General features: G+C 39.8%; 1 protein-coding gene across 3 annotated transcripts; it reads right to left on the reverse strand.

The window, feature by feature from the left end:
• Window positions 1–1,322: 1,322 nt before the first annotated feature.
• Window positions 1,323–57,463, reverse strand: adgrd2 (adhesion G protein-coupled receptor D2). Of its 3 annotated transcripts, none has more exons than XM_037536097.1 (27): window positions 57,335–57,463; window positions 55,833–55,911; window positions 55,400–55,449; window positions 55,144–55,204; window positions 52,104–52,352; window positions 49,241–49,873; window positions 44,455–44,583; window positions 44,274–44,359; window positions 39,968–40,099; window positions 38,095–38,206; window positions 37,723–37,857; window positions 36,824–36,932; window positions 34,054–34,159; window positions 33,758–33,813; window positions 33,504–33,630; window positions 32,275–32,378; window positions 30,427–30,529; window positions 29,918–30,071; window positions 28,556–28,689; window positions 28,347–28,462; window positions 24,735–24,855; window positions 11,424–11,465; window positions 9,725–9,778; window positions 7,712–7,859; window positions 6,400–6,458; window positions 6,256–6,286; window positions 1,323–4,255 (listed from the first exon to the last, which is right to left on the reverse strand). In XM_037536097.1, exons 3-27 carry the CDS (start codon window positions 55,439–55,441, stop codon window positions 4,248–4,250), a joined length of 3,051 nt encoding a protein of 1,016 aa, XP_037391994.1. In that variant the 5' UTR covers window positions 55,442–55,449; window positions 55,833–55,911; window positions 57,335–57,463; the 3' UTR covers window positions 1,323–4,247. The 3 variants fall into 3 exon arrangements, with proteins under 3 accessions (XP_037391994.1, XP_017542697.2, XP_017542698.1); XM_017687208.2 differs by having other exon boundaries at window positions 7,712–7,823; window positions 39,821–40,099; XM_017687209.2 differs by having other exon boundaries at window positions 39,821–40,099.
• Between the last annotated feature and the right edge of the window lie 14,626 nt (window positions 57,464–72,089).

Below are 72,089 nucleotides of genomic sequence, written 5' to 3' on the forward strand. Positions count from 1 at the left end.
ACGTTTGTGTACCTACCTGTATCTACGTTGTAAAGTGCCAAAAGTGGATATTTTCCTAAAAATGTTCTCATGCTTTTCTATGGAGGATTGTAACTGTGACTGTTCTGTACTTTAACCCTGTTGATCAACATCAGTGTCACTTAGCCATTGTTTATTCAGAGTGGTTTGGAAGCTGGGCCTACAAACAATGTATTCCAGAATACAGACATAGTATTTATTTAAAATAATTCCAATAAAGAGGTAATATCTTATCTTATAATACTGAGATACTTCATTTATGTCAAAAAAATAACTGTGCTTGTCCACATTATCTGACTGCAAAGTGCTTTATTTCTTATCGAAATGTGAATAAATAAATAAATGCATAAATAAATAAATGAAATTATTAATGGGGTTGGAATTATTTTCTGAAGCGAGTGCTTCTGACTTGACAGCAGTGAAAGAGAGTGAGCGAGCGAGCGAGAGAGAAAGAGAGAGAGAGAGAGAAAGAGAGAAAAAAAAGCAATCTTATTTTGAATGGCCGTGTTTGTTTGAGTGCCGAGGAGAAAGGCGCGTTCTCTGGGCCGCCTCTAAGAGACTCTCCAGCTAATTTCTATAGAAAGGCTATGTGAAGGTCACAAAACATTCACATATGTTGCCATTCCTTTCGCGAGCGCACAAAGCGGGACCGTATTTCTCGTCTGGAAGAACAGATATTAGGCCTCTCAAAATCCTGCTCATGCTCCTCCATTCACAAAGGCATCTGCTGCACGGCTGAGCACGTTAATTGTTTTATTACTGTCAACAGGGTGCCAGTATATAGGCGGCTGACATATCATTGAGAGTAAATTGGAAAATTTCATTATTGTTATTAGTCTGATTTCCAGTCAAAACAGCCATTAGGTACAGGTTATTCGTTCATCACTCGGAGAAAAAAAGAAGGAACATTTATATAACAGCAAATTACACAGAAATGACCTCAACAACTAAATAGAACATCATTTTTTCAGTATTTAGTGCATCGCCTTTGTTACAGCTTCCATTCCTTTCAGGAGACTGACTTTCAGTTTTTCAAACAAATCTGCAGACACACCTCCAAAGTTCAGTCTTAGGAGTTGGTTTGGCTGCCATTGCACAGTGTTGTAAGTGGATTACCATGGAAACCCTTTTTTAATATGCAAAGATATATTAAAATGATAAATTATTGGTTATCAGTTTGGGTATTAGCCACAACAGGGTGATTACTGGTTAGTGCTATCAGCCTAGATAATTGATCATTCCGTATCAAGTCATCCCTAATTACAACAACACAAAGACAAATAAAGAGATGCACTGAAGTTTATCTCAGCTTTATTTACCATCATTACCTTTACTGTCAAAGTGACTGATGATCCTTTTTGACACGGTAAAGAAATTCATTTTATATGCATTGGTTATAGAAGGTATAGCGGTGTGCAAAAGTTTGGGCACCCTTGGTCAAACACGATTTTTGAAGTGAAAATAGTTAACACATCCTCTACACACGCACAGTTGATGCACAGGTACTGCTTATTTGCTGAAAACATAAGATTTGCCCTGTCACATTTTATATTTTATGTTTACAATGAATAAATAGAAATTCTGAACTAAAATAAGCAGAAACTGACCCATATAAGGTGAATGCCTGTAGAGGACATCTTATTTTTATTTAGTTTCAAACTTTTGCACACAGCTGTAAATAAAGCATGTCTTCATCGATTCCTCATCCAAAAATGCTAAAACATTTTTGCTTTGGGGAAAGGAGTACAAATGACTGACCACGTTTAACACCTGGCTAATCCGACCAGTGTCTGTTCTTGCTCATATTTCAATCTTGGGCCTTTATTTAGGCCAAGCAATACTGGAGCAAGCCGTTCTGCCCTCTGCATAGACTATAAGCAAAGAAGCAAAGAATAGACGTGTTGATAGGTGACACTGAGAGGTTTCCTACCGTTCTGAACCGTCAGTAATGCACTATCTACATTAACATCTGTTAAGCCTATTCACCGACAGCCACAGACTGCCTGGTCAAAACGTAACATGCGACGTGCACAATGTGATGAGGTCGGCCACTAGGCTACCGGTCAAATGTTTGGAATCACTTTCGTATTCATTGTTCAAGTACAGCGTATGCAGTGCACACTGAAAGGTGCAGTACTGTGCAAAAGTCGGAGACCACCCTTCATTTATTTCACAGTCAAAACAGCCGCCAAGTACCAAGAGTTATTCATTTGTCAGCATCAGAAGCATTCAGTATTTAGTGTGTCCACTCCTCACCTTTACCACCTCCATTCTTTTCAGTAGACTTGCTTTCAGTTTCTCAAAGGAATCTGCAGGGATATTTTTCCACATCTCCAAAGTTCAGTCTTAGAAGTTGGTTTGCATTTTCTACCTTTAATGATCCACACAAATCCCAAACACATTCAGTGATGCTGAGGTCTGGACTCTGGAGTGGTCAGCCCATTGTTCTGAGAACAGCAGCAGCGTCTTTGAAATATTTGCACATTTTATTGTCTATTTTCTTTTCTCAGTAAAAACTTCTTGACAGCTACACATTCTTAACTTACTGGCTGTTCTGACTGGAAAAGAAAGAAACGAAGGGTGGTTTCTGACTTTTACACAGTAGGGAACGCAGGAAACAACCTAACACAGGGCACAAATTAACAGACTATTTCCGTTGTTAAAGAAGGTCAAGCAGCATGTGCTTCAGGCCACATCACCACATTTCCTCACAGCTCGCAACACTTAGGCTTAAGTACAGCCTCTGGAACTACAGGGATAGCTGTTACATAACCATCTTTATTAAATAAAGACAAATAAAGTCAATTTTATCTTTTTGTTTCATATGTCCAGACAGATTTTAAGATGAAAGAGAAAAAACATCTGAAAACAGGGATTTTCTATGACTTTATTAGTATCTTTCAGATGTTTGTGTTTTAATGGTTTTAAATAAGTATATTAACAAAATTAACATGAACAGCCGGTAAACCTGCAGTTATTCAGTTATTTACCTAATGTGGTACGATTGGAAAATATATTTGAAACATATATATATATATTAAAACACAGAATTACATTGAACTAACTTTGCTTGCACTGATTCACTGATTCTAGCAGGTGTTAAACTGACCCTCTGTCTTTTACAGTTAACCCGTCCATGGGCTGAACTGTAACATTATACCGCCCATCATTTTTGGGAAGAAATGACTTTCAAGTGTTTGTTGGTAGCAGAGATGTATATTTAGCTGCTGTCAGAAGAAAACCTGGTATCTCTAGTTTTTTCTCTTTTTCATTTAGTCTTTGAAATAATCTGAAAATTCATGCTGCTCTTTACATCGTGTGTCAATGTCATGGTGAGTGGGACAAATGTAATGACCCAAAACGACTTAGAAAAAAGTCTGGTTCCACTGAGTTCCATTAAAAGTGAAGTATGTTTTGTCCTTCTCCTGTAAAGTTACCATTTTGGAGATACGAGGTTTTCTTCAGACACCAGTGATATGTTGCTTGAATAAACATATGATTACTCTAGCTTAAATATTTTTAGTTATTCATCATAAACCAAAATGTGTTAGGTTGTGCCCCGCTCTCCCCTACTGTCATTTCAGGTGTTGTATTCAGTATTTCATGTTTATTTAATAACAATACTTAAAGATAGTTTAAAATAAAAAATAACACATTTTTAGTGTGTATTATAGTACCTTTTTCTCAAGCTATGTGCCTTTGATGATCTCAGTCATTTTACAATCATCTACAGCTGGACACATAAATATTTCTGAATTTTCGATTATTAATTTGAAATCTATGGTGCTGTAGAGTGCTGGCATCATAGTAAAATCTTTTAAAGCAGACGTCTACAGCCAAAACTGGTTTTAAAGGCATAAAAACAGTGATTCCAAGCCTTTGAATGGTAGCTGTACATTTCGCAGTGTGAGTTTCACTTCTGCGAGCATTAAGAGTGAAAAGGAAAAGCACAGACTGGTGTAATGCCAAAAAGGCCGCTGCCCAGCGTCCTGCTCACTGTTCACTTGCTCTTCTCACGTTATCACCCAGACGCGCTCTCTCTCTCTCCCTCTCTCTCTCTCTCTGTCTGTCTCTCTCTCACACCCAGCATAGTCTCGCTGTAACCCTGGGAATGTGAAGGTGTGGAGGAGTCGCTCTCTTCTCCAGCTGCTCTGGTGAGTGTGTGTGGGTGTGTTTATAAGTCGTCTGATCATCCCAGAGTAGAGCATGAGCACATCAGTGTCCTCTCTTTAACAGGCTGGAACAGAAACAGAGAAAGTGCTGTTCGTTTAGCAACGTAAGACCCAGTTCAGCAAAATCAAATCTACACAGTTTTCACTTCACTTTCAAAGCCTTAAGTGTTGCTCTGGAGCTCAATGGCCAGTGTAGCTAACAGGTAATCGAAGCTTATATTCTACAATCAGCATCACGTAAGCAGCATTCCTAAATCATCACACACTTACAGCGCTTCATTTACAGTACAGTTCATTTAGTTCATTTCTATACTGCAAAAAGTTTTTTTTTCAAGTGAAATTATGTTCATTTCTATTCATATTTCGAGTATGCTGTAACTTTATTATATGATTATTTAACATATTTCTACATTTACAAGTCAAATGATCGCCCTATATTGGCTTGTTGTAAGAAATATACAAGCCAAATGATCTGCAAGTATAGTGAGATAATTTGACCCACTAAATGACCTATACGATGAACGTACAATAATCCCAAAATATTATAAATATACAAATATATGTGTGTGTGTGTGTGTGTGAGTGTGTGTGTGTGTATAAATATTATATATGGCTTATTTGGGAAATGTTTTTCCTGTTAATGTTGGATCAACTGTTCTACAGCATTTATTTGCTGGGTTTCTTTTACAGAGACTCTTACGGTAAGGTGGGTCCAGCCCAATGGCTGTGTGTTTTGGCACAGGGTGAACCTGGGAGGCTCAGATCTGAGTAAAACGTGTGACTAAAACGTCTCTTGTGTGAGGCAAAGCTGGAGCAAGAGACAGCCTTTAATAAAGTCTACAGATGTGGAAAAGCAGGGTGCCTCCTTCCACAGCAGCACACAACAGGTGGTCTCTGACTACTGGACAGCACTGTAATGATTAAACTCGCATCAATGACCATGACAATGACAATGATTTGTAGATTTCAATCAAGATTTCTGCTTTTTTGGGTTCGAGTCGTAATACAAACATATTTAAATATTATATATTTATCGCTAAACACTAACATTCGCATCTGTATGACAATAACAATATCTAAATAGTATAAAACGTAATATTTCATTTATTTCTTTCATTCAGTCATATACATATACAATAGGCACGATAGATAGATAGATAGATAGATAGATAGATAGATAGATAGATAGATAGATAGATACTTTTTTGATCCCGAAGGGAATTTAGCAATGCATTGGAAGCAGTAAACAGTACTAATATTACAAAGGGTATTAAGGTATTTCAATTTATAATGGGCAAAACATTTAAGAATTACTGCCCTTCCATATGTAGATGACCATAAATAGCTGTAAAATTTAGCATAAGCTGTAAGAGATGGTATTCCCTGTGCTTTACAATTTAGACTCAATGTTTTGTTTCTTGCTTTATTTGGTTTATATAGATTAATTCAGATTTTTTAGCCTGCTTTGCTGACACTTCCTGTGAATAGCACAACCTTTTGTGAGCTCTAATGAATGGTGCAGCGATACAAGCAGGCTGAAAAAAACAACTGTCCCCTGAAACGAGGAACAATGCTGTGCTTCCTGTATGATTCGTTCACCCGAGGTGTACATACAAAATTAATCCTATTGCATTATATTCCATTAACGCTGAAATTCTGCACCTCAATCTAACTCTTACTGTTTTATTTCAGATCCAATGTGGTGGAGTGCAATGCCAAAAATGACTGTAGAACCTTTTCATTATGTAAAATGTTCTCTTCACACTCCTCATTTACAGACATGGTTAACTAATAAACAATCCATTAGAAGGTTCTTCAAGAAACCAACAGTGGTTCTACAGTCTGGGCACTTTCTTATGGGTGTACTTGCAGACTCACATCTCTGAATACATACATCCATATATTACTTCCAAGAGACCAGTCAAAGACCTCTTTTAGTGTGAGAAATAGCAGCGCCATCTAGGGTTGATGCCTCAACATAACGTTGCTACATAATATGCCTCAGAGTGCAAACCAGCTCTTGCATTACTGAGACCTGAAATCACACAAGCTGGGCAGAGCTTACCTGACGGTTTGAAGGCCATTAGTTGAACCACCTGAGGAGGAGGAGGACAAGAAGAAGGAGAAGATGAAGACCATAAGCATGAATATAAAGGAAAGCTATGGGTTTATGCATGCAAATAGTATAACAGTCAAACTTCAAGTTTACCTGGTTTCCTGCAGCTGGTTTTAATGAGAAGTTTACAAAGCTGTCGGTTCCAAAACTTTCTAAGGAGAGATAAAGGTGAGGCAAAGGAGAGAGAGAAACAGAGGGAATATGAGCAAAGGAGGGAGACTTTTCAACTGCTGCATTTCTCATTCTGGAGCCTTTTACGAACCCATTTCCAAAATAGCTGGGACACTGCGAAATGTAAATAAAAGCAGAATGCATTGATGTGCAAATCATTAAAACCCTATCTTTAATTAAAAATAGTACGATCAATATCAGTTATTAAACTAGAGAAATTTGATTGCTTTCTTTTTTAAATATATGCCCATTTTGTATTTAATGCCAGCAACACAATTTTAAAAAGTTGGGACAGAGACAACAAAAGATGGGTAAAGTGGTGTAATGCTAAATAAAAACATCTGCTGGAACACCTCATAACTAATTAGGTTAATTGGCAATAGGTCAGTAACATCACTGGGTATTAAAAGGGCATCTCAGAGAGGCTGAGTCTTTCAGAAGTAAAGATGAGCAGAGGTTCACCACTCTGCGAAAGAGTGTGCAGGCAAATAGTGCCACAATTCAAGAACAACGTTTGGACCACTGTCTATGAAATCACTGCATCCACAAATGCAATTTAAAACCTCACCATACAAGGAAGTTATCATATATAAACAGGATCCAGAAACACTGCCACCTTCTCTGGGCCTGAGCTTATTTAAGATGGACTGAGGTTAAGTGGAAAAGTGACCTGTGACCTAAAGAAATCAAATTTTCTTTAACAAATTTTTTCTCAAACAAAAAACTAACCCTAACCATAACCCATTATGTGGAGGGTCTTTAAAAAAGGTTCTTCACGCACATCTCATGGTCCACAGTTTTGCTCAACCTTAATTCACAAAGAATAGAGATATGGACTGTCTGGGGGGGGTCCCTGTGGTTCCTGGGAATCATCCAGTACAGCTATAATCACTGCATCAGTATGACAGAAATAGTTTCACTGCACAGAGAATTACATAGATAACCACACAAATGTGGGTATTTCCAGTACCAGAGATTTTGAATAGTATTTGAACTGATGTAGTTTTTGGGAAACCAAAAAATGACAGATCTTGTTGATTTTCTAGGTGAAAGTAAATTATACCCTCTCTACAGAGAACAAACCTAAACAGGGCTAAATAAGTGGCATTAATAATTAATGCGCTAACATGTTCTTAGCACATTAACTGTGACAGCACTATCTGAAACACGTCTTTATGCTCTTATTGACAGTTATGAGATCAGGACAGCTAGTAGGTTAAATTAGAAAGCACACCGTTCTTAAAGATGAGCGAGCTGGACATGGAGTTCGTGATGTGGCTGGAGCCACTGCTCTCTGGGCTCGAAGGAGTTGGCAAGCTGTCTGCCCACGATGCACCGGGGGTCTTCTGTGATGGCAGAAAGCTGATTGGCTGAGAGCAATTCTGCAAGATCAGACCAAGACAATAGAAGAAAGGAAGGAAAACCAGCACCTCCTATTTAGTGTTGTAATGGCAACCCCCTTTTTAAAATATTTCCAGCTCTCTCTAAACATCACCCTGGTATACAGTATTAATGGGGGATGTGAGGGGGTTTAACAAGTAAAAGTGTTTATGACAAACTTTGTCTTGCGTTATTTTTAAATTGAAACAAATAAAAAGTCGCATACATGGTCACCAAATAAGTGAACACTGAGCAGAATTTTCAAGATCTCCTTCAACAAATGTCAAACTATCCTTAAATTGCTAAACGTTAAACATTGGTAGTTACTAAGAGAGAGCAGCTGGTTAGCATTAGCTTAGCTAGCATGATGATGGCTCAGCTAACCACAGAACATGTTCAATTATGGCTAAAACTACAACAGATGACAATATTGCGAATCTGAGGGAGTGAAGACAAGTAACTGGGGCTGAAGGCGAATTTAGATCTACTCAGCAGTGTTTGGATCTGTAGATTGATCAGCTAACCTAGCTTTGGGCCATTATACCAACCCAAGCCTAGCCTGACCCAATTCTGTTGGGGCCTGACTGCTGTTTGGTTTCAGGTCAGGTTCAGGTGGATTTTTCATGTACAACATCAGTCTTCAATAATGAGTTTTGTAATGAGTGACGTAGTAAATTCATTTAAAGGAAATGGAGCTGTTAAAAATGTAAACATTATGAGCTGGACAAAAGAACGAAAGCACACTGGTCATGTACAGTGCAACAGCATTGATAGTGATAGTATTTTGAGATAGTATACCTCAATTTGGCAGCACAATTTGGGCCTGGTGGGTCGAGTCTAAAGCCGTTTTTCACAGGGCAGTGAAGTACGATGTGGTTACAAATCCACTATAATGAGTTTTGACAAGTGAGCCGTTTTGAATTTGGTTACCGTTCTTATGGTGCTACCAAGTGAACTGAGCCGGATTGTAGAGATGGAGCTAGTAAAGGTGCACACCACTGACTGATCACAGAGTCATCATGCAATGTCACTGCAGTCAGATGGCCACCATTAAAAAATCGTACCTAGCCAAAATCTGTGACTCACATAAAACCCAACAAGTCAGCATGCGAAATACCCTTGAGATTCAGAGGGTCCCATGTTGACTGGCTACTCCAGTGCTGACTGGCTGCTAACTCACCCACCATAGCAGTGCTTATGCTAGCTTCAATGGCTACAAAACATTTGGTTTAACAATGTGCCTTTTGGAAATACTTTTTAATAGTTTGGTAATGGGGCCTCCAACACACTGACTGAGATCTTACACATTTGCAAAATTATGAGCAATTCACTCTTTCCACCTGGGAAACTGGGCGAATTTTCAGACTTTTCAGCCATACTGTGAAATGTTGGGCACAGTTTCAGGTGCTAGGCTATGAAGAACCAACTGGGTGAACCAACTGGCTACAGCACTACTATCAGGTAAAGCACTGCTGCATCTCTACCTAGTTACATGAATGTCTATTTCTTCCTAACAGAACACATAATGCCATAATAAGTTTATTTCATGGACCCCTGAATTTTGATTCTTAGACAAGATTCTTTCAGAGTAAAAGGTAAGTCAGAACTTGAAGCTCCTCCATTGTTACTGCTGTTGTTTGTGTTTGCTGTTAAGGCTAGATTCAAGTGAGAAATCATGTGACCCCACAAAATGAAGAGAACTCTGCCAACCTTATAGTGTACAGTACTGGGTTTGGATTTGTAACTGTACCATGCTGTACTGTTCTGCTGTACCCTTAAAGTAGTGGGTACAGGTTAGGTTTGGGCTTCAGTTTCATACCTGTGCAGACCTCTAATGTATGTATGTGTGTGCATTTTTTCTCCTCACAGTAAAAGACAGTGCTTTCCTCTTCTCCTGAATCCTCTTTATGGCGTTCTGCACCTGTTGGCCAAAAGTGCTTTTAGTCCTGACTCAGCATGTTCTGAATGTACACTGTGTGCACAATTATTAGGCAAGTGAGTATTTTGACCATATTATCATTTTTAGGCATATTTTCTAACTCCAAGCTGGATAAACTTGAATGCTTAATGGATTTAAACATAGCAGGTGATGTGTATCTGTGTAATGAGGGAGGGTGTGGCCTAAGGAGGTCAACACCCTATATCACGGTGTGCATAATTATTAGGCAGCTTTTTTCTTTAGGCAAAATGGGCCAAAAAAGAGATTGAACTGACTCTGAAAAGTTAAGTCTTTCAGAGGGATGCAGAACTCTTGAAATTGCTAAGATATTGGGGCGCGATCACAGAACCATCAAACGTTTTGTTGCAAATAGTCAACAGGGTCGCAACGTGCTGAGAAAAAAAGACGCAAATTAACTGCCAAGGATTTGAGACGAATCAAGCGTGAAGCTACCAGGAACCCATTATCTTCCAGTTCTGTCATATTCCAGAACTGCAACCTAGCTGGAGTATCAAGAAGTACAAGATGTTCAGCGCTCAGAGACATGGCCAAGGTATGGAAGGCTGAAACCCGACCACCACTGAACAAGACACATAAGCTGAAGTGTCTAGACTGGTCCAAGAAGAATCTGAAGACAGATTTTTCAAAGGTTTTATGGACTGATTAAATGAGAGTGACTCTTGACGGACCAGATGGATGGGCCCGTGGCTGGATCAGTAACGGGACAGAGCTCCACTTCGAGTCAGACGCCAACAAGGTGGAGGTGGGGTACTGGTATGGGCTGGTATTATTAAAGATTAACTGGTTGGACCTTTTCAGGTTGAAGATAGGCTCAAAATCAACTCCCAAGCCTACTGCCAGTTTTTAGAAGACACTTTCTTTAAGCAGTGGTACAGGAAGAATCTGCATCTTTCAAAAAGACGATGATTTTTATGCAGGACAATGCTCCTCCAAGTACTCCTCTGCATGGCTCGCCAGTAAAGGCATTACAGATGAAGAACTTATGACGTGGCCCCCTTCCTCACCTGACCTGAACCCAACTGAGAACTTGTGGGCAATTCTTAAACAGGAGATTTCCAGTGAAGGAAAACAGTACAGCTCTCTGAACAGAGTCTGGGAGGCTGTGGCTGCTGCTGCACAAAAAGTTGATTGTCAACAGATCAAGAAACTGACCGACTCCATGAATGGAAGGCTTATCACTGTTATTGAAAAGAAGGGTGGCTGTATTGGTCACTGATTTTTTTTTATTTCTCATAAATGTTCATTGGAAATCTTTGAGTTGTTTGTTTATAATTCTCACTCGAACAGATGAAAATAAAGTGAGATGGGAAAATGTGTTTTTCATTTAGCTGAGTCATCATTCTGCACCATTATAGTTTCCCAATAAATGTGCACATATAGATATTCTCCTAAGAAAAACAAAACTTCACTTTATTTTTCTTGAACATTCATGTTTGAGGTTTATTAACATTTTGGATTAACTGAGAGCGCTGTAGTTGGTCATTAATAAAAATAATCCTCAAAAATAAGACTTGCCTAATAATTATGCACACAGTGTAGTGTATACACCACTGGAACACAATAAGTCATTGTATTACCATTAGCAGTAGTTGCTGTTATTGCGTACCTCACTGTTGTAAACAGCATACACCAGAAATATGTACAAGCCCTGTAGAGCAAGAACAATAGTTAATGCATGTTATGACAAAATAAATAATAAATGAAATAAATAAGCAGCCCTTTTTTAAGCTGTGTGCAGCTTAAAAATCCTCAAAACAGATTCTCAGAGTGGAATCACTCCAGCCAAAACACTTTCACACACGTGCTTTCCTTTTTTTGAAGAGGCAGAAACAGATTCTTCTTTCTTCCCAGATCCAAACCCATCTTCACTGCCCCCAGAGCAGCCGTCACTGCATGCTGCATCAGTGATAGATTAGTGGCGGCTAATTATATCAGCGTGGCTTCCTTCCAAATGCGGAACCAACTCATGAGCCTCCCACTCCCTCTATATCTCTCGCCCCTCTCTCTATCTCTCCCCTCAGCACACACACTGTAAATCTGAATTAACAAGCCCTGCACGGGGTCAATCAACGGCCAGACTCGCTGTGTGAAAGAGAGAGAGAGAGAGAGAGAGAGAGAGAGAGAGAGAGAGAGAGAGAGAGAGAGAGAGAGAGAGAGTGAGCAGAGAGTATGAGACTGAAAGAGAGAAAAGAAAATAAGAGACTGAGCAGGAAGGGTTGAGGAGGAAGGGAGAGAGATGAGGATGAAAAAAGGAGGAAAGGATCAAAAAGAGAGTCGGTTTTAAGCAACATTTTTATTTGAATTACAACTTTTATCAGGGCACTAATGAGCAAATCTAGTTGGGGTCATCCTCAAAGGTCCTGACGATCTTTTGCTCTCTCTGAATACACACACAGTATATTCTATAGGCTAATCCAGTGGAAGCAAGTGCTGATTTTATAAAAATAAAATAATAACTCCACAATTATTACCGTCAGACTGTAAAACTACACACACTGCAGATTCATACTGGATTAAAATCGCTCCACAATTATTACCGTCAGACTGTAAAACTACACACACTGCAGATTCATACTGGATTAAAATCGCTCCACAATTATTACCGTCAGACTGTAAAACTACACACACTGCAGATTCATACTGGATTAAAATCGCTCCACAATTATTACCGTCAGACTGTAAAACTACACACACTGCAGATTCATACTGGATTAAAATCGCTCCACAATTATTACTGTAAGACTGTAAAACTACACACACTGCAGATTCATACTGGATTAAAATCACTCCACAATTATTACCGTCAGACTGTAAAACTACACACTGCAGATTCATACTGGATTAAAATCACTCCACAATTATTACCGTCAGACTGTAAAACTACACACACTGTAGATTCATACTGGATTAAAATCACTCCACAATTATTACCGTCAGACTGTAAAACTACACACACTGCAGATTCATACTGGATTAAAATCACTCCACAATTATTACAGTCAGACTGTAAAACTACACACACTGCAGATTCATACTGGATTAAAATCACTCCACAATTATTACCATCAGACTGTAAAACTACACACACTGCAGATTCATACTGGATTAAAATCGCTCCACAATTATTACCATCAGACTGTAAAACTACACACTGCAGATTCATACTGGATTAAAATCACTCCACAATTATTACTGTCAGACTGTAAAACTACACACACTGCAGATTCATACTGGATTAAAATCACTCCACAATTATTACCATCAGACTGTAAAACTACACACTGCAGATTCATACTGGATTAAAATCACTCCACAATTATTACTGTCAGACTGTAAAACTACACACACTGCAGATTCATACTGGATTAAAATCACTCCACAATTATTACCGTCAGACTGTAAAACTACACATTGCAGATTCATACTGGATTAAAATCACTCCACAATTATTATCGTCAGACTGTAAAACTACACACTGCAGATTCATACTGGATTAAAATCGCTCCACAATTATTACTGTAAGACTGTAAAACTACACACACTGCAGATTCATACTGGATTAAAATCGCTCCACAATTATTACTGTAAGACTGTAAAACTACACACACTGCAGATTCATACTGGATTAAAATCGCTCCACAATTATTACTGTAAGACTGTAAAACTACACACACTGCAGATTCATACTGGATTAAAATCACTCCACAATTATTACCGTCAGACTGTAAAACTACACACTGCAGATTCATACTGGATTAAAATCACTCCACAATTATTACTGTCAGACTGTAAAACTACACACACTGCAGATTCATACTGGATTAAAATCGCTCCACAATTATTACCGTCAGACTGTAAAACTACACACACTGCAGATTCATACTGGATTAAAATCGCTCCACAATTATTACCGTCAGACTGTAAAACTACACACACTGCAGATTCATACTGGATTAAAATCGCTCCACAATTATTACCGTCAGACTGTAAAACTACACACACTGCAGATTCATACTGGATTAAAATCGCTCCACAATTATTACCGTCAGACTGTAAAACTACACACACTGCAGATTCATACTGGATTAAAATTGCTCCACAATTATTACCGTCAGACTGTAAAACTACACACACTGCAGATTCATACTGGATTAAAATCGCTCCACAATTATTACCGTCAGACTGTAAAACTACACACACTGCAGATTCATACTGGATTAAAATCACTCCACAATTATTACCGTCAGACTGTAAAACTACACACACTGCAGATTCATACTGGATTAAAATCACTCCACAATTATTACAGTCAGACTGTAAAACTACACACACTGCAGATTCATACTGGATTAAAATCACTCCACAATTATTACCGTCAGACTGTAAAACTCCACACACTGCAGATTAATACTGGATTAAAATCACTCCACATTTATTACCGTCAGACTGTAAAACTACACACACTGCAGATTCATACTGGATTAAAATCACTCCACAATTATTACCATCAGACTGTAAAACTACACACACTGCAGATTCATACTGGATTAAAATCACTCCACAATTATTACCGTCAGACTGTAAAACTACACACACTGCAGATTCATACTGGATTAAAATCACTCCACAATTATTACCATCAGACTGTAAAACTACACACTGCAGATTCATACTGGATTAAAATTTCTCCACAATTATTACCATCAGACTGTAAAACTACACACACTGCAGATTCATAATGGATTAAAATCGCTCCACAATTATTACCGTCAGACTGTAAAACTACACACACTGCAGATTCATACTGGATTAAAATCACTCCACAATTATTACCGTCAGACTGTAAAACTACACACTGCAGATTCATACTGGATTAAAATCTCTCCACAATTATTACTGTCAGACTGTAAAACTACACACTGCAGATTCATACTGGATTAAAATCACTCCACAATTATTACCGTCAGACTGTAAAACTACACACACTGCAGATTCATACTGGATTAAAATCACTCCACAATTATTATCGTCAGACTGTAAAACTACACACTGCAGATTCATACTGGATTAAAATCGCTCCACAATTATTACTGTAAGACTGTAAAACTACACACACTGCAGATTCATACTGGATTAAAATCGCTCCACAATTATTACTGTAAGACTGTAAAACTACACACACTGCAGATTCATACTGGATTAAAATCGCTCCACAATTATTACTGTAAGACTGTAAAACTACACACTGCAGATTCATACTGGATTAAAATCACTCCACAATTATTACTGTCAGACTGTAAAACTACACACACTGCAGATTCATACTGGATTAAAATCGCTCCACAATTATTACCGTCAGACTGTAAAACTACACACACTGCAGATTCATACTGGATTAAAATCACTCCACAGTTATTACCGTCAGACTGTAAAACTACACACACTGCAGATTCATACTGGATTAAAATCACTCCACAATTATTACCATCAGACTGTAAAACTACACACTGCAGATTCATACTGGATTAAAATCACTCCACAATTATTACTGTCAGACTGTAAAACTACACACACTGCAGATTCATACTGGATTAAAATCACTCCACAATTATTACCATCAGACTGTAAAACTACACACTGCAGATTCATACTGGATTAAAATCACTCCACAATTATTATCGTCAGACTGTAAAACTACACACTGCAGATTCATACTGGATTAAAATCGCTCCACAATTATTACCATCAGACTGTAAAACTACACACACTGCAGATTCATACTGGATTAAAATCACTCCACAATTATTACAGTCAGACTGTAAAACTACACACACTGCAGATTCATACTGGATTAAAATCGCTCCACAATTATTACCGTCAGACTGTAAAACTACACACACTGCAGATTCATACTGGATTAAAATCACTCCACAATTATTACCGTCAGACTGTAAAACTACACACACTGCAGATTCATACTGGATTAAAATCGCTCCACAATTATTACCGTCAGACTGTAAAACTACACACACTGCAGATTCATACTGGATTAAAATCGCTCCACAATTATTACCGTCAGACTGTAAAACTACACACACTGCAGATTCATACTGGATTAAAATCACTCCACAATTATTACTGTCAGACTGTAAAACTACACACACTGCAGATTCATACTGGATTAAAATCACTCCACAATTATTACCGTCAGACTGTAAAACTACACACACTGCAGATTCATACTGGATTAAAATCACTCCACAATTATTACAGTCAGACTGTAAAACTACACACACTGCAGATTCATACTGGATTAAAATCACTCCACAATTATTACCGTCAGACTGTAAAACTACACACTGCAGATTCATACTGGATTAAAATCGCTCCACAATTATTACCGTCAGACTGTAAAACTCCACACACTGCAGATTAATACTGGATTAAAATCACTCCACATTTATTACCGTCAGACTGTAAAACTACACACACTGCAGATTCATACTGGATTAAAATCACTCCACAATTATTACCATCAGACTGTAAAACTACACACACTGCAGATTCATACTGGATTAAAATCACTCCACAATTATTACCGTCAGACTGTAAAACTACACACACTGCAGATTCATACTGGATTAAAATCACTCCACAATTATTACCATCAGACTGTAAAACTACACACTGCAGATTCATACTGGATTAAAATCTCTCCACAATTATTACCATCAGACTGTAAAACTACACACACTGCAGATTCATAATGGATTAAAATCGCTCCACAATTATTACCGTCAGACTGTAAAACTACACACACTGCAGATTCATACTGGATTAAAATCACTCCACAATTATTACCGTCAGACTGTAAAACTACACACTGCAGATTCATACTGGATTAAAATCTCTCCACAATTATTACCGTCAGACTGTAAAACTACACACTGCAGATTCATACTGGATTAAAATCACTCCACAATTATTACCGTCAGACTGTAAAACTACACACACTGCAGATTCATACTGGATTAAAATCACTCCACAATTATTACTGTAAGACTGTAAAACTACACACACTGCAGATTCATACTGGATTAAAATCGCTCCACAATTATTACCGTCAGACTGTAAAACTACACACTGCAGATTCATACTGGATTAAAATCACTCCACAATTATTACCGTCAGACTGTAAAACTACACACACTGCAGATTCATACTGGATTAAAATCGCTCCACAATTATTACCGTCAGACTGTAAAACTACACACACTGCAGATTCATACTGGGTTAAAATCACTCCACAGTTATTACCGTCAGACTGTAAAACTACACACACTGCAGATTCATACTGGATTAAAATCACTCCACAATTATTACCATCAGACTGTAAAACTACACACTGCAGATTCATACTGGATTAAAATCACTCCACAATTATTACTGTCAGACTGTAAAACTACACACACTGCAGATTCATACTGGATTAAAATCACTCCACAATTATTACCATCAGACTGTAAAACTACACACTGCAGATTCATACTGGATTAAAATCACTCCACAATTATTATCGTCAGACTGTAAAACTACACACTGCAGATTCATACTGGATTAAAATCGCTCCACAATTATTACCATCAGACTGTAAAACTACACACACTGCAGATTCATACTGGATTAAAATCACTCCACAATTATTACAGTCAGACTGTAAAACTACACACACTGCAGATTCATACTGGATTAAAATCGCTCCACAATTATTACCGTCAGACTGTAAAACTACACACACTGCAGATTCATACTGGATTAAAATCACTCCACAGTTATTACCGTCAGACTGTAAAACTACACACACTGCAGATTCATACTGGATTAAAATCACTCCACAATTATTACCATCAGACTGTAAAACTACACACTGCAGATTCATACTGGATTAAAATCACTCCACAATTATTACTGTCAGACTGTAAAACTACACACACTGCAGATTCATACTGGATTAAAATCACTCCACAATTATTACCATCAGACTGTAAAACTACACACTGCAGATTCATACTGGATTAAAATCACTCCACAATTATTATCGTCAGACTGTAAAACTACACACTGCAGATTCATACTGGATTAAAATCGCTCCACAATTATTACCATCAGACTGTAAAACTACACACACTGCAGATTCATACTGGATTAAAATCACTCCACAATTATTACAGTCAGACTGTAAAACTACACACACTGCAGATTCATACTGGATTAAAATCGCTCCACAATTATTACCGTCAGACTGTAAAACTACACACACTGCAGATTCATACTGGATTAAAATCGCTCCACAATTATTACCGTCAGACTGTAAAACTACACACACTGCAGATTCATACTGGATTAAAATCGCTCCACAATTATTACCGTCAGACTGTAAAACTACACACACTGCAGATTCATACTGGATTAAAATCGCTCCACAATTATTACCGTCAGACTGTAAAACTACACACACTGCAGATTCATACTGGATTAAAATCGCTCCACAATTATTACCGTCAGACTGTAAAACTACACACACTGCAGATTCATACTGGATTAAAATCACTCCACAATTATTACCGTCAGACTGTAAAACTACACACACTGCAGATTCATACTGGATTAAAATCGCTCCACAATTATTACCGTCAGACTGTAAAACTACACACACTGCAGATTCATACTGGATTAAAATCGCTCCACAATTATTACCGTCAGACTGTAAAACTACACACACTGCAGATTCATACTGGATTAAAATCGCTCCACAATTATTACCGTCAGACTGTAAAACTACACACACTGCAGATTCATACTGGATTAAAATCGCTCCACAATTATTACCGTCAGACTGTAAAACTACACACACTGCAGATTCATACTGGATTAAAATCGCTCCACAATTATTACCGTCAGACTGTAAAACTACACACACTGCAGATTCATACTGGATTAAAATCGCTCCACAATTATTACCGTCAGACTGTAAAACTACACACACTGCAGATTCATACTGGATTAAAATCGCTCCACAATTATTACCGTCAGACTGTAAAACTACACACACTGCAGATTCATGCTGGATTAAAATCACTCCACAATTATTACCGTCAGACTGTAAAACTACACACTGCAGATTCATACTGGATTAAAATCGCTCCACAATTATTACCGTCAGACTGTAAAACTCCACACACTGCAGATTAATACTGGATTAAAATCACTCCACATTTATTACCGTCAGACTGTAAAACTACACACACTGCAGATTCATACTGGATTAAAATCACTCCACAATTATTACCATCAGACTGTAAAACTACACACACTGCAGATTCATACTGGATTAAAATCACTCCACAATTATTACCGTCAGACTGTAAAACTACACACACTGCAGATTCATACTGGATTAAAATCACTCCACAATTATTACCATCAGACTGTAAAACTACACACTGCAGATTCATACTGGATTAAAATCTCTCCACAATTATTACCATCAGACTGTAAAACTACACACACTGCAGATTCATAATGGATTAAAATCGCTCCACAATTATTACCGTCAGACTGTAAAACTACACACACTGCAGATTCATACTGGATTAAAATCACTCCACAATTATTACCGTCAGACTGTAAAACTACACACTGCAGATTCATACTGGATTAAAATCTCTCCACAATTATTACTGTCAGACTGTAAAACTACACACTGCAGATTCATACTGGATTAAAATCACTCCACAATTATTACCGTCAGACTGTAAAACTACACACTGCAGATTCATACTGGATTAAAATCGCTCCACAATTATTACTGTAAGACTGTAAAACTACACACACTGCAGATTCATACTGGATTAAAATCGCTCCACAATTATTACTGTAAGACTGTAAAACTACACACACTGCAGATTCATACTGGATTAAAATCGCTCCACAATTATTACTGTAAGACTGTAAAACTACACACTGCAGATTCATACTGGATTAAAATCACTCCACAATTATTACTGTCAGACTGTAAAACTACACACACTGCAGATTCATACTGGATTAAAATCGCTCCACAATTATTACCGTCAGACTGTAAAACTACACACACTGCAGATTCATACTGGATTAAAATCACTCCACAGTTATTACCGTCAGACTGTAAAACTACACACACTGCAGATTCATACTGGATTAAAATCACTCCACAATTATTACCATCAGACTGTAAAACTACACACTGCAGATTCATACTGGATTAAAATCACTCCACAATTATTACTGTCAGACTGTAAAACTACACACACTGCAGATTCATACTGGATTAAAATCACTCCACAATTATTACCATCAGACTGTAAAACTACACACTGCAGATTCATACTGGATTAAAATCACTCCACAATTATTATCGTCAGACTGTAAAACTACACACTGCAGATTCATACTGGATTAAAATCGCTCCACAATTATTACCATCAGACTGTAAAACTACACACACTGCAGATTCATACTGGATTAAAATCACTCCACAATTATTACAGTCAGACTGTAAAACTACACACACTGCAGATTCATACTGGATTAAAATCGCTCCACAATTATTACCGTCAGACTGTAAAACTACACACACTGCAGATTCATACTGGATTAAAATCGCTCCACAATTATTACCGTCAGACTGTAAAACTACACACACTGCAGATTCATACTGGATTAAAATCGCTCCACAATTATTACCGTCAGACTGTAAAACTACACACACTGCAGATTCATACTGGATTAAAATCGCTCCACAATTATTACCGTCAGACTGTAAAACTACACACACTGCAGATTCATACTGGATTAAAATCACTCCACAATTATTACCGTCAGACTGTAAAACTACACACACTGCAGATTCATACTGAATTAAAATCACTCCACAATTATTACCGTCAGACTGTAAAACTACACACACTGCAGATTCATACTGGATTAAAATCACTCCACAATTATTACCGTCAGACTGTAAAACTACACACTGCAGATTCATACTGGATTAAAATCGCTCCACAATTATTACCGTCAGACTGTAAAACTCCACACACTGCAGATTAATACTGGATTAAAATCACTCCACATTTATTACCGTCAGACTGTAAAACTACACACACTGCAGATTCATACTGGATTAAAATCACTCCACAATTATTACCATCAGACTGTAAAACTACACACACTGCAGATTCATACTGGATTAAAATCACTCCACAATTATTACCGTCAGACTGTAAAACTACACACACTGCAGATTCATACTGGATTAAAATCACTCCACAATTATTACCATCAGACTGTAAAACTACACACTGCAGATTCATACTGGATTAAAATCTCTCCACAATTATTACCATCAGACTGTAAAACTACACACACTGCAGATTCATACTGGATTAAAATCACTCCACAATTATTACCGTCAGACTGTAAAACTACACACTGCAGATTCATACTGGATTAAAATCTCTCCACAATTATTACTGTCAGACTGTAAAACTACACACTGCAGATTCATACTGGATTAAAATCACTCCACAATTATTACAGTCAGACTGTAAAACTACACACTGCAGATTCATACTGGATTAAAATCGCTCCACAATTATTACCGTCAGACTGTAAAACTACACACACTGCAGATTCATACTGGATTAAAATCACTCCACAGTTATTACCGTCAGACTGTAAAACTACACACACTGCAGATTCATACTGGATTAAAATCACTCCACAATTATTACCATCAGACTGTAAAACTACACACTGCAGATTCATACTGGATTAAAATCACTCCACAATTATTACTGTCAGACTGTAAAACTACACACACTGCAGATTCATACTGGATTAAAATCACTCCACAATTATTACCATCAGACTGTAAAACTACACACTGCAGATTCATACTGGATTAAAATCACTCCACAATTATTATCGTCAGACTGTAAAACTACACACTGCAGATTCATACTGGATTAAAATCGCTCCACAATTATTACCATCAGACTGTAAAACTACACACACTGCAGATTCATACTGGATTAAAATCACTCCACAATTATTACAGTCAGACTGTAAAACTACACACACTGCAGATTCATACTGGATTAAAATCGCTCCACAATTATTACCGTCAGACTGTAAAACTACACACACTGCAGATTCATACTGGATTAAAATCGCTCCACAATTATTACCGTCAGACTGTAAAACTACACACACTGCAGATTCATACTGGATTAAAATCGCTCCACAATTATTACCGTCAGACTGTAAAACTACACACACTGCAGATTCATACTGGATTAAAATCGCTCCACAATTATTACCGTCAGACTGTAAAACTACACACACTGCAGATTCATACTGGATTAAAATCACTCCACAATTATTACCGTCAGACTGTAAAACTACACACACTGCAGATTCATACTGGATTAAAATCACTCCACAATTATTACCGTCAGACTGTAAAACTACACACACTGCAGATTCATACTGGATTAAAATCGCTCCACAATTATTACCGTCAGACTGTAAAACTACACACTGCAGATTCATACTGGATTAAAATCGCTCCACAATTATTACCGTCAGACTGTAAAACTCCACACACTGCAGATTCATACTGGATTAAAATCACTCCACAATTATTACCGTCAGACTGTAAAACTACACACACTGCAGATTCATACTGGATTAAAATCACTCCACAATTATTACAGTCAGACTGTAAAACTACACACACTGCAGATTCATACTGGATTAAAATCACTCCACAATTATTACTGTCAGACTGTAAAACTACACACACTGCAGATTCATACTGGATTAAAATCGCTCCACAATTATTACCGTCAGACTGTAAAACTACACACACTGCAGATTCATACTGGATTAAAATCACTCCACAATTATTACCGTCAGACTGTAAAACTACACACTGCAGATTCATACTGGATTAAAATCTCTCCACAATTATTACTGTCAGACTGTAAAACTACACACTGCAGATTCATACTGGATTAAAATCACTCCACAATTATTACAGTCAGACTGTAAAACTACACACTGCAGATTCATACTGGATTAAAATCACTCCACAATTATTACCGTCAGACTGTAAAACTACACACACTGCAGATTCATACTGGATTAAAATCACTCCACAATTATTACCATCAGACTGTAAAACTACACACACTGCAGATTCATACTGGATTAAAATCACTCCACAATTATTACCGTCAGACTGTAAAACTAAACACACTGCAGATTCATACTGGATTAAAATCACTCCACAATTATTACAGTCAGACTGTAAAACTACACACACTGCAGATTCATACTGGATTAAAATCACTCCACAATTATTACTGTCAGACTGTAAAACTACACACACTGCAGATTCATACTGGATTAAAATCACTCCACAATTATTACCGTCAGACTGTAAAACTACACACACTGCAGATTCATACTGGATTAAAATCACTCCACAAGTATTACAGTCACACTGTAAAACTACACACACTGCAGATTCATACTGGATTAAAATCACTCCACAATTATTACCGTCAGACTGTAAAACTACACACACTGCAGATTCATACTGGATTAAAATCACTCCACAATTATTACCGTCAGACTGTAAAACTACACACTGCAGATTCATACTGGATTAAAATCACTCCACAATTATTACAGTCAGACTGTAAAACTACACACTGCAGATTCATACTGGATTAAAATCTCTCCACAATTATTACCGTCAGACTGTAAAACTACACACTGCAGATTCATACTGGATTAAAATTGCTCCACAATTATTACCATCAGACTGTAAAACTACACACACTGCAGATTCATACTGGATTAAAATCTCTCCACAATTATTACCGTCAGACTGTAAAACTACACACACTGCAGATTCATACTGGATTAAAATCGCTCCACAATTATTACCGTCAGACTGTAAAATTACACACACTGCAGATTCATACTGGATTAAAATCACTCCATAATTATTACTGTCAGACTGTAAAACTACACACTGCAGATTCATACTGGATTAAAATCACTCCACAATTATTACCGTCAGACTGTAAAACTACACACACTGCAGATTCATATTGGATTAAAATCACTCCACAATTATTACCATCAGACTGTAAAACTACACACACTGCAGATTCATACTGGATTAAAATCACTCCACAATTATTACCGTCAGACTGTAAAAACTACACACTGCAGATTCATACTGGATTAAAATCACTCCACAATTATTACCATCAGACTGTAAAACTACACACTGCAGATTCATACTGGATTAAAATCACTCCACAATTATTACCGTCAGACTGTAAAACTCCACACACTGCAGATTAATACTGGATTAAAATCACTCCACAATTATTACCGTCAGACTGTAAAACTACACACACTGCAGATTCATACTGGATTAAAATCACTCCACAATTATTACCATCAGACTGTAAAACTACACACACTGCAGATTCATACTGGATTAAAATCACTCCACAGTTATTACTGTCAGACTGTTGTTGTGGTTATTTTCATCTCCCAGCATTTCTCCCAGACTTTCTCTAAGTCAGTTGGGTGCACAAACATGGACAACAGCAGGCCATGAAAGGTACCTCTGGTAGTGTGCTAAAAAACTGTCTAAATGTAGACGGCATTTCTTGGCTTTTTTTGAAGGGTTCATCTGGTTATAACAGTCTTTGATGATGTAGTGGTCTAGAAATGCATCCCATCTGGACCACTGTCTAACTACTGGAGTGTAGCCAATGTGTGTGATGGTTACCTGAAAGGCATTGAGTGCAATGAACAGGTAAGCCAAAACCACAGAGAGATGCACCAGAATTCCACACAGCCAGGTGAGGCCCAGGACTGGCAACAAGATCAACACAGGCCGCGTCGCTGCCCTGCAAACACACACACGCGCACACACACACATACACACACAATGTAAATATGTACGTGCCTTTTTGGCCCATAATAATAAAGTTGCTTATACTGAAACTTTTGAAAGCTAACAGAAAGTTCCACCAATGTGCTTTTGTGTTTCATGTTTCCATTCACCCCACACAGTGCAAGCTCTGGATTAACAAATATTCATTAAAAATCATGACTGGCACATCCTTAATCCTTAATCCTATTACTACTACTAATAATAATATCTACACTGTATGAGTACAGTACAGTACAAAAATTCTCTGACCACTTGACAAAATCATATATACTGTCATTTATTTAGGCATTAGATGTTCACAACCAAAAACACAGCTTGACCACCTTCAAAGCTCTCCATCCAGTATTTACAGTCACCATTTATATTAGCTTCTTTTTGTGTTGAACTCTTCTCAGAACCTATTCTAAACGTTAAACAGGCAAATCGCACTTACTGCCCTGACAGTTTGATAGTTTTCTCTCTTTTTTTGTACAACATCACAGGAGATAACAAAAATCTATCTTTTCAGGCCTAAGCTGGAGCCTCCTGAGCCCACCATCAACTCCAGTGGTATGTTCAAGGCCATAGGCTGTCATTTGGCTGTATGTTGCATATGCTTTTCAAGCTATTCTTTCCATCTGATTGTGGAAGGGTGCCTACAGCTCCTACAGGAATCCACCATTATGCAGGGAGGTGGGAACAATGTGCATGTCACAGCAAAGCTGACAACATGAGCTGTGTGACGGTATTCGGACAATATGAACAGCAATGAAAATGAAAAATATACATTTCTTCAAAAAGCACCGACATTTCAGATTTCAATGTAAAGTTATGGTATAACTGCTCGTTTAAATACAGATCCACAGCCTCCAGTGTCAAAAAGTTCCTGATTTGACAGATGAAAGAGAAGTGTTAACGTCAACAGTTTCGAGTGGTGTGCCAATAAATGTAGCTATTATGAGAAGATCAGAAGTGAAGAATAAGCAGAAAAGAAGATGGATGGCGTGAGGTGTGAAGGAGATTGGAAGGTTTGCACTATTTGTAGAGATAGAAAGTAAGTATTTCCATTTATTCAGTTACTATATTACCTGTGGGAGGCAAAATCTTGATGGATTGGTGCTTCTCAGATCATAAACCTTGCAATTATATTCAAGTACATTTACTTTTCACTCAGTTATATTCAGGGTCGTTTCTGAACATTTGAGGGCCCTAAGTAACTTTCTACCCGCCTCTGTCATTCTTTTGTTTGCAAGAACAGAAATACAATGAGTGATTATTTCATTCTGACCTGAAAAGATATAATAAACATGCATACAAACAGGTAAAGGGGTAAAAAAGGTGAGAACACTGTGTGGATAGAGAAACAATGACAACACCCACAGACCACCCTTAAGATTAAAGTGTAAGATTGAACACACTGAGACTTTCAAAACCAAGGAGCCTCCCTGTCACTGCCCCGCTCCACATCTTGACCGCCTGTGTTGAACGTAAGGTGTCTAGCGGCCTCAATGCGGAACAGGAGGCGGGGCCTAGATGTCAGAGCTCAGGACTCACGTCCCTCCTTCTTGCCTCTCGTGGCCGTTGTTGTCTGGTCTCTGGAGCCAGACATCCTCCTTCTACCATCACTTACGTCCCTCAGCGGAGTTCGGGATTCTGGCCCCCGCCTTCCTGCCTGCTCTCACAGCTGTTGTCGGGCCCCATGACAGGATCCTGTGTTCCTTAGGTCCTGTTTTCCTTCAGGTCTTTATATGATTCATCATACCTCAATATTAAGGGAAACTATGAAAGGGTTCCTAAGGTCATGCTTACCGTAGAGATACCAGTAAAGGCCATACCTCAAACACACATTAAGTGGCAGCTAAAGTGGTCTGTTGTAAAGCCCAGTACATCATGAGAAACTAAACCATGTAAATCCTGCCTGGCAGTGAACTGAACCAGAGGCTGCATAACCAGATACGTTTCCATGCAGCCTGAAAATCCATTAGAAAACTGAGTAATAGCTCAATCGGAAATGGAATGCCTCCAGGTATAGACCTGTAGTCTAGTCCGATTGAGACCATTCTGAATACAGTTTCTATCAGATTGAACGAGGCAGGTAATCCTGTAAATAATCCGTTAAATAGAAGAATAATATTCGTGTAAACGGCTGTATCTGATTACATTCCTAATCTGAAAGTTTAAGTACCTTCTGCATGTGCCTCACATCATAGTGAAAGTTTATAATGCTGAACATAGCATAACGTTCATGCTCTGATCTTTAAAAGACGGCGGTGGGACGGACGTCCAGCTTATGTGTCTCAGAACACGACGTATTCCTCTCGGCCTTCTTTAATAAGGACATGTGACGGACGTTTTCCTGACAGAAGCGCAGCAGATGACATTTTTTATCAGATTGTTAATTAGAGTGAGCATAAAAACACCTCAGTCTTAATCTATAATCGTAAGATATTAAATCGGATTGGCAAAATCTGGACATTAGTCCTGTTGTCATGATGAGGAACTCTGATTGAGGAAACATGGTGCTGAGCTGTTTCCAAGAAAGGTTTAATCAGGCAACACAGCGGGACACAGTGGTGTGTAACTGTTGGATTGGCCCTGCTCAAATGACATGTTTCTTATTTCTTACAAGTGAGAATGAGTTAATTATCCTCTGTAGAAAATGCACTTCTTCATTGTTTACTGTTTTTTTTTTTTTTGCTGAATTCAACATACTGAAAAAGATTTTTTGGGGATTTTAAAATTATTATTTAGATGTATTTATTTTTCCCCCACGACCCTGAGGGAGAAGCGGCTTAGAAGATGTGTGTGTGTGTGTGTGTGTATTTATTTTTCCCAGTATGTTAAACTTAGCGAAATATGAAAACTGTGCATTAAACTTTGTTGAAACATGACGTATATAAGTGTGCAGTCTGTAGAATGTGTGTTTACTCATTTTCATTTTGACTGGGGGTGTTACATAGAGTTGTTTCCAAAATCCAAAATTGCAAAGAGGGGGCACAGAGTCAGGGGAACGTAACGCCCTGATAACTATTCCATAAATGGTCAAGCAATGAAAAAAAAATAGTGATGACTAGGGCTGAAGGATTTGGTGAAAATATCTAATTGTGGTTTTTCTAAGTGATATTATGACTGTAATTTAAATTGTGATTATTATCAATATCTATATCTAAGTTCCAAATATCCACTTTTTCTAGCTTTGGGCCTGAACCCTGAATGTAGAGCACATCAAATTATCTGTTATCTACAGGTAGTTCACAAGCTCTGTGTTAAATTGTGATTAAAAAATTGCATTACTAAATTTCAATGTAAAAATCATTAGCCTTTAAGGCATAGCAATGACCCCCTAGTCTAGTCCAGCTAGCTATAGCAGCTCCAGAAACCTCAGCTAAATAAGGAGTTCCACCACCTTTCAATGTCCAATTTAAGCCTTGAGTCAAACAGTGAACGAGAGAGTTTAACCCTCACCAGGTCAGGTCCAGAGTGTGGGGTTTGGAAGCCGAGCTGGGCGCCAGCATTTTCGCCCGACGACGTGCACTAGACACGGTCACCACAACGACCCGACACAACACCACCGTGTTGACCTGAGAACAGACAGTTCGAGCAGACATGAACCCCAAAACACGCACAGCATGTCTCAACCTCAGCACATAAACACACACTCATATCAGACTTACCGCTAGCACGAACAGAACCGGCCCCACAAAAGCCCAAATAATATCAGATTCCGTGTTCAGCCAGCAGTGCTGCTCTGCCTTGTACTTGTTCAGAGAGACCATCAAGGTTACAGCAACAATGAAAAGAGGCAAACCTGCGACACAGAGACAGAACAAACACACTCATTATTCATTAATCCCACACATAAGCCTAGTGTTTGCTCATTTTTCAACATTACAGAACCGAACAGTGAAGCGTAGTACATACACATACACACCCTGGTCAAATGACATGCTTTCTTAACTGAGGTGAAAGTTAACACGCTCTCTACAGAGAACAAACTTCTGCATATTTTCATTTAACTAAAATGTGGGTAGCGCTGTCGCCTCACAGCAAAAAGGCCTGGGTTTGATTCCCTGACAGGGCGACCGGGGTCCTCTCTGTGTGGAGTTTGCATGTTCTCCCCGTGTCTGTGTGGGTTTCCTCCAGGTTCTCTGGTTTCCTCCCACAGTCCAAAGACATGCAGTCAGGCCAACTGGACATGTTAAATTGCCCCTGGGTCTGAGTGTGTGATATATGTCTGTGTGTCTGCCCTGCGATAGACTGGTGGCCTGTCCAGGGTGGATCCTGCCTTCCACCCAATGACTGCTGGGATGGCTTCCAGCTCCCCCCTTGACCCAGAAGGATAAGCGGTTTAGAAGATGTGTGTGTGGATAAATAAAAAACGTTTGGTAAAACTTGTTATATTAAAATAATGACTTTTATTTTATGTATAGTAAGAATAAAGTGTAGATTGTAATGTAGCACAATGTAGATTTGAAGATTATAAACTGCACACCAATGTATTTTACATGCTTTATTGAATATTTGAAAGATGCTGAGTTATTATATACCATACATTCAACACTATAATATGTTTTGTTGATTTTCTAAGTGAAAGTAAGTGAACACATCCTGTACAAAGAACACATTTCTGCACATTTTAATGCACAATTGTTGTTTATGTGCTGAATTTAACATATTGTGCGAAAGTTATAACACAGTTAGTGCATTATATCGATGTTGTTGGAAGAAAACCTTGTACCACCATTTTTGTCGTTTTTCAGTTTTTGACATGATTTGAAAATGGTACTTTACATTGCGTATAAAATTTATGATGAATGGACCACAAGAAGCAGCCCAAAATGTCTTGGGAAAAAGTCTGGTTCCATTGACTTACTTTAAAAGTAAAGTAGTTTTTTTGCCATATATACAAGTGTGTTCTTTGTTGAAGAGGGTTAACTTATTTGAACTTACAAAATCAACAGAACGTGTCATTTGACCGAGGGTGTTCAAACTTTTGCATATGACTGTATAGCCTATAGTGAATACACACACATTACCCCAGCCTAGAGCGTAGTAGAATCTCATCCTCCGGTCCTCGCTGATGTTGACGGAGACAACTTTACTCCAGAGCAGCAGCCCCTCCACCAGCATCCAGCAGAAAGAGGACAAGAAGAAGAGGTGAAGGAGAGCCGTCACCATCAAACACAGCTCCTACACAAGACACACACCAGCACACCTTTACTCAGACACCAGTGTGTATCATCGCTGTCATAACCAACTGCTCAGCTCCCTTTACAAGTTAAAAAAAGTACTTAAAGTTCTTAATTTCATGGCAATACAACCACAACCAACTGGACATCTGCCACACAACAAACCCGGACCTTAATTTATAGAAAATAATTGCAATTTCAATCTCAGTCACAGTGTTGGTCAGAAAAATCACAATTAGAAAATTAAAATTAAATAACAAATTTCCCCAAATCGTTCACCACCACAACCAAACAAGACATAATTTTTTATTTTGATATGACAGCGACAACACGCATGTCTGAATGAAGTACTGTACCTGGTTAGCCGAGGCCCAGTAACTGAAGATCAGCAGCAGCTGAGCTAGAGCCAAAGCCACTATTAGATTCTTATGCACTGTGGTTCGGTCTGACTTTGGGACACTAGAGGGAGACAGAGAGCAGAAAACAAATGAACTGGAGTAGAAAGGTTGGTCTGCACTGTGGGACTGTAATGCATTAAATGTGGATTAGGATTCTGCTTTACAGCTGCACTGTTCAAGTTTTTTTAAATTTATTCATCATTTACTCATTTATTCATATATCAATTGATGTTTAAATACGTCAGTGTGTAATAAGACAAGATTTGAGGTGCTGTAGTGTGAATGGAAGAAGTTGTATAGGTTGTACAGTCATATGCAAAATATTTAGGCAACCCTGGTACAATGACACGTTCTATTGATTTTCTAAGTGAAAATAACTACAGTAGACACACTTATGCACACTTTAATGTATTTAATGTACTGTTTATTTGCTGAATTTTATACACTATATTGCCAAAAGTTCAGTCACCCATCCAAATAATTGAATTCAGGTGTTCCAATCACTTCCATGGCCACAGGTGTATAAAGCCGAGCCCCTAGGCCTGCAGACTGCTTCTACAGACATTAGTGAAAGAATGGGTCACTCTCAGAATCTCAGTGAATTCCAGCGTGGTACCGTGATCGGACGCCACCTGTGCAACAAGTCCAGTCGTGTAATTTCCTCACTACTAAATATTCCACAGTCAACTGTCAGTGGTATTATAACAAAGTGGAAGCGATTGGGAACGTAAAATGACAGAGCGGGGTCAGCGGATGCTGAGGTGCATAGTGCGCAGATGTTGCCAACTCTCTGCAGAGTCAATCACTACAGACCTCCAAACTTCATGTGACCTTGAGCGTCGATTGCACTGGTGTAAAGCACCACCACTGGACTCTAGAGCAGTGGAGACGTGTTCTCTGGAGTGACCAATCACATTTCTCTGTCTGGCAATCCGATGGACGAGTCTGGGTTTGGTGGTTGCCCGGAGAACGATACTTGTCTGACTGCATTGTGCCAAGTGTTTGGTGGAGGAGGATTATGGTGTGGGATGGTATTTCAGGAGTTGGGCATGGCCCGTTAATGCTTCAGATTTTGGACAATATCATGCTCCCAACTTTGTGGGAACAGTCTGGGGACGGCTCCTTCCTGTTCAACATGACTGCACACCAGTGCAGAAAGCAGGTCCATAAAGACATGGATGAGCGAGTTTGGTGTGGAAGAACTTGACTGGCCTGCACAGAGTCCTGACCTCAACCCCATAGAACACCTTTGGGATGAATTAGAGCGGAGACTGTGTGCCAGGCCTTCTCGTCCAACATCAGTGTCTGACCTCACAAATGCGCTTCTGGAAGGACGGTCAAAAATTCCCATAAACACACTCCTAACCCTTGTGGAAAGCCTTCCCAGAGTAACTGAAGCTGTTATAGCTGCAAAGGGTGGGCGGACATCATATTAAATCCTATGGATTAAGAATGGGATGTCGTTCAAGTTCATATGCATCTAAAGGCAGATGAGCGAATACTTTTGGAAATATAGTGTATATATAGGTGGAAAAAAAATAAGCACAATTTGTGGCCTGTGCAGAAGTTATGGCACATTTTGTATTTTTATTTATTTCTATTTTTTCAATTTTCCTACTACAATTTGCAGAAAATGCCATATTTAAGCTCCCTGTAGAGGATGCATACAGCTGTACATACAGCTGTACATAAAGAGTAACTGCTCATATATGCAGTATTTGACTCTGTCTGTTGTTGCATATAGCCGAAGGAAAATTCCTCCTTCAAGCGGATCTAAAGCCAAATGCAATCATACTCAGTACCCACCCAACTGCGATGAAGAGGATGAACGTAAAAATCAGTCCACAGAGAGAGACTCCACAGCCGATGAAACTAAGAATCTGCAGGCCTTTCTCGTTCTCTTGGCTCCACTGCAAAACATACACAACTGCTTTGGCACTCAGGATTTATCAGAATGCAAATATCAACTGAGGGGAATGAAAGAATGAACTTATCCATCAAGATCTATGATATTACACTCATCACTGCTGGGGCAACAGAACAAAAGAGTTACTGTGGGGGTAGTGGTGGCTAAATGGATAGAGCCCTGGATGACTGATTATCTAAGTAAAAATAGGATAACACATCCTATACAGGGAACAAACTTAAAAATCTGAACATTTTAGTGCACAGTTTCTACTAATTTGCTAAATTTAACACATTTGAAAAAATGAAATATGCAGTATATCATGTGCCATAACTTCTGCCCAGGTCATTTTTATTGCAATTCCAAATGTTAACTTCATGATATAAACAGTAATTGTGCATTCAAATGAAATGGGTTCTCTGTGGAGGATGTGTTAACTTATTTTGACTTAGAACATCAGAAAAATATGGAATTTGACCAGGAGCACCCAAACGTTTGCTAATAACTGTATTTCAAAAGAAGTGGTCAAACCTTCAGGTAGATCACTTGAGGTAGATTTAACTTTTTTTTTTTTTGTGGAGTTCCACAGGGTTCAGTTTTAGGGACCTTCTCTTTGTACATATTACCTCTAGGCTATGTTTTTAGGAAGCATCATATAAAAATTCATAGTTCTGCTGATGACATGCAATTTTATATTTCGATTCCTTCTGATGATTGAGACGCTGTAGACAGGCTTACCAGCTGTTAGTCAGCTATTTCTTAGTGGATGTCACAGAATTTCTTACAACTTAACAATGAAAAAACGTAAATACTGTTAATTGGTACTAAAACTTGGATAAAAATGCTTTATGAGAAGCTTGGTTCTGTAGCTTTGTGCACACCAAACCTAAATTTACAGTATATAATAACACCTTTCAAATATTTAATAAAGCATCTAAAACACTAATTTTAACAAGTGATACTAAACTCAATGTTAGGGTAGTGAATACCTATCCCTTACTGAAATATATATCTTTAGATTTTCAGTAGCATCTTCCAAAGCCAATTAATCTAATACCTCAGACTGTCTGCCTGTCTAGGACTGCAAGACCTGTGTTGCTTTTTTGTCAGATATTGAGATGAGGCCTACCTGAACATCATATATCTGTAAGAGCAGGGCAAAGTTGGTGGTGTGGTTACAGTAACAGGATGTAGAGTCTTGTTGCAAGGAAATGACCTCACAGCCCTCGGTGGACCATCCTCCCCCATCCTCCGGCCTGAGGGGCCACAATTAAACAAACATGTCAGAGAACAGCTTCGGCTGAGAGAATTATTTGAATAAATGCTAAATAACCACTGCTGGAGTTTGTTTACTGAGATTGATGACAATAAGTGCACACTCACGTGAGGCTGAAGTCCCAGAAAGCACAGATTGGGTAATAAAACATCCCTGAAGTATTCTAAGGAAGAACACAGAGAGCTGTACTGAAATAGGGAAGTCAGCCAAGATTCGTTCAGTGTCTGACGTATGATGCTTCTTTGGTTTTGCACTCAAGCCAAGCAACGTAGCTCCAGTGTAAAACTAAGGAAGGAAACATCTGACACCAACACAACCAGTGTCTTGGCTGATTGATTACTTTTGCAGAAAGAGGTATATTTGCACAACCCTTTAGAATCTCTATAACCCCAGTAAATGTTACCTGAGTGCGGTGTTGAAGTTTAAACTGCACTCCCAGGCTGATGAGCTGTCCATCCCCCACTACTGCACTGGAGATGACCGATGAACCCAGGACTGTCCCCATATACCTGACACATTTAAGAGGAAGTTAAAGAAAAAAGAGTCGTCTCAAACTACAAATTGCAGTTCCAAAAAATAAGGATAGTATTTGAAATGCTAATAAAACAGAAAGTAAATTCTGTCTGACCTGCTTTATACAGCAACAGTACAAAAACACCAAATTATGCTTTTAGCCTTTTTGAAACTTTTTCCATTTTTTAAAAATGTTTTTAAGCTTTTTTGAATTTAACAAATACCTTTTTATCTTCAAAAAAGTTGGGACAGTAGCATATTCTCTACTGTGTTACATCATAATTGCTTAATAAAAGTACTGGGGGCAGAAGAGACACATTGGTCCAGTTTTGAAAGTGTTTTTTTGCTAATTAGTTAAGTGTTCAACCTTTGTTGTAGTATTTTGCACTTTGTGATATATACAGGACGATTAAAAAAGATTAATCTGATTTCAAAGAGCCATATTTTTTACAACCGTGAGGCGCCGAGGAACCAATCACATACCAACTGAAAGAGGGGGTCATAGAGTTTGTATGATTGTCACTGGACGATGATGCCCTTCAGTCTGAGAGGAGATGAAGACCCCTGAGCAGAAACTGTTTTGCGTTCTCCACTTCAATAATAGTGCATCCTTCATAACTGTGCAGAGTGATTTTCGTCTACAGTGAACCTCCAACAGCTCAAAGTGTTCCTCGTTGGTTCCACAATCGTTCCGCTGGATGACCTCCAAAATCGCACTGAAAGAGCAGTGAGTGCAGTAATACCCGACATGCTCAATCGAGTATGGGAGGAATTTGGCTATGGTGTTGATGTAGTCTGAGGTTCATACTGAACACTTGTAAAATTACATAAACTTTATGCTCAACTTAACCATTTAAAATTTACTGCATTGTTCTGTAATGATTTAAATGTGAAATAAATCATTTTGAAATTGGATGAATCTTTTTGAATCACCCTGTATTATGCGTTTTCAATGGTAGGCAGGTAGGCCAGTGTAGCAACTGCAGTCTCTGTTTAAACAGCCATACTGTGTAGCTCATGCAGAATATAGCTTGACCTTGTCATGCTGAAATAAGCCTGGACATCCTGGAAAAAGATAGCAGCATATTGTTGCTGTCCAAAGAAAAACACATCTCCAAAGTAGTAACTTTAGAGGACAGGGCAAACATGTTCTGAACTTTGATATAAGTTAATGTAAAGAGGTTATTCCAATTATTATTTATTCAATAAATAAATTTATCCAAGTACTTGTGAGGCTTTCCTATTGGTCCATTTGTTATAAAATATCCACACAATGTAAAGGACAGCCACTATGTTTGAATAATGTTGAAAAGTAATTTTTTACTTTTTTGCGGCGATGTGTTGCTTCAAAATTAGTTACTCATGTCATGGACACTAATACACTCCCATACAGATGGACACTGGTTTTTGAACTTTATGCCGGTAACAATCTGGATGTTTTTATCTTCTTTGGCCTGGAGAAAACAATGTCCATTACTTTTATAAATACAGTGCAGGTATCCAATTTCAAATGAGCTCCAGCCCAGTGACATTTTTGATGATATTCTGCACCGCAGAGGGTGAAATACCAAACATCCATGTTTGTTGAGGAACACTGAACTTAAACTGATGGATTAGCTGCTGATATATTTTTGGCAAAGTGGCAAGCTGGACCCATCATTGCTCTTAGAGGGCTCAACCTTTCCATGCTACTTTTATTCCCAAGCATGACTGCATCATGACTTAAGGCGTTCATTTCACAATGTTCCTAGTCTTAATTTGCCCCTGTCCCAAGTTTTTTGGAATGTGCTGCAGGCAACAGTTTCAGAATGAATGATTGGTAAAACCTTAAATATCTTGTTGTGATTGTTTTCAAAATGATATCTTAACTGTTTTTTACTATTGTAAACTGTTCTCTGTCAACATGTGCTTTTCCAAATGCTTTAAAACTGCCCTGGTGAGGCCTCTGCAGAAAAAGATACATGGGTCTTTCTGTATTAAAACTTTTAGACCAATTTCTAATCTTCCTTTTTTTAAATACTGCCTGTATCTTTCAGGATAGATTTTAAAGTTCTGCTACTGGTTTTTAAGGCCCTAAATGACCTTAAAGCACCTGCATGCCTCACATAACGTCTATTTGATTGTGTTCCAGCAAACGATCTTAGATCTGCAGATACTGGCTTTGTGCAAACACCTTCCTAAAATACATCAAATGTGGAGAGACACTTTCAGCTATTGCACTTCTAAACTGTAGAACTCAATTAACCTTTTATTAGACAAGATCAGTGCACACTTTTAAGAAACATTTGAATATTTATCTTTTTAACTGGGCTGGAAATTCTATGTCTCTTTGGTATTTCTTTTTAACGTCATCTATCATTGTCTTGTCTATTGTTGTAAAACATTATCACCTGTAAAGCACTTTGAACTGTCACTGGTATGAAATGTGCTCTAAAAATGATCATTATTATTATGTTATTATACTATTATTATAGACTATATTTACAATATTATAAACTATTATTGTCTTAGTACCATTTACATACAGGTCAAAGAGTATTTACTAATCACTGCTTTGTGTTTTAATTTACATTTCATGCAATAACCCAACTTTTTTTGGAATTTTGAGGTTTCAAGTGCTGTTCTTTGCTTTGCTTATTTACTCTAGAGTCAAGGCTTACTTCAAAGAGCCATCAGTGATGGTGGGGACGACTGTGATGTTCTCCTCTTTGTTCATGAGGGGTTTTAAAGAGCTATACCACGTACTCAACACGGTCACTTTCCCGAAGCCTAAACACAGACAAACATATAGAGTGGAACACTGTGAACAGAGTGCAGCATAATGTGACGATGTATTCTCCAGCAGAGGCAACTTTCAAATTAGTTAACAACTCAACGCCTTGTACGTTACGTCATAGCAAAGCAGAGAACTCAAAAACCAGCTCTGGCAAAAGTTTATAACGTTCAACGTGGTGGAGCAGAAATTGGTCTGCAGAGGAGACAAAGTTTACGCTTTGACCTTTGAAAGACGGTGTCCAGCTTATGTGTCTCAAAACCCGACGTCGTCCTCTCAGCCTTCTTTAATAAGGACATGTGAGGTACATTTTTCTAAGTCTGACATCATTTTAAAGTAGTTAAAAACATAAGTGTGCCAACTGGAAACTCATCTCACTCTCACTGGGCCTCACGTGATGGTCGTTGTCATGGTAACGTTTACTCTAAGTGGTTCTCCACGCATGCGTGTCAGTTTGGATCGGATTTCTTGTGGTGAGCATGTAAACGAAGATCTTCCTGCAGATTATTGAATAGAGTGAGCAAATAAACAGCTCAGTCTGAATCTGTAATCGTAATTTATTCAATTGGATTGGCTAAATCTTTGCATGTAAACACAGACACGGACACAGCTGCAAGTTCATAAATCATAATTCTTCAATACATTTTTCTATACAGCAAAAACAGAAGTCCCGAAAGGCTGCCTTAGGTTAACATGTTTCCTCCCTGCACCGATCAGGATAAAGCTTTGCTTCTAAAACAGCATCTAGCCTATCCAGAGAGAAAGAGAAACAAACTTTTCACTTACCATTGTTATGGAGCTCCTGCATGCTTTGAGGCGGGACAGAGATGCAGTCCAGGTCAGTGTTATTGATCCAATCTGAACTGCAAAATTCAGAGCCTCCAGTACTCTCGGACACAGTCTTCTCCTGGACCTGCATTCCTGAATTTCACAGTATTTAAAGCTTTACACAGAATTCAGCCTCATAAACTGACAGTCATTAGAAATGCACACTAAATCCCTGTAAAAAACAGCATGGAGACCAGCTGCCCATTACACTGTGAGCATCTCATATTTCAGTAGAAATTTTGAAAAGCAAACTTTTAGAATTTCAGATTGTTAACATATTTGAACATATTTAAAGTTTCTGTTTCTTACACTATGCTGAGCGAGACTCACTGATATTGTTGAAGTGTATATGCACACTGTCCGTGTCCCCCAGAAGCAGGGGGCTGAGGTTCGTCACCATGCGGTCAATAGTGTGCACCACAGCCATTGGTCCGCTAACCACCTGGAACACAGCACAAGAAAAATCATTATATCTGTACATACAGGAATCACAACTTACACTGATAGAAGGATTCACTGTCTGTTTACTACTGACTCAAATACCTCTTCACACATAAAACATGTACAGAATGTCAATGTTTGGAAATTTGGCCCAGAGTAAAAAATACTTACTGCTATGTTTACCTGTATACAGGTAATATGTCATACTTAAACAAAGTAAAAAAAAGTCTAGATCTCCAATAAATGTCACATTAATATGGAGCCTAGGAGGGGACGGAGGTAAAACAGAAATTAGAGTGAATGTTCTGCAGCTTGTAAGTGCATTTTCTTTTATTCATAGTCACAATTAACAATTCATTCACTCGTTTTTCGTTTTATCGTGCGTATGGTTTTCTACACTTCGTGGGCACATTTACTCTAATTCCTTCTCTCAGTTTCTTTTACTCATGCTCATGTTTTATTTGAATTGGACGCACATTGTCTTTCTTTATTCGTGCTCAAACGAAATAAATGTAGTAGATACAGGCTGAGTTATTTGTCCTGTGCAGAAATAGCTAACAGCTCCCTGAGACTCTGATGGGTTTTGATGTGTTAGATTGATGAGATAATGGACAGAGATGCTCATCAGGTCTGATTGTGATTTGGGGATGTTATGAGGACACAGTAGCTCCTCTTTATGATCACGATTAAAAGAAAACAAGAGAACAAATTAAGAAATCATGATCAGTAATTTAAAAAATGTACCCACGAAGTAAAGAACATGCGCGCATGATAAAAAGAAAACGAGAGAAAGAATTGTTAATCGGGGGAACAGGTTAAGAAAACGTGCGTACAAACTGAAATTTGATGAAAACTTATTATTGTGTTTACAGTCTTATGTTGCAGGAAAAAAAACATCTTTGTCAGTGAATGTAAATGTAAATTACTGCATAACTAACTAGGTAAATAATGGTTTAAATACATAATAATATGTAAAAAATTAACTAATGTAAATAAGATGTATAGCAAAATGAGAAAAGACAGTAACACTCTACTGCCAATAATAATAATAAACTCTTGTTCTAACAGCAAGCAAGTGTTCAAATGTAGTACCGCAAAGACTTTAGCAAATATCAAGTACACATGTTGAGTCAAAACAAACAAAACAAAACAAAAAAATGCATAATAGGAATCTTCAATGTAAACGCATGTATAGCAGGTAAGACTAAATGTATTAAACGGTAATTTGATTAACCAACTGATGATAGTGGCCTAACATTAATGACATGGGCAGATAATGTAGCTATTAATATTCTTGTCATGTGATGTAATACAATTTGTTTTATTAAATTTAGAAGCAAGAGAGCTTTCTTCAATTCATGGATTTCTTTTTTGCTTCACACTGTGCTGTATAGGCAGCTTTGGTGATTATATTGGGAGTGTTCTAAGTTTGTTGCTGTCACTGCACTTGCTGTTAGGATGTGCAGTAGAAGATGCATCAATAATCATTTTCATATCAATGCATCAATAATCATAATCGCTTCGCAGCCTCTGAATCGTAATCGAATCGAATCGTGAGGTGCCTAAAGATTCCCACCCCTAATGTGCAGGTGTAAATCTGTGGATGTGTCTGCACCTCTCTGATAGCCTGCCATTTATCTGCGTTCTCCTGACTGATGAGCGTGTCTGCGAGGCCGATGAAGCTGTGGCTGAGCATGCGGGCATTGGTGAGGCTCTGGTTCCCTGTGGTGGGCAGTTCAGTGGCTCGAGAGAGCATCTGTACCAGAGAGGGAAAATCCCTGCTCTCCAGCTGCTCCCGGGACCCCCGTAGGTACTGGTCAGAGATGTTCAGCAAATTAGTGACAGATTCCCAGCTTTCATCTGCGTCAGGCATGCCTAGGACATCACCAGTGTTCTGTAATAAGAGAAAGACAGTAGCTTCACCACTGCTGTAATGAATGTAATCAATATAATGAAGAAAGACAGCAGTGGTTGGTTATAGAAAGAGAGAAGATATGCAGTCAGTTATTCAGTGAATGGAGACAGTTTTTTGTAAGTATAGAGGAACATTGTAATACCCTTGTAATGCCTTAACCAGCCAGTAGTTAATAAATAATAAATATTTATTTTAAAATTATTTATTAAAAAACGTTTAATAAATAAATGTCTGGTGGATAGTTATTACAACATTAATAACATTATTATAACTAAGGTTAATTTAGCATTTTCCAGAGCAAGATTTCAAGTTTGCATTACTATGTCTTTATTAAGCCTTATTATGTCCATAGCTGGTAACTTATTAAGCTAATAGGGGTGAAAAGGTTGACCTCAGCATTTCCCAGAGAACTTGCAATGCTTTTATTAAGCCTTAAGACAAAGACAAAAAAAACATTTGAAATTTATTTGTAGTTTGGTTAATATGCATTATACATGATAAAAATCATAAGAATAAGAATGCTAACACTTTATAATAACAGGACCTAATAAACAGCAAATTTATCATCATTTAATACTTTAATAAGTCATTAATTACAGAATATTTATGTATGATTTAATAAATCACATCATTTGAATTATTGACCATGTACTTAGTGAAATCAATAATCAAATGTTAGTTAGAATTTGAGAAACCTAATTATTAATTTTAGACGACTAATGATGATTTTGTTAATTTAGTCATAAATAAGAAATGATATAACTTGAAATATTAAGCCTTAGGCCCTTACTTGCTTAAAATCAGGTCATAGTAAAATCACTCAACCTCACGGCTGATCATAATATTTCTGCTCGAAAACATAATTCCTAAATGTCTCCTTTATTTTGTCCTCCATTCACTGCTTTGTCAACCCCTCCACTATCCGTCATCACATCAGTCAAGCTATGTTTGTTTTTTGTTTTTTTTGATGTGCCCAAGTTAACTGCCATCATGGTGCCATTTGTGCCCAGGGGCCTGCACCTTGATGACCTGGGACTGTGCATAAAAATCCTTTCTGTAATGCTTACTCAATCTGTGCATTTAAAAATCATACAAAATGCAGCAGCGCAACATCCTAACCAAAACTAATAAGAGAAGTCGCATCACTCCTGTTTTAAAAGAACTGTACTGACCGTCTGCATCATTCAGGATAAATTTTAAGGTTTTTAATGCTCAAAATGACCTTAAAGCACCTGCTTACATCACAGAGTTTATGTTTATGTTCCGGCACGTTATCTAAGAGCTGCAGATAGTGGCCTTCTACAGATCCCCTCTGTAAAATACGGAAAACATGTAGAGACTCACAGTTTTTATGCTTCTAAACTGTGGACGCCACCTTTGTAACAATTCCAGTTGTGAAATTTCCTCACTACTAAATATTCCACAGTCAACTGTCAACTGTCAGTGGGATTATAACAAAATGGAAGTGATTGGGAACGACAGCAACTCAGTCATGAAGTGGTCGACCACGTAAAATGACAGAGCAGGTTCAGCGGATGCCGAGGGGGAATATATATTTTGTTAAGTTTCCTTCGGGATCAGTAAAGTATCTGTCTGTCTGTCTGTCTGTCTGTCTATCTATCTATCTATCTAGTGCGCAGAGGTTGCCAACTTTCTGCAGAATCAATCACTACAGAATTCCAAACTTCACGTGGTCTTCAGATCAGCTCAAGAACAGCATAGAGAGCTTCATGGAATGGGTTTCCATGGCCGAGCAGCTGCATCCAAGCTTTACATCACCAAGCGCAATGCAAAGCTTGGAATGCAGTGGAGTAAAGCGGCGCCACTGGACTCTAGAGCAGTGGAGACGTGTTCTCTGGAGTGACCAATCACGCTTCTCCATCCAGCAATCCTATGGATGAGTCTGGGTTTGGCAGTTGCCAGGAGACGATACTTGTCTGACTGCACTGTGCCAAGTGTAAAGTTTGATGGAGGGGGGATTATGGTGTGGGGTTGTTTTTCAGGAGTTGGGCCCGGCCCCTTGGTGAAAGAAACTCTTAATGCTTCAGCACCAAGAGATTTTGGACAATTTCATGCTCCCAACTTTGTGGGAACAGTTTGGGAACAGCCCCTTCCTGGTCCAACATGACTGCACACCAGTGCACAAAGCAGGTCCATAAATACACTCCTACCCTTTGTGGAAAGCCTTCCCAGAAGAGTTGAAGCTGTTATAGCTGCAAAGGGTGGGCTGACATCATATTAAACCCTATGGATTAAGAATGGGATCTCATTCAATTTCATATGCAGGTTCTCTTTCAAGTTCAAGGCAGACGAACAAATACTTTTGACAATATAGTCCATCTCTTTAATTTAGCATTTAATCAAAATTTTGTCTTGTGGTTTTTATCTTCTAATTTGATCTTTTTCATTTTCTTCTGATTCTAAATAAATATGATTTAAAAATGATTTCTTGTATAACTATGTGTCTGTAAAGCACTTTGGGCTGACATCGGCATGAAATGTACTACAAAAATAAAATTATTATTATTATTATTATTATTATTATTGTATGTTAGGGTGGTGCAGGACATGTATGAGGATAGTGAGACAGGGGTGAGGTGTGCAGTTGGAGTGACAAATCAGCTTTGAGCCCCTTCTTGTTTACAGTGCTGATGGAAAGGTTGACAGATGAGGTCAGGCAGGAGGCTCCATGGACCATGATGTTTGCAGATGACATTGTAATCTGTGGTGAGAGTAGAGAGCAGGTGGAAGAGAATCTGGAGAGGTGGAGGTTTGCACTGGAGAGGAGAGGAATGAAGGTCAGTAGAGACAAGACAGAATACATGTGTGTGAATGAGAGGGAGGCAGGTGGAAAGGTGAAGATGCAAGGAGTAGAGGTCGTAAAGGTGGATGACTTCAAATATCTTGGGTCAACCATCCAGAGCAATGGACAGTGTAGAAAAGAGGTGAAGAAGAGGGTGCAGGCAGGATGGAGTGGGTGGAGACGGGTGTCAGGGCTGATGTGTGACAGAAGGATAGCAGCAAGAGTGAAAGGGAAGGTCTACAAGTCAGTAGTGCGTCCTGCTATGATGTATGGTTTGGAGACTGTGGCTCTGTCTAAAAGACAGGAGGCTGAGCTGGAGGTGGCGGAGATGAAGATGCTGAGATTTTCGTTGGGAGTGACAAGGATGGACAAGATTAGAAATGAGCAGATCAGAGGGACAGTGAAGGTGGAGCAGGTTGGAGATAAAGCCAGAGAGGCCAGGTTGAGATGGTTTGGACATGTGTTGAGGAGGAATAGTGGACATATTGGGCAAAGAATGTTGGAGATGGAGCTGCCGGGTAGAAGGAGAAGAGGTAGACCTCAGAGAAGGTTTATGGATGTAGTGAAGGTGGACATGGAGATGGTTGGTGTGAAAGTAGAGGAGGCAGTGGATAGGGCAAGATGGAGGCAGATGATCGGCTGTGGCGACCCCTAAAGGGAGCAGCCGAAAGAAGAAGAAGAAGAAGATTATTATTGTATTAATATTCATGAGATAATTCTATTTAATATAATTAATAATAATAATAATATTTACCACTTGTTTGTAGGCATTTATAGAGATGTACTGTGTTACTTGTTACACTCAAATATAACACATTCATAAAAAGCGTTTGCAGTGCTTCAGTCATTTTTGCTTCACTAAGTAAATGCTTGGCAACTTATATGGAAGCATTTATTAATGCAATTATATAATTATTATTAACAAACTATTATATGCTGAATAAGTTCCTATTTATAAGGGCCTGTTATTATAAAGTGTTACCTAATGAATTCATAAATATTGTTAGTCTCTCAATCAGTTCTGATGGCTAATTACTAGTAACTACTGGGTTGGTACTAGAGGTGTTCTAGACAACGCTTAATGTGTCCTATAACTGCTTTATAATGCAGTAACAGGCAGCCAGTTAATGTGCTACCACTGGTTTGTTCAGGTTTAATAAGTGCATTTTAAAGGCATTATAATGTGCGCTTATTTTGAAGTGTTGCCATTCCTTTTACCTCCTTGTCTAATTAATCCTGCCATCAGGCCTCAGTACAAATGTAAAAGAGGGAAGGCTATAAACCTAAATGTGTAGAGACGATCTATCTTCTTGTGAACTGTGTGCGAGAGAGAATATGTGGTGTGTATACCACTCCATGCTTCATGAGGTGTTGCAGGAAGGGGCTCGGGTGGGCACTCTGAGATTCCTCCAGCTCCTTTTTCTTCACATAGCGCTCTGCAGAACAAACAGCACTGTTAGTCTTTCTCACAGTCTTTCTCACCTTCCTGCTTACCCACAACACAAATGTACGCAGCCACTCATACACACACCTTTGCTGGTTTTGCAGATGAAGGGGAGAGTGTGTGAGCACGGGGTCGTGCTATACTGCGCTACAGCTTGAGTCCACCCGTCCAGAACTCTACAGTCCTCCTGCTCTCTCTGCTTCTGCTTCAGCAGACCTGTCAAAACATACAGCACTATCACTGCCCGGGACACCATAAGGAGATGAAGTGGACAAAACAGCCCAAAACAATAGCAGACGTTTTACAGACGCCTTTGGCCTGTAACTGATATTATCGAATATCAAGTTTATACAAACAAGTGCTAATATTATGTAAATTTCACTGTCCCATGATCTGTTTAATCATCACCTTGCCTTTATTTAACCGTTTCGCATGACTCTAATCAGTGGTGTGGTCGGGCATATATGCTCGTATACCACACCGATTCCACCTTCCCATCCGATAGATGCTAGAAACAATTCTATAATTAGTAATAAGAGCCATATGGAACAACTAGAGTAAATGTTAAATATTTTTATTATGCAAAATAGTTAAAAACAGAGCTTAATGACTTATAGATAAATCTGTGGGCTGTACATGGAAACACGCAGCAGCTTCTCTGGCTCAGCAAAAAGGTGCTGAATGTTGTTGTTTCACATCCAAATTCCTGAAAAATTGTCTGAAAGTCATTTGTTTCATACATGCGTCCAGTTCACTCGCATTACATCTCTTCAGCGTGATGCGAGCCAGTGCAGGCGCCTGTTAGCTGACATCACAAAACTAAATATTGCAATCATGGGGCTTCCCTGTGGTGCAAACATCTAAAGAGATTATGAGCTCGCTCCCTGGTGATGCTACAGCCATCCATGGCAGAGAGTCCAAGAGAGCACAACTGGCCTCGCTCTCTCTGGGCGGGTAGTATGACCCCCCTCTCTCCCTCCATCACTCAGGCATCTGTTAGCTGACGTAATTTAACTGGTGGTTGCCGTTTTCCTCTCAGCGTGTTCAGCTGTTCAAATGATGTTGCGTTAGCAACACAGCAATTCAAAAACGATGCGGTGGTGCTTCACAGGTCCCTGTGCGAGCTTTCGCCCTGCTAGCACTGCTGGTACTGTGTTATTGAGGGAGTCCTAACTCATGGGTGGAACTGGATATTGGAATTTTTAAAAAATTACAATTACTCACGCTGTCATTAGTAGCAGCTTGACTGAAACAAAAGGCCGTGATACCTGCTGCCCTACAACGCAACTGACTGACAGAGGCATACCACAGGCAGGTCTAGTTCTTGTAAGTCACTCTGGATAAGAGCGTCTGCTAAATGCTGTAAATGTAAATGTAGTGGACACACCGGCCTGGCTAAACCAAGGTTAAAGGCTGTCTTCACCCTAAAAGTCTGGTGGTTCCTTCTACATGTCTGTAACGAGGAGCGATGAGGCAGACCCATGCGAGATTTATTCTGGGCAAATCCAGGCTCATGGTCGAAACAGTCCAGGGTCATAGAGCCAACACGGAGATAAGGTGGGATGGACATAACGAAACAACAAAACAGACTAGAACACAGAAAACCAAACACTTAACAAAACACTTTGAACCATATAATACATACAGCACAATCAAACACACAAGACAATCAGCACGTTCAGTACATATCGAACAGCACAATTCATACATACAAACAAAGACCAGCACAGACCAGGGCAAACACGGGGCTTATATACCACAGGGAGGACGAGGGACAGGTGGGAAACAGGTGGAAACAATCAGGGGCGGAGTTGTGCAACAAGGGGGCAGGACATCAAAGAGTCAAAACAAAGAGGCACATGGACGACCTGAAAGTAAAGTGGGAGGAGCCAATCGTGACAACGTCTCTCTAGCATTCACTCTCTCGATCACAACCTGGACTAACATGAACACAGACTGCAACTGACTAACAGAGTACGAAAGAAGCGATTACTGAAAGAAATAGTTTTCTGGTCTCGGTCATAGTTATCGGTATCCCTATCGCCAATACAAATACCGTGTTTGAGTGCCAACCCTGGTATACGGTGTGTACTGACTGTTTTTACTGTGCTGTTTCCCTAGACTGACCTCTGAAGATGTGTTTCTGTGTTTATACTCACTTTTATTTTTAACATCACATGCTGGTTTCACAGAGCACAATTTGACTAGTCAATTCCATGATCAATATACAATTTAGATTCATTTTTATCTGTTTCTACAGATACCACCACGGTAAACCACTGTGTTCAAGCCCCCTGCAGTCAGTCATACACATGCTGAAATGATCTGAGGTAAATATAGACACACTGTTATTGAAGGCTCCTGTGAATGCTGATTCTGATATACTCAGTAAAGGGTAAAATGGGCAAGTGGAGATTGAACATAATGGGATAAAATGTAGAGCAAAACTGCCAAGAAGAAGGCAATAGTTCAGTGGTGGACTGTTACAGCTGAGCTGTGTTAAAGAGCGCTGTGTGAGATCTTTCTTACCCACGGCTATATGGCTCTACAATGAGTCTCCTTACTGCAGAGGCGGTACTGATCTCCTGCTGTCTGAACTGTGCTGAACCACATCACTGTATGCAAATCCTAGTTATGTTTATACTCAGTGTGCTTTTAGTTAACCTCATATCGCTCAGTGCCTGCTATCATGTAAATACAACAACTGTTTTATATGCCATGTAAATATGCAAATAGATATTTTTATTTCTATTATTATTTTTCTGCATAGTATATGTAAGTTTATGTGAAATTATATGTCTTGCTACTAAAACACTGCAATTTCACTTCGGGAATAATACAGTTCTTTGTATCTATCTGTTTGTCTGTCTGTCTGTATGTTTGTCTATCTATCTATCTATGTACACTGTACTGCCAAAAGTATTCGCTTGGCTTCACAAGCATATGAACTTGAGTGACATCCCATTCTTAATTCACAGGGTTTAATATGATGTCGGCTCACCCTTTACAACTATAACAACTTCAACTATTCTGGGAAGGCATTGCACAAGTGTTAGGAGTGTGTTTATGGGAATTTTTGACCGTTCTTCAAGAGGCATATTTGTGAGGTCAGACACTGATGTTGGACAAGAAGGCCTGGCTCACAGTCTCCGCTCTAACTCATCCCAAAGGTGTTCTATCGGGTTGAGGTCAGGACTCTGTGCAGGCCAGTCAAGTTCTTCCACACCAAACTCGCTCATCCATGTCTTTATGGACCTGCTTTGTGCACAGGTGCTCAGTGATGTTGGAACAGGAAGGGACCGTCCCCAAACTGTTCCCACAAAGTTGGGAGCAGGACATTGTCCAAAATCTCTTGGTGCTGAAGCATTAAGAGTTCCTTTCACTGGAACTAAGGGGCCGAGCCCAACTCCTGAAAAACAACCCCACACCATAATCCCCCCTCCACCAAACTTTACACTTGGCACAATGCAGTCAGACAAGTATTGTTCTCCTGGCAGCCGCCAACCTCAGACTCATCCATCAAACTGCCAGATAAAGAAGATGTAATTCGTCACTCCAGAGATCACGTCTCCACTGCTCTAGAGTCCAGTGGTGGCGCTTTACACCACTGCATTCTACGCTTTGCACTGCGTTTGGTGATATTAGGCTTGGATGCAGTTGCTCCGCCATGGAAACCCATTCCATGAAGTTTTCTATGCACTGTTCTTGAGCTGATCTGAAGGCCACATGAAGTTTAGAGGTCTGTAGCAATTGACTCTTGAGTTGCTGTCGTTCCCAATTGCTTCCACTTTGTTATAATACCACTGACAGTTGACTGTGGAATATTTAGTAGTGAGGAAATTTCACGACTGGACTTGTTGCACAAGTGGCGTCCGATCACGGTACCACGCTGGAATACACTGAGATTCTGAGAGCCACCCATTCTTTCACTAATGTCTGTAGAAGCAGTCTGCAGGCCTAGGGGCTTGGTTTTACACACCTGTGGCCATGGAAGTGATCAGAACCCCTGAAATCAATGATTGGGATGGTGAAGTGAAAACATTTGGCAATACAGTTTATATAATTGCAATTTTTTTTGATTATTAGAAAATCTGCCCATTTATTAATTAAGTTTGACTTAGCAGGGCGTGATTTAACTGGATGACGCAGGGAACGTCTTTGTTAATGCCCACATGTGGCCAGCTCAAGAGGGGGTGTGCGTTCACATCTGTTGACACGCCAGAACAGCGTAAATGCAGCGTAAGTTCAAAATGCACAATGCTAAGTGTTGGTTGGAGTATTGTGAAGCATGGTGTCACTGGACTCTGGAGCAGTGGAAACATGTTCTCTTGACTGATGATGTGTGGTGGATAAATCTATGTTTGATGGAACCCAAAAGAGCGCTACCTAGCGGAATGTATAATGCCAACAGTAAAAGTTTGGTGGAGGAGGGATAATGGGCTGGGGCTGTTTTTTTTTTAAGGTTTGGGTTCCTTACTTCCAGTGAAGGGAAATGTTAATGCTACAGCATACAAAGACATTTTAGACAATTATATGCTTCAACTTTGTGGTAACCGTTTGGGGAAGAGCCTTTCCTGTTCAAGCACGACTGAGCCCTAGTGCACAAAAAGAGCTCCATAAAGACATGGTTTGATGAGTCTGGTGTGGAGGAACTCCAGTGACCTGCACAGAGCCCTGACTTCAACCTCAACCCCCCTGACCTCAACCTTTGGGAGGAACTGGAACGCTGATGTCCATGGTTCTGGAATGGGATGTCCAACAGGCTGACATGGGAGTGATGTGTAGGTGACAGGTGTTCGCATACTTTTGTCTGGACAGTGTATCTGGTTTCTTCACAGCTTGTCCAACTGTGATTGCGCAGGTCTTTACTCACCTGGGCACTGCATCACCGCGGCCACCTCCTTCACCTCATGGAGGGTCAAGTTGAGCTCCTGCCAGCTGAACAGCGGCTTCGGTTCCAGCGGACTCGTGCAGTCCTCGAGCCTCCGGATCTGCTCATCGTCCAGCGTCACGTCCCAAAAGTTTACATCCGTTATGTTGCCCACAAACGGCTCCGTGAAGTTTCCACCGAACGAATCCTGGTCTTGTCCCAGAACAAAGATCCCGTGCCCGTGCATGTCCCGGGACGGCTCCGTGCCCGTGCCCCACTCCCCTTTCTCTCCGTCCACGTAAACCGCCCACAGTCCGTCGCTCTTGCGCCACGTGACGCACACGTGGTGCCACCGCGCGTCGTTGGGGAACGAGGCCCGGTACGCGTGGTGCCTGCCGTGCACGATCGGCGCCAGCAGCACGCGCCGCCGCGTCTCGTCGGCGCGCGCGCGCAGCTGGAACTCGTTGGTGAGCGCGCGCGTCGCGTACGAGAACAGCGTGGACACGCTCTCGTGACGCGCGTCGAACTGAACGCGCGCGCACGTGCTCGCGGAGGCCAGCGGCGGGAAAATGGCTCGAGCGCGAGCGTGGCCGTACGTGGAGTCTCCGGTGAAGGACAAGGCCGAGAGGAGGACATCTGTGAAAGGAGGAGAAAAGGAGAGGGTGGACACAGAGCTGACGAGGGCAGAAGAGCCGAGAGAGAGACTCTAGTCAAACCAGGAGCGCTCTGTCCTGCTCGGGGGCTCTGGGACAAGCGGGGGTCGTCGGCCCTACAGGCTCAGTAGCTAACGCACAGTGTCCAGTCAACAGCTCATACAGCCACCATTCACCGCCATTCCCGTACTGTACAAGCTTAAAATCAAGCTGAGGTTAATGTCACATCCGCCAGGATCGCTTTCAGATTGTCCGTTCCACCTTAAATTGTGCCGCAGTTGCGTTCTGGTGCAGCACCATTTAAGGTGGAACGGAAAAGAAGCTGGCAAACAGGACGTCAGTTTCAGCCTCACGAATTAAACCGCTGAAGGACACTTTCCGTTCATTTTATGTCGCAAAACTCTTTAAAAATGTACTTTTGTGAGTAAAGTAGCGTTTATCCTTCAGATAACGTTATTCTCCGGCTGTGAATCCAGATACTCAGCGATTTCCACCTGAAATGACTGAGTAGCTGACGGAGATCATTTTCCCCATTTAGTAGCAGAAGGGAAAGCTGAAAAAATGGCTTAAAATGTTTTCAGTAAAATCTTTGTTTCAAGCCGTTTTCATTTTCAGTAAAATAACAGAAGGTTAAAAACTAGAGGAGGGTAATCCAGGTCCAAAAAGTAAAAATCCGCCCCAGGATTTTGTTCCAACTGCCAGACTTCTCTAATTTGCTCAAACCAGCAGGAAGGTGTTCAGGCAGTTGGAACAAAATCCTGGGGCGGATTTTTGCTTTTTGGACCTGGATTACCCTCCTCTATCCTTCTCTAACAGTACTTTTGGTAACAGGGTTGAATGATCAAACTTTATCCAGGTATCCAGATCAGTTTTTTTGCATGTAAACTGAAAACAGAATGAAATTACTGACATTGATGCTCATTCAACAAGAAAACAACAGAATGATCCAACTGCCTGTTTATATCACAGTAAACGGAACGTTCCGTTGTTTTACAAGGGGGCAAGTTTGGGAAACAGGGTTGCGCGAAACGTAGGGCACAGGTTAAAATGACTTATTTTGTTAGATAATTTATTTTATATATATTTTTTAACTCATTATTTTAACATTAAACCTCTTTAACCAAATAACATTGTAATTATGGTGATTTTAATTAATTATTTAATTAATAAGAGAATCTCAATGTCAGTGGATGGTGGATATGGACAGTGTATTTGTTATTGTGATCATTTAAATGCTAAGTTGTCTAATTTTATGTTAAGTTAAAGTACAGACCACCTTTTATCCTGTTCGTCAGTGTCACTGCAGTGCTGAGAATGACCCACCACCCAAAAAATAGTACCTGCTCTGTGAGGGTGCATGGGGGTCCTGACCACTGAAGAACAGGGTAAAAGGGGGTAACAAAGTATCAGAGAAACAGATGGACTACAGTCTGTAACTGTAGAACTACAGAGTGCAGCTATACAGTAAGTGGAGCTGATAAAATGGACAATGAGCGTAGAAACAAGGAGGTGGTCATGATGTTACGCCTGATTGGTATAAACATTTCATTTTTAAAGTTTAAAGTTGTAAGTTGTACTAGCCAGTGCAGGTAAGCAAACCTGAGGACAATTTAAATTCCATCACAAATTGAAGAACCTGTAATATAGTAATTGTAGCTAGTAACCCATTTCTGAAAAAGACACCATTAATCAATGAAACATATCGCTGTTGTCGGGACGAAACCTCATATCTCCATTTTTCAGTTTTTGACCATTTTAAAAGGGCCTGTTGCCCTTTACATTGTGTGTAAATTCAGTGATGAATGGACTGAAAGAATGACTCAAAATGACTTTGAAAAAAGTCTGGTTCCATTGACTTACATTAAAAGTAAAGGAAGTCTTTTCCTTCTCCTGTAAAGTTACCGTTTTGGAGATACGAGGTTTTGTTCCGACAGCAGCCATAAGCAACACTAATACTCTTATTATCACTAAGGCACAGCAGCCACATTTATCAACGTTCTCAGAGTACAAATACTGATCTATTATCAGTTTCGGCTATTTACATTCTAATGAACAGTTAGGAACCCTGATCACAGATCAGCTCTGATTTTAAACGCTTAATGAGTGAACAGAGAAAAGTCCAAGACAGAAATTTAGCTTATAGGGGCAACTTGCCCTCAAACTACCGATATTTCAGCCAAAAGGGTAAAAAATGCCTGTAAACGTCTACTCACTCTGTTTGGATAGGGTCACTGTGGATGTGGGGGCCAGACTGTTGCTGATCCTGACCCAAATGGGACCCTGCATGTTGGCCTGATTGAGTAGCTGCTTTATTCCATCTTCATCCTCCAGCTGTCCCAGAACAGTGATGGAGCTGAAGCGGCTCTGACAGTAATGCCAGGCCTGAGAGAAGCTGCAGGATGCGTTCACAAGCTGGAAGACCGTATGTGAGCTCAGAAACACGTGGGACTGGTCCCCAGGGCCTGTCGTGGGAGAAGGTTGTATGCTTTATTATGATAGGGGTTCCCTCACATTGTGTGTTTTTCAAAAACACGGTGTGCTTATTGGCTAGAGATGCAGAGTGACATCAGGATTATGTTGGGTCTCATCAGTATCAAAAGTACATATTTACTTTAAAAAGCATATCAGTACAGGACAAACCTTTAGATTTGACTGATTTAGATTGGATGATGTAATTGTTGTACTCTGGAGGAGCAGAATTTTTAGGCCACGTTGGGTTTCTTTGCTAAAATATCTGCATTTTACTCATTTTACTGCATTTGTAACCCCTGTACAAATAAATGTTACATTTCTCTGTAATGCAGGTTCAAGTATATGTAGTCTCAATTGCTTCATTTTATAAACATTTATGTATTGGAATCAGCAGACATGACAATATCAGCTGCCGGCTTAAGCCAGTGTATGCGCATATAACACATAAGGGCGGAAAGAGTACAGAATCCAGTATTGCTGTATGGATAATTCACTTAAATACACATAAGTACTAAAGTACTAAAGTACTTTATATTATAAATAAAAAGTTAAGTGATACTTTTTAAATCCCACATACGGGGAAATTCCATGTCCGCATTTAACCCATCCGTGAAGTGAAACACCACATACACACACACGCACGCACGCACACGCACACGCACACGCACACGCACACAAGGGGACAGTGAGCACACTTGCCTGGAGCAGTGGGCAGCCCTATCCACAGCGCCCAGGGAGCAATTGGGTGTTAGGCGTCCTGCTCAAGGAGACCTCCTGGGGACTGAACCGGCGACCTTCCGGTCACAGGCCCAATTCCCTAACCTCCAGCCCATGACTGCCCCGCTAAGAACTAATGAATGAATTTAATTTTAGTTCATTGGCTACTTAAGCTAACCTATTAGCCTGTTAGCTAACCTGTTAGCTTATATTAGCTAAATTAGCTAGCTGACAGGCACCAGCACCATAACAAGCAAAAGCTTAGGTTTATTAAGTTGTTGTGCTTCAATGACGAAAAAGAAAATAGAAGCCTGGTAACTATTTAACAAAGACAAGCTATCCGGAAATGTTATGGCCTCTTGTGGTGGTAAGCTAAGTGAACTTTATGCTGTGTTCATTTAAAGTTCGTAACTCAAAAGTTCCTCTTTAGAAAGCGACTCGGCTTGGAAATGGGAAGACCGGAACTGTGCGTCAAAAAAGTGAAAAACCTGGAATCCTCAGTGAAAGCTAGTAGTGTTAGCAACAAGCTAGCGAGCTAACGTTAGCGCTGTGGGCGTTAGCTTTAACATTTGTGAAGTATTTACCTTCTCAAAACAGTGAACTTTAAAGCCAGTGTTACAGATTAAACCATCTGTAAAAGGGGAAGTAGAGAAGAGCTTCTTATTAACATTGACGGTGTGAGCAGTGATGTAGACTTGACGTCACATGCTGAGCTGAGTAGGAATTCAAGTAGACATTCCCAGTTGCAAGGGGCATTTTCTTTGATTTTTCCTGGTTGGAGGTGGGAAGCTACAAGCTTCAGCTGAACTCAGCATCTGACATCAAGTCATCATGACTGCTCACTTTGTCATTCGAAATAAAGTCCAACTTCTCTACTCTTAAAAGAGATCTGCTTATATCAGCCAGCGTACAGGCACGGCGGTTGGCTTACTCTGTAACGCTGAGCCAGGCTGACTGTTTAGAGGAGATAAATACATCATGAACAGTAAAGTTAGCCCAGGTATCTCTTATGTTAGCTGGCTAGCTTGCTGCTAAGAACTTGCTTTCCATGTTTTCCCCACTTTGCAGCTTGAATAGCTTTGTGGTTGGTTGGTGTAGTGGATAACAACTGTATATAATAACGCTGTAGACTGGGGTTCAATCCCCACCTGGGTAAGCCCCCTACACTATACCAATAAGAGTCCTTGGGCAAGACTCCTAACACCACCTTCGCCTACCTGTGTAAAAATGATCAAACTGTAAGTCGCTCTGGATAAGAGCGTCTGTCAAAATGCCGTAAATGTACATGAATAGGCAGAGGTTGGAAATGAAGCAACTCCATGCTATGACTTCCCACTTCTGAGCCAAGTTGAACACAGCATTATTTTGTGCTGAAAGCTAATTGAGCCAAGCTGTATTAAAAAAGGAGCGCTGTGAGGAAATGTACACTCAAGAGCTGCAATGAGAATAACTTTAATGCAAGTTCTGGTTACTGATACTGTAGGAGTGACACAGCAAGTGATACTGGTGACAAAGCTAGAAAAACGCTGCTGTTCAGTGAATTTCTGGTAGTGTTACAGACACCTGGTAGCTGGACAGAACTCTGTCACTGCAGCTCTAACTGTGCGCTCTTAAAACAGGGCTCTTTAGTAAAGGGAGTGGCTCTATAGTTTGATCCGTAAATCCTACATAAGTCCATTTTATGCTTAATAAGTTCCTTTCATGGTGAAATGGTTCTTCTGATTGATGGAGAATGAGTGTATGGTTCTATATGGAATCTTTATAAAATGGTTCTATATAGCACCAAAAAGGGTTCCTCTATTGTTACAGCCTTGGCATCTTAACAGTAGAAGAGCCCTTTTTGGTGCTATATTGAATGCATTTTCTATCCATCTGAGGAGCCATTTCAACAAGCAAGGAACCATTTAAGCGTGAAATGCTTTTTATATAGAACTCAGGGTTTAAAATAGCTAAATGGCTGAACAGAGCTATTCCCTTTACTAAAGAACCCTTGAAGAATCATCTTTTTAGGATTGCACTTCTATTGTGTTTAGCAAAAGTCTATAGAGTAACTCAGTGACTCACCCGCAAGGCACCTCTCTGAGGAATCTGGCCCAGACTGAACTGGCTCACATATACCAACAGCCTTCATACGGAAAAAAACACAGAAAATAACAAAGTCACAAAGGCGTTTTAGTGTGTTGCATTTGGTACACCTTAGTAGGAGCTGCAAGATCATTTTTAGCACTAGGGCCAACACATTTTGGACAATTACAGACAAAATGGTTTATATTTATTTGATATTTTAGAGATTTTGTAATCTAATTTTATGCGATATTACCATTGCTTTGACCAAAATCACCATCAGTAGCACAGGAGGCATCTTCCCATCTGGATAAAGCAAAGAAGAGCAGTAAGGAATAACAATCAGCAACCATAAAAGGCCAGTAAAAGTCATATAAGAATGAAAAGGAGCGTCTAGTAAATCAGTTGTCTTGGTCTCCAGCGTTTAGTTTGGGATTCTACACAAAAACAGACTTTTCCTGTCTGACGGACTTAACAGCACAGCAGTGATGTAGCAACTGTGCAGACCTGCAGCGAGACGGAGTTCCCCTATTTTCAAAGCCGTGTTCTGCTTTTCCCCCAAAAAACAAAAGATTACAACTTCTGCATTCTCTGCAAAACACCTCAGTGTGTCATACGTACATTATAACAGTGAAATGAAGCTCATACACTACAAGTACTTTGTGTAGGAATAAGGAGAGTGGACTTACAGGAGCGAGGGAAGCTGAGGCAGGGTCTCTTTTGTTCCTCACAGCGCTTCTCGGTGTGTGTTCTCACGCATCTGTCTTGCTGTGGTTGAATGTGAGACACAAGATGTCGGAGGAAGAAGATGCATAGGTCAGCCTGATTACATATCTACGTACTCTGGCCTTGAAACGTCAGCCTAATCAAGCTAAAAAAGTACTTCATGTGGTAACAAGCAATAGAACTGGTTTCATTCAACTAAAAAAAAATTATTACTTAAAAATTACTTATTTAGGTTAAATAAAACTAGTTAATTTACTTGTTACCACATGACGTAATTCTTTTAGGTTGATCTGACGAGCCTCTTTTTACAGTGTAGAAATGTGCCTGGTTCCATTGACTTACATTAAAAGTAAATTAGTTTTTTTTCTTTCTGTTGTGTAGTTACCATTTTGGAGATATGAGATTTTTCTGACAACAGCGATATATTTAACAGCATCAGCAACTACTCAAATATGTCATTTTTTTTGTTTAAAGTGTCTCTTTTCCTTTATTATAGCTTTCATTCTTTTCAGGAGACTTATTTTCAGTTTTTCAAAGAAATCTGCAGGGATCTTTACCACACCTCTATCCAGTCTTAGAAGTTTAGCATTTTCTGCTTTGTACAATCCAAGTAATCCCACGTTCAGTGATGTTGAGTTCTGGACTCTGGGGTGGTCACTTCACTGTTCTGAGAACACCAGCAGCTTCTCTTTCTTCCTTTTTGTCTGTTTCCTTTTCTCAGTAAGAGCTCCTTGTCAGCTACACATCCTTCCAAACCCGTAGCACTGAGTCGTCTTCTCACAGTGGAAGGATGGACAGAAACACCTGTGGATGTTTTCAGATCTGAAGCAGCTTGATGTTCTCCTCTCTCTCAAAGATGAAAGCTTTAGGTGCTCTTTATCTAAAGTGGACAGTGTTGGTGGTCTACCAGGTCTTGCAGGGTTGTTAAGAGCCCCATTTTCTCTTTAGCTTTTAAACGTTTTTTTACTTCTGTTTTGAAAACTCTTTCACCTATATTTACTAGACTTTAGATTTTTATTAGACTTGAATTATCATATATCTAATCTCAGAAACTGGAACTGGAAATTAGATAAACAAAGGCTGAGCTCTGACCTTTGCTTTATAGTATATGTTATTAAAAACATCCATTATATGATCCACTATAATCCACTCTTGAACTATAATCAACAATTTAAGACACCTAAGATACTAAATGTCTTTATATGTTTATATGCGAATGTAATCTGGTTTGTATTGACCAGATCTGAACTTTTCCTTATAGAACTATAATCAGTATTTTAAGACACCTAAGATACTGTGCGGCTTTATGTGTTTATATGCAAATGTGACCCTGTCTATTTAGTTGATTTTAAGTTACTTTTCTCTATAGAAACTATAAAGAAACTATATAGAAACTTAGTATTTAGGACATCTAAGGTACTGTATGCCTTTATGTGTTTGAGTGTGAATGTGATCCAGTATGTACCTGATTTTAAGTGTCTGTTCTTTTCTCCTCTTCTCTCCTCAGTCCAGTCCAAGCTCCAGAACCAAATCCATTCAGGACCATATCTGTGGCATCCAGTCTGCCCTGCCACCATCCACTATGTCGAGCACTCTGTGTGGGGGAAAAGGTGAGTACAGCTCGCTCTCCGTGTCCAGCCTTCTAGCTCAGCCCTCAGTTCAGTAGAGCGCTTTGTGATGCTAATGCCGCTCATTTATTAAAGCAGTCTTGCGCAAGCAGTGTGAAACTTGGCACATTAGACTTCATCAAGAACAGCAGGGGGTCCAGCACTCCAGAATGCTGCTTATTTATGTCCATTAACAGGCAAGCCACACATATGTACGTAAACACCCCAGCAGGATGCCATTTGTGCAGATAGCTTTGGGCTGAACTATATATATATATATGTATAGAGTGTAGTGCAGAATGACAACTTGTAAGTTAGTGTGCTTTATTTAAAGCTGAATAATATATACACATTATAAATGCTTGAAAATGCTCAAACTTCTAAGGTCAAACTTTAAATTCTCTTCTTGTGAAAGGGAAAATTCTACAACAACATCTTCGGGAAGACTTAGAGTACAAAGGCTGATAGAACAAAAGAAAGAATGGAAGAAAGACAGACTAAAAGGATCGGAAAACACTAAACCAAGGGCCATGTACAGAGCTGGGAGGAGCTTTCTTTGTATTCTGTGGAAACATTCAATTTTGCCACCTAAAATGTGTAAAGTACACCACTGCGCTCAACAAAGCCTTCCATTAGTATTCACCATAGGCGCAAACTCACACTATAGACCATAGGCTCTGTAGAAATACAGTAGCCATAAAATGCTATTTCCACCTGTTTTCCCTGCTCTGGAGGTCTCTCAGGCCTTGTTTGGTCAGGTGGCTGACATCTGATTATATTTTGGCAGATTTTCTGCGGTCTAATTGACAAAATATCCACATGAAATCTAACTTTTCACATTTATAGGTGTTTTCAAATCTGATTTAGATCAGATTTCATGTTTTTCCTTTCATTATTTGGGGTGCAGCGGTTCACGTGTGACAAAGTCAGTGGTGCATATTCACATATTACAGCTTCAACACAAAGAGTAGAAGCTTTAAATGACATTCAGGCAGAAAAGAGGCCTAAAGAGTTCTTGAAACTAAAAAAAAATAGATGTCTGTAATTTTAGCTTGTTTTAGTACTGCTATTCAGTTGAAACATGCTTGTATTTGAACCCCGGAGGAATTACAGTACTGTTCTCATTTCATTGTGAAGTTTTGGGAGGAAAAAAATGGTTAAATCCTTGAAATGCACAGCAGGAATTTGGCTAATCAGGCATTGTTTTTCTGTATCTAGGATAGATATAGGTAAGCAAGCTCTCCTATTGGTTAGGACTTCAAGAGCTGAAGAGATTTCAGACTTCTGTGTAAAGTGTAGGATTAACTATCAGCATAATGAACAGAGAAATCAACCAGTCATGTTTTGATTTCCAGTGTGTGAGAGTAGTATTATGAGAAAAAAATGTCACTCTGGCTCTTCTGGAAATCCTAGAAACATCACTATTTGTGAATAAGAGCTGTTATGGCAGCTCTGTGCCAGAGTTCATTGCTGAAAGAGAGAAATTGCTACTACTGCTTAAAATGTCTGTTATCTAGAACTAACAAAAAATGTTCATGTGAACCACTGTAAGCTTAGCACTGACAAATAGCTAGAACCCTACAGGGATGCTAGCGGAAGTTAGCTTCATCATAAAGGTAAGTTTTTCCTCATGTTTTGTTCGTGTTTTGACATTTATGGCCCGAATTAAAAGGCCAATAGGCATATTTTCACAGTTTCACATATTCTACAGTGACTGCTTCACTGAAAAATTTGACTCTGTCTCTGACTTTTACTGCTACAGCCTATAGTGTGTAAGGAGTCTGGTGACCAGGTCAACCTAGACTAATGTTATGTTCTGTTTGCGCTGTAGGTAATAAAAAGTGAGACACTGTTGTGAAATAGATCTTGATTGTTCTATTAGGTGTCATTGTTTGGAGATAAAGCCAGAGAGGCCAGGTTGAGATGGTTTGGACATGTGTTCAGGAGGAATAGTGGATATATTGGGCAAAGAATGTTGGAGATGGAGCTGCCGGGTAGAAGGAGAAGAGGTAGACCTCAGAGAAGGTTTATGGATGTAGTGAAGGTGGACATGGAGATGGTTGGTGTGAAAGTAGAGGAGGCAATGGATAGGGCAAGATGGAGGCAGATGATCCGCTGTGGCGACCCCTAAAGGGAGCAGCCGAAAGAAGAAGAAGAAGAAGAAGAAGACTAAGGCAGCCAATGTGAATATGCAAGCAATAGCAACTAATACAGATCAGATTTGATTGCTTGTAACTTGAAATCTGAGCAGTCGGTCTAAAAGTCTGATATAAAAACAAATCCGATTTGCCCTACAGTGTCAACAAAGCCTCGGCTGAGCGATGCACTTTTTCTTCAGTTACATTCATGATCCGTATGTCCGTTGAAATAGTTTACAAAAGCAGAAGTAAAGTTGGTTTTTATCTTGAATGAGCAATGCATAAAAAGTCTCTTCATTCTTGATGTTATTGTGTTAAATAAGATCAACAATAAAGTTAACATCCAACATGCCCTTCATTTTAAAAGTGCTGATCTAAAGAAACAGATATTGATGACAAACTAATTTACATAGATAATTATAGGATATTACTTATCATTCATGACCCCAAAAGACTCAAAATATTGAATAAAACTCTAAAAATATATTTGGATGTCTAGTTATAACTAGTTAATGTACAATGTCTATATTTTTATTACATATATAACAACAAAAAATGCAAAAGAATGCTAATAGAACAAATGATTGCAAACCTTTGAAAGGCAGTGCACATCACACAATGGATTTGACAAAAATCTTCTCACACTTTTCACACAAAAACCACCCAGACTTTCCCCCTCAATCAGAATTCCCCCTTGTACAGAAGGCATGACTCCTCTGCACCTCAACAATGGCCAGCCTACTGACCAATGTGACCACACACTGGCCTCATGAATACCTGCCCACTGTCTTAGTGACTCTTTATGAGCACTTAAACAATAGAAACAGAGTTATGAGCCAGAGAGCCCACTTGAAACTAGTTACAAGGGTATACAGTTATACTGGGAGGTAGAACGAGACCACACAGCTCCAATTAACCTACTCATGTGAAGAAGTCATTACAGCAGCAGTCAGCAAAACTGTCCACTCAAGGGTCATGTGTTGTAGTATTGCTATAAAATAATTTGCTACCACTTCAAATAGGACTTTAAGACGGAAACCTGGCTGCCTTAAGATTTAGAGCTTTTTGAATGTTTGATTAACAGAATAATAATCAGTGTTTCATTCTGTTCATTTATTGTTTGAAGTCATTTACTCACTCATTCACATTTAGCAGGCTGAAGATCCTCCTCAAGGGGGAGCTCTAAGCACTAAAATAGCTTTCAGTGCTTCTCTTCAATGACTGTGTTTTAAGTTAAAACTATTAATTATTTTATTTTTACAGTGAGTAACTAACAACAGGATTGCTGCTGCAGCAAAGCACGAGAAATTGCTGGAACTAAGAACTTGTAATGCTAATACAGTGCTGTGCAAAAGTCATAGGCCACCGTTCATTCATATTCTTTCCAGTCAAAACAGTGATTACATACAAGTTTCTCATGTATCAGAAGATTTCTGAGGAGATTAAATACAATATCATCCTCTTGCATAACAAAGAGAAAAGTAAAAGAAATGTAACTGAAAAGGAGTTTCCAAAACTGGAGATGAATCAAAACAATAATTAAAGTCTACAGAGAAAATCTCATTCCTAACAGCCACCTGCAAGACCTGGTAGAGACTAAAACTGTCCCCTTCAGATAAACAGCACTTAAAGCTTTCATCTTTCAAAGAGAGGAGAAAATCAAGCTGCTTCAGATCTGAAAACATCCACAGGTGTTTCTGTCCATCCTTCCACTGTGAGAAGACAATTCAGCTCTATGGATCTGAAAGGATGTGTAGCTGCTCAAGAAAAACCTCACTGAGAAAAGGAGACAAAGAAGTTGAACAATAGATTGACCACCCCAGAGTCCAGACCTCAAAACCACTGAATGTGTTTGGGACCTCTTGGATTGCAAGAAGCGGAAACTGCAACCAACTAAGACTGAACTTCGTAAGATATGAAACATGTCCCTGCAGATTTCTCTGAAAAATGGAAAGTGAGTCTCCTGAAAAGAATGGAAGATGTATAAAGGTAAACAGTGAACACCATAAATACTGAAAAAATAATATTATATTTAGTTGTTGAGGCTTCTGTGTAATTTTATCTTTTAACTATGCTGTCTGCTTCTTTCCTGATGCTTAAATCACCTGTACTTAATTGCAATTTTGAATGGAAATGAAATATATTCAGGGTGGTCTCTGATTTTTGCACAGTACTGCAAAGAGTTCACAAATAACTCCAAAACCATTTGAGGCAATTTTTCTTTATGTCCTGGTAGCCTTGACAAATACATCTAGTATGTATGATTGTGATTTAACCCAATTCCATGAGAATTTCATTTTTGAGCACATTTTGATTATAATAATATTCAAATTAATTACAGTTAATTCTAAAATAAAAATTTTAAAAAGTTGAATTGCAAACTTCAGATCAATGGATCGTAATGTATTAGTGTATTTTAACACCCTTTTTTACTCATGCTGGTTCACTTCAGTGGATAAAAAAGGCCCATTTTGACTTTTTAAGCAGTCACCAGAAATTGCGAGCGTAGGCCGTATAGGTCAGTGAAAGACTTGAGTGTGACTCACTTAGTCCTTTAGCATGTCAACTACAGTACAATGAATCCTGGGCTGTAAAACTCAGCACTTCTGCACTTAAATAGGCCTCAGTGCTTTAGTAGCAGGAGAAGAACTCCAGGCATGTTTTTAAAGAAACCCTGAGCAACAGACAGCCACAGAGTGAGGAGCGTTGAGCTTAGAAAGTACCTTTTAAACACTCGCTTTGTCACTGCAGATGCTCGATCAGTCACTAACAAGCTGACAGAGGCTTTTCAGAGACAACTTTGACCCAGATCCACAGATGTGAAGGAGAACTAATGAAGAACTTCTTTTGTTAGTAGTGCAGTATTACAGAATGCAACCAGAACATTTAACAGATCAAAACATTTAATGTTCCAATGAGCCAAAAAGTCCTCAATTTACTTTGTGTCATACATAAAAAACAAACAAAAAACAAAACCCAACAAAATGTATTTCACTTTCTAGTAGGCTCCTCCTTCTCTTTTAAGTTGCATGGTCAAACCGCTCTTTTTAATCAACACTGGCCCATGCATTCTGCCTGGACAAAAGAGTACTGGCATCTATTTTCTTTTTTCCCCCTCCTCCATAACAATTAAATTCATTGACCGGTCCTTTCTCTTCCCTCCCCTCCTCTTGTCCTACGCTGCCGCCATTTAGCCCCATGCATTTCCATGGTGCTGGGCCATTTCTAAGGAAGGCATGGCAACGTCAAATAGTCTCCAGGCCCAGAGGCAAAGAAACAAAGGAACAGTGACCTACATGTACAGAGAGGAAGGGGCTCCTTCCCAGAAGAACTCCAGGCTGAAGATCCACGCTCCATTGGACACTGATATCGCCAAGCTGAAGTTTTGTCACTTCTTGTTGACTTTGCAATTTGACATACAGTGGTACTGAATAGAGGCGCATGTCAAGTCTCTCAGATACATGACAATGCTAAGATTAAAGTTCTTCTGATCTCATTACAAAATCATCACCATGGTTGGGAATGTTGTCATAGAAAGTCTGCTTTCTGATTTCAAATAGGTGCCGCACTGTCTTCATGTTGTGTGCTGTAGTCTTGGAAAACAACACCCTCAAAGATGCCCAAAAGGGTTTGGAGCAATGCCATAGGAAAAACACTTTCTTACCTTAAGATCTTTCCACTGGATGGTTCTTTATGCCATTCACACCCAACAACTCACCAGCTATCCATTCCACAAATTCGGCAGTAGTCCCTGAAACTCATTTAAGTGTGTATCCACTCTGCACTTTGTAAAGCGTATCAGTTTTACTATATATATGTTGGCAACCACCTGTTGGTAGCAGCCTAGAAACACCTTAGCAACCACTTTGATGACATAGCAACAGTCTAGCAACACCTTAGCAACCACCTGGGATAAAATAGCAACTGTCTAGCAACACCTTACCAATCACATGGAATATCATGGCAGTGGCCTAGCAACACCTCAGCCACTGGGATACCATATTAATGACCTGTCAACATCTCAGCAACTACATGGCATAACATAGCAATGACCTAGCAACATCATAGAAAGTGCATGGCTTAACATAGCAATGGTTGAGCAACACCTTAGCAACCACCTGGAATACCACGGCAGTGGTTCAGCAACACCTTAGCAACCCCATGGGTACAATATCAATTGCCTAGCAACACCTTAGCTACTGGAATACCATAGCAATTAACTATCAATGCCTTAGCAACCATATAATATTTCATAGCATTGTCAAATCAACTTAAAGTTCATTCACCGATGTTCTCGTTGTTACGGAGCCCTGCTGGTGACATCCTGTATAAATAAAAATAATGCGTGGCCACGACTTAGTAAAGCGTGAAAACGAGATCCTAACGCATGAACACAACTTAGTAAGCCACAGTCTCGTTCCCATGCCTTACTAAGCCATGGCCACAACTTAATCATCTCATTCCCATGCCTTACTAATTCATGGCCACACATTAGGATCTCATTCCCATGCATTAATAATTCATGGCCGCACATTATTTTTATTTCTACAGGATGTCACCAGTGGTGCTCGGTACGTTGTAGTTTTTGGATTCATTATGTTTGTGAATGTGCTCAAACGATCAACCAGTGCTTATCTCACCTGAGAATTACATTCCTTTTCATGCATTTTCTTGTTTAAAAAGGATGTTTGTGAGACAAATGAAATAAAACTCTTTCACCTTAGTACGATTGTGTCCTTTGCATATTATTTCCATGCAACAACAGCATTAAGAAATCACTCTACCAAGAGAGAAGAGCAGATTAAATGGCAGAAATGTACTATTTTTGCATGACCCTTAAATGTTTAAATAACCACACTCGTAATTGTGATGTGTGGGTGTTAAAAGGCCCATATAATAGAAATCTGAACTTCCCTCACTTTTTTTAATAAAAGAGGTTTGAACCATTCACTCCTCAGTCCCCACAGTCTATATATAAAAACTGACCTGCAAAAACAGTTTTTGTGATGTCACAAGAACCTACTTATTTACATATATCCACCCATACAGCCAACAGCATTTAGGTCCATTCATTCACACTAAAGTTGTAAGGAGCATTTCAGCTCTAAGCGCTTAAGTATGACTACTTTTGGTACATAAAGCCACTCAAATGTTATAAATGGACCTCAAATGCAGGATACTTTTAGAATAAGAGCCTTTTCAAAGATCAAAGAATCTCCACATAATGTAAAACTAAACAAAAGATTTTTGTAAAACTGTACATCCAAGCCAAGAACCATATAGGAGCCTTTAATTTAAGAACGTGCTGTAAGCAGGCCCTACTGTTAAGTTGCAAACACCCTCCACCCGGAGGAAATATATGATTAGTTAAAGCCTTCACAGTTGACCCAGGACCATAATTTAGGGACCCCACTGTGCACAAGCAGTTACAACCATCAGCCCTCGTAAAAGACACTCATTAAGAGGGAAGGTCACAGCAACTGTAAAACTGTAAAACAGCTTGCTGCTTATCACGGCTGGCCTACATTGAGGATCGTCTTGTTTGCCTAATTGCCTCATTCACACAATTCTAATCCATTATTTTCTATATATTCTGATCAAATTATGAAACAAAGCAAATAACTCAGGCTCTCAGAGTGTGCACTTGGAAAATTCTCGCATTGCGAAATAATGGAATGTTCTCTGATAAACAAATAGTCGTACTAGACGACACATTTGAGGCCTGTTTGTGGAACCCTAATCTGGCCGCAGCAGACGCTCTTTATGGCCATTTTCTCTCCGCCATCAATCAGGCCGGCTGCTGGCCAAGGCGTCCCCATAGTGACGATCTTTCAGGACCGTATGCCATAAATGCTGTGTGTCCAGGGCCAGACAAAGGAGTGAAAGCGAAGAGAAAGTGTGGGCCAATCAGGAAAAGGCAGAGAAGTGATGTGTGTGCAGCTTTGGTGATGGTCACGTGACCGGTTTGTCCGAAGTGACCCCAAAATTCACACTGTCATAGTGAGAAAGGACAGGTGTGAGTCATCCTCCAGGTCCTCAGTGTGCTCTTTGTAATCTAATTCCTGTCTAAAATATGCTTCTGTGGTTCGTTAAGTAACGAACGACAGGTTCCGCCACTGCTGTCAAATTCATGTGAATGCATATTGATAAACTATTAATTAACATAATTAAATAACAACACTACAACTATGGCTTTTGTAGCTATTATATAATAGTGTTTAAGGTGTTCACAAAGATACTGCAGAAAGAGCCTGTTTGTTTCATGCTTCCATTGAACTACATTGCCAAAAGTATGTGGACTCTTGGCTATTTCAGCTTAGTGCTCAGTAAGGTTTCAGTTTCCATCAAGCCAGTTCAACAAATTTCTACCCTGCTAGAGCTGCCCCAGTCAACTGTAGTGCAGTTTATTTTGAACGTGAAACTAGAGCAGCTACAGCTCATTCGTTTTATTAGTGTGTTTAATAAAATATCTACATTGCAAAAATGGTGTCTTGTCAAGTAAAATGATCTTAAGTCTAGTCAATAAATATATTATTTCTCCTGCTGAGATCGTTGTAAGCTTATTTTAATATAGTAGCCAATATAGTAAGATCATTTTTCTTGATAAAATAATGTAAAATAGGTAAAAAACTCTCTAGAAATGAGCTTGATAATTGTATAAAATTGCACAAGCATCTTAAAATAAGACACATTAGGTAGATCAACTAGAATGAAGATCATTTCACTTGACAAGATACTCATTTTTGCAGTGTAGAAAGCATTTAGCTGATCAAGACAAGGCCAGACTTGATAAGCAGCCATGTGTTTTTGCAGTTTTACAGTTGCAATGGCTTTGAATCTTAATAAGTAGCTTTTATGGGGGATGATCATTTTAACTAATTGGGCACAACAGGGCTCCTAAATTATAGTCTGAGACCAACTGTGAAGGCTTTAACCAGTCACATATTCCTAACAATGGTATCTGGGAGCAACCCGGCTCAGCTGTAGAGGTGTAGACCTCACAGAACGAAATCATACAGCATCTAAAAATCGTCTGTCCTCGGTTACAGCGGCTACAAAGTTCCAAACTGCCTCTGGAAGCAGCGTCATCTCAAGAAATGTTGGCAGAGAGCTTCATGCATTGGGTTTCATGGCCAATTAGCCCACAGAAGTCTAAGATTGCTATGCGCAACGCCAGGCATTGGATAGAGCCCAGCGCCAGTGGATTCTGGCGCAACAGAAACACGTTTTCTTCATCATCTGGCAGCCTGACGGACAAATCTCGGTTTGGCAGTTAGAAAGGTGAACACTACCAGCCCGAATGTTAACAGTAAAGTTTGGTAGAGGTGGAATAATGGTCTGGGGCTGTTTTCGGCTTTTGGTCCTGACTTTGTAGTTCCAGTAAAGGGTAATGTTACTGCTTCAGCATACGTTGTAGGGAATTCTTCCAGCTTTGCTGCAGGAGTGTGGGAGGCGGAACTCTTCGCTAATGATTTGTGATATAATATTCAGCAAGTACATACGTATGTTCTGTTCAAGGATCCATATACCTTTGGCCATGTACCCTGCTGGGAAAAACCAAGTCTGATGGGCTGATATCACAGAGTAAAGGATTCTAAAGGTTTAACAAGTGTTTTGGAACAAATTCCAGAAGCATTTGTTGGGATCTAAAGGTGTCCTACAGGAAACTGGTGGTCTCAAACAAGAACCATTAGGCCAGTTCCTATTAAAAAGCAAAACCATCAGGTTTTAATCTGAATAATTCTCATGGTCTTTTTTTCAGCAGGGTAGTGTATCTGTGTAACTGAAGAATGATCACCGCTTTTAGAAATCGTCGTATGACAGTTTTCAGTGATACTAAAACAGTGAATGTCGAACTCAACCACTAAAGGGGCCATGTTACAAATAGACATTTGGCAGAAAAATAGCATTTATTTATTTATGATTTTGTTCAGTATATTTTATTATTTTCCCCATTTTCATCCGACCTTCATTATTTTTTTGCCTTTAAAAAAATACCACTTAAAAACAGCCAACAGCACAAATAAATCAGTCCACATGGAAATGGATGTTTGCAAATCATTAGGCTGCCAGATTTCTATAGTTATGTATAATAATAATAATAATAATAATAATAATAATAAATTTACAAATGTCTCCAGTAATACGTATTTATCTAGTACTAGTACTGAATGCTTATTATGAATCTGTAATAATAATTGTAATCATTTATTCGCTTTGTAGGTCGTTTTAAAAGTGTACAGATTTCTTAATAAGCCTCTCTGCGTGCTCGGTCTGATTTTTCCATCAGCCGAATCAGTGCTGGGTTGCGTCCCAAATCGCATACCTCCATACTAAATAGTTCGCCAGAAACAGCGAGTCCGCGACAGAACCTTCACTAGCGCACTATGTGTAGCGCAGTGCAGTGCTTTGGGGATTCGGACGCAGCCCTGCTGTCAGCCTGCAGTGCTGCAGCGCCGCCTCTAGGGGGCAGCTGGAACCAGCGCTGATGTGCTGAAGCTCGAGCTGCTCTGTTTTCGAGAAACCGCTTAAAATGGTTCGTTTCTTACCCGTCAGGTGAGGATAAAGTCACAGTGCACTATAGTGTGCCCACTAAGTACTCTGGACTGAAATGATGATGTGTAAAATGCTGTTCTTGGGATTATGAACTACTTCTTTTGAGCGGTTAGTCTGCTAAGCTACCCATATTAGCATTGTGTTTCTGTAAATGTTCACCTGTTTTATTCTAAACTGAGATCCTCCTTCCTCTTCGAGCTCCTGCTCCACCTTAAACAGAGCGGCACATGTACTTAAGGGCTGCAGCATTTAAGGTGGAACGGGGAAATCCTAACACGAAGGTGGACGCAGTGTTTTATTCCATTCAAATGAAAGTTGGATTTGTTTACTTAGCAACTGAGCTGTGCTGCTCTTTGCTGTATGAGGTCTAATTTCTGCCTATTTTTACAGCAGCTGTCCTGTAAGAAATATACGGAGCCCGGCTGGTGACATCCTGTATCAGTGTATAATGTGTGTCTACGCCGTGTTAACGCGTGGGCACAAGATCCTAACACTTGGCCACAACTTAGTAAGGCATGGGAAAGAGATCATGTCTTATTAAACTGTGATCAAGGCTTGATTATCTTGTGCCAATGCATTAGGATCTTGTTCCCACACCTGACTAAGTCGTGGTCATGCATTATTATTATCCACACCGATCAGGCAAGACATTACGAGCACCTCCTCATCTTATCAGCTCCACTTACTGTATAGCTGTAGTCTGACTGTAGTCCATCTGTTTCTCTGATACTTTGTTAGCCCCCTTTTACCCTGTTCTTCAGTGGTCAGGACCCCCATGGACCCTCACAGAGTAGGCACTGTTTGGGTGGTGGATCATTCTCAGCACTGCGGTAACACTGACGTGGTGGTGGTGTGTTATTGTGTGTTGCGCTGGTGCGAGTGGATCTGACACAGCAGTGCTGCTGGAGATTTTTAACACTGTGTCCACTCACTGTCCACTCTATTAGACACTCCAACCCTGTCAGTTCACCTTGTAGATGCAAAGCCAGAGATGACAGCTCATCTCTTGCTGTACAGTATGAGCTAATCATCCTCTAGTCCTTCATCAGTGGTCACAGGACGCTGTTGGCCGGATGCTTTTGGTTGGTGGACTATTCTCAGTCAAGCAGTGACAATGAGAATGACTCACCACCCAAATAGTACCTGCTCTGTGAGGGTCCATGGTGGTCCTGACCACTGAAGAACAGGGTAACAGAGGGTAAAGTATCAGAGAAACAGATGGACTACAGTGTGTAACTGTAGAACTACAGAGTGCAGCTATACAGTAAGTGGAGCTGATAAAATGGACAATGAGTGTAAAAACAAGGAGGTGCTCATAATGTTATGCCTGATTGGTGTATGTGGGATGTCACCACCAGGGCTCCATTGTAAGGCTTGGGAAGGAGAGCGTGTCTTAATAAGCGGTGGCCCAGGCTTAATTATCTAATTCCCACACCTTGCTAAGTCGTGGCCATGCATTATTTTTATTTATACAGTGTGTCAGAGTTTGTGAAAAACTCGTCTAAAATAAGAAGAGTACTGTAGTGTTATTTTTAATGTCAGTCGTGAAAACGGTCGCAGCGCAGAGCGAGTGTGAGCTGACGGTAGTTTGGCCTGTAATCTGAACAGAAGAGTGAGTGGAGCTGTGGGGCAGTTGGGAGGAGAAATGGCCTGCAGGGTTTCTGCTAAGGTGAGTGAAAAAAAGTACACTGCTCAAAAAAATAAAGGGAACACTCAAATAACACATCCTAGATCTGAATGAATGAATATTCTTATTGAAAACTTTGTTCTGTACAAAGTTGAATGTGCCGACAAAATCACAAAAAAAAAAAAATCAATGGAAATCAAATTTATTAACCAATGGAGGCCTGGATTTGGAGTCACACACAAAATTAAAGTGGAAAAAAGCACTACAGGCTGATCCAACTTTGATGTGATGTCCTTAAAACGAGGCTCAGTATTGTGTGTGGCCTCCACGTGCCTGTATGACATCCCTACAACGCCTGGGCATGTTCCTGATGAGGTGGCGGATGGTCTCCTGAGGGATCTCCTCCCAGACCTGGACTAAAGCATCTGCCAACTCCTGGACAGTCTGTGGTGCAACGTGGCGTTGGTGGATGGAGCGAGACACGATATCCCAGATGTGCTCAATCGGATTCAGGTCTGGGGAACAGGCGGGCCAGTCCATAGCTTCAGTGCCTTCATCTTGCAGGAACTGCTGACACACTCCAGCCACATGAGGTCTAGCATTGTCCTGCATTAGGAGGAACCCAGGGCCAACCGCACCAGCACATGGTCTCACAAGGGGTCTGAGGGCGAGCACATGGAGGGCTGTGCGGCCCTCCAAAGAAATGCCACCCCACACCATTACTGACCCACTGCCAAACCGGTCATCCTGAAGGATGTTGCAGGCAGCAGATCGCTCTCCACTGCGTCTCCAGACTCTGTCACGTCTGTCACATGTGCTCAGTGTGAACCTGCTTTCATCTGTGAAGAACACAGGGCGCCAGTGGTAAATTAGCCAATCCTGGTGTTCTCTGGCAAATGCCAAGCATCCTGCACAGTGTTGGGCTGTGAGCACAACCCCCATCTGTGGACGTCAGGCCCTCATACCATCCTCATGAAGTTGGTTTCCAAACGTTTGTGCAGACACATGCACATTTGTGGCCTGCTGGAGGTCATTTTGCAGGGCTCTGGCAGCTCCTCCTGTTCCTCCTTGCACAAAGGCGGAGGTAGCGGTCCTGCTGCTGGGTTGTTGCCCTCCTACAGCCTCCTCCATGTCTCCTGGTGTACTGGCCTGTCTCCTGGTAGCGCCTCCAGCCTCTGGACACTACGCTGACAGACACAGCAAACCTTCTTGCCACAGCTCACATTGATGTGCCATCCTGGATGAGCTGCACTACCTGAGCCACTTGTGTGGGTTGTAGAGTCCGTCTCCTGCTACCACGAGTGTGAAAGCACCACCAACATTCAAAAGTGACCAAAACATCAGCCAGAAAGCAGAAAGGTACTGAGAAGTGGTCTGTGGTCCCACCTGCAGAACCACTCCTTATTGAGTGTGTCTTGCTAACTGCCAATGATTTCCACCTGTTGTCTGTTCCATTTGCACAACAGCTGTGAAATTGATTGTCAATCAGTGTTGCTTCCTAAGTGGACAGTTTGATTTCACAGAAGTTTGATTTACTTGGAGTTACATTGTGTTGTTTGTGTTCCCTTTATTTTTTTGAGCAGTGTACTTTGATGAATGAAAAATGTACCTGCGCAGAAACTGTATTACCAACTGTGTAGTCTAGACTAACTATTGACTGTTTATGTATTATTCTGTTTTATTACCATCTTTTAATCTTTGCTAGCTAACATCACTGATATGACATCAGTGATTTTCTAGCACCAGTATCTATTGTGTTACTGCACCTTCTAAAAGTTTATCTAAATGGTCAAAATTCAGTGTGGCATTAAAACACTGTCTGTCCACAAGAGGCCACTGTTAAACTGTTGGTCCTTTTGCCAGGAAGCAGTGAACTCACCATTCTGACTCTAGAATGTTTATCACAAAAAAATAATCAAAGCTCAGTTTAATCTGTAATGAATTTTCAGATTCAGACTGTGCTAGAGAACAACACTGGGCCCTGAATTGCTCCCTGTTGAACGCCGCACTTTGATTTGCAGCATTTGAGATGCTTCGCCGTGAAGCGTAGGTCACCCTGCTTTTTTTCTCTGGACCTGTATGAGGGCATGGTGTGACTCAGGTGAACGTGTTGATTTTAGCCACAGGGGTTGGTGTGTGCCCACGGGGAGTGTGTTGCTGATCAGCTACGACGTGACAAGACCCCAGTGGGACTGCACTTAAAAGGTTGGGTGTCGATTTTTTTTATGGCTTGTGGATTTTTCAGATTGCGTACAAAGAGGATAGCTGACATCCAGTGAGACAGTTATGTTA

Source organism: Pygocentrus nattereri, chromosome 29, assembly GCF_015220715.1.
Source record: "Pygocentrus nattereri isolate fPygNat1 chromosome 29, fPygNat1.pri, whole genome shotgun sequence".
Taxonomy (NCBI): Eukaryota; Metazoa; Chordata; class Actinopteri; order Characiformes; family Serrasalmidae; genus Pygocentrus; species Pygocentrus nattereri.

What these genes read in the sequence shown, in the direction of transcription:
- adgrd2 (XM_017687209.2), bottom strand. Translation starts at nt 55,441, where the DNA reads ATGCCTCCTGTGCTACTGATGGTGATTTTGGTCAAAGCAATG. An exon ending in AACTTCAACACCGCACTCAG is followed by an intron (nt 33,814 to 34,053) that starts GTAACATTTACT and finishes GTTCTTCCTTAG; the next exon opens with AATACTTCAGGGATGTTTTA. An exon ending in TACAGATATATGATGTTCAG is followed by an intron (nt 32,379 to 33,503) that starts GTAGGCCTCATC and finishes TATGTTTTGCAG; the next exon opens with TGGAGCCAAGAGAACGAGAA.